The following is a 72,089-nucleotide window of genomic DNA, read 5'->3' as shown; positions in this document are numbered from 1 at the left end:
CTTTTAAATGTTGGTTGGCTATCTGTCAGACTTTTAATACTATTTGGCAAATGACCAAAGATTTTTGCGGCAGCATAATACACCCCTTTTTGTGCCAAAGTGAGATTTAATCCAGAATAGTGAATATCATCCTTTCGTCTAGTGTTGTAGCTATGCATTTCGCTGTTATTTTTGAACTGGGATGGGTTATTAATGACAAATTTCATAAGTGAATATATGTACTGCGAAGGTACTGTGAATATCCCGAGTTCCTTAAATAAATTTCTGCAAAGTGATCTTGTATGAGCTCCAGCTGTTATTCTGATTACACGCTTTTGTGCAATGAATACTTTCTCTCTTAATGACGACTTGCCCAAAAATATGATGCCATATGAAAGCTGTGAATGAAAATAGGCATGGTAGGCTAATTTACTGATTTGTTTACCCCCAGAATTTGAAATAACCCTAATACCACAAGTAACTGAACCTAACCGTTTCAGCAGATCATCAATGTGCTTCTTGCAATTCAATTTCTTGTCAATGCACACAGCGAGAAATTTTGAATATTCTACCTTAGCAACAGACTTCCGTTCATATTCTATATTCATCAGTGGTGTTATGCCATTTACTGTATAGAATTGTATAAACTGTGTTTTCTCAAAATTTAGTAAGAGTCCATTTGCAGAGAACCACTTAATAATTTTCTGAAAGACGTTATTTTCGATTTCCTCAGCTGATTCTTGCATCTTGTGTGTGATTACTATACTTGTATCATTAGCAAAAAGAACTAACTTTGCATCATCATGAATACAGAGTGGCAAGTCGTTAATATATATTAAGAACAATGAGGGACCCAAGACTGAACCCTGTGGCACACTATTGTTCATACCTGCCCAGTTAGAGGACTCTGCCAGTTTTTGTAGATTATCTGTACTGTTAATTTCAACCTTATGTATTCTTTCAGTTAAGTATGAATTAAACCATTTGTGCACGTCCCACTCATACCACAATACTTAAGCTTATCTAGAAGTATTTTATGATTAACACAACAAAAAGCCTTTGAGAGATCACAAAATATCCCAATGGGTGATGCTGAGTTATTCATTGCGTTTAATATTTGATCACAAAATATCCCAATGGGTGATATTCAGTTATTCATTGCATTAATATTTGATCAGTGAAAGCATATATAGCATTTTCTGTTGAAAAGCCTTTCTGAAAACTAAATGACATTTTGTTAGTACTTCATTTTTACAAATATGTGATGCTACTTTTGAATAAATTACTTTTTCAAGAATTTTGGATAAAGCTGTCAGAAGATCCTACTGCATCTTCATTATTCGATGAAGCATATTTGTCTTCATTGAATTGCTTTTCAGACATCATGCAGTTGGCTATCAACACAGCCCTCAGCTGCATGATTACATCTAATATGCCTGTTAAACTCCTCTTTCTCCAACATAGGCATCTTGTCCATTGAACACAGCCCAGCCCAGCAGCTAGACACGCACTGAGTCCCACCATTTTTCCGAGACCACCATCCTTAATTACATTATGGGAGGGAAGAAGGGAAGGGTCAACAGTGCCCTCTGGTGGTTTTGGTGCTGTGAACTAGGTCAGTTGGAATCCAGACCTCAAGTTGAGCACACTGGATGGAGCTACTGCCCATGACAACTCAAATTGTTTCAGTAAACAATGCACATAGAATGAAGAGTAGTTCCATCCTATCCAGCAGCCTAGCACAGCCTGAATCTTTTTGCCTCTGATTTCTAGATGGAGGAGGCGAAGGGATGTGGAGGATGGGGAGGGGTCTGGAGTTAGGTTAGTGGAGGTAGCCCAATTGAGCTATTTTCCCACCAAAATTTGAATTTTCCAACATGACATCACTGCAATGTTGCCACGTCTAGGGCCGCCATCTTGGATCCACAATCTTGAATAAATCTGGCAAAAATTCAGAATGAACTGACACTTTACCGTACTACTGACCCCATACTTATGCTATCCCAGAAAAGAAGCAAAGAGGCGAATGACATTGCTGCCTGGGACACATTGAGAGGCACAAGAGTCCCGAAAAGAGCTCATCTTCCCTGCAGAGTTTCCTATTTGAGTTCATCAAGCATCTCCTTAATACTTATGTGCTGATTGAACCTACCAATAACAAATCTAGCAGAACACCTCTGAATAACGTTGATGTCTTCCCTTAATTCGACTTGGTGACAATCCAAAACACTCGAACAGTGCTCAGGAATGGGTCGCAATATTCTATATGCCATCTCCTTTATGGATGAGTTACATTTCCCTAAAATTTTCTCAATAAAATCATACAGATCCGTCTCTTTTCTCGAAAGACCTTTCTAATTTTTGCTTCATGTGGCACATTTCTTTCCTTTAGTCATGCATGCTTCCACAGCCTTGAAGAAAATACATTCTTAAATGTGTACACCAGATCTGGTTAGTTCCGGGATTTGCCCATTTTCACAAGTCACATATTTTGTATTTGGGATACGTTTGCTGTGAACAATTCTGTTTATGTCAGCATACTTTTGATGTACCTCAGATGTTTTTTATCCAGCATGACCCGATACACGATATTTCATGTGTAATAGAAAATTTGTTCTCCTTGTCATACGCCGTGTGTCGTGTTGGCTTATTTTTCATAGGTGCTATCTACGATATACCATCTCATTAATTTCCTAACTTTCTAAATTTTTTTCGGATATAATCTCCTGCACATAACCTATAAATTATGATCAAAGATCATATTTACCCCCAGAAATATTTTGCAGTTTTAAAATCTGGTTTCGAAATTTCTGTCATATAATTTTGTAACCTATCTAAAAATTTGCAGTGTCTGCAGGTTTCATCCACGTATACAAGCTCCTAGCATGGTTATTAAATTAAGTATTGAGAATGATTAAATTATATTGTATGCAAAATAGTATCACGAGGTTTTCTTTTCAATTCCTGACCTCCAATCCATGTGTTCCACAATTTTTCATCCTCTGTTTTTTCTTATTATCGAATTCCATTCCTCCAACACAGTCACATTTTCGCCTTCCTTGGCTGTATCAATAATTTCTTTCATCTCATATACATTCTTTCAATGTCTTCATCATCTGCGGGGCTGCTCAGCATATAAATTTGTACCACTGTGGTGGATGTTGGCTTTGCTTCTATCTTCGCTGCTGCTCATAGTAGTTTACCCGAATTCCTGTGTTTTACTCTTTAAAAGATCTATACCTGGGTGTTTGTGTTGATAAAGCCATACTGACCTGGCGAAGTTCTGTTCTTCCTGCTACCGGACTTCTTTAATTCCCACTATATCTAACTTCAAGGTAACTGTGGTTAGGAGTGTCCCCTGCTGGACGGATTCTGCGGATTATGTGGCTAAAACAGACAGATACTCATGAGGGAGGAAAAAGGTCGATAGGATGTTACATTCCGCAATTAATTGTGTAGAATATATCAATGAGCACGGAAGAAACTTCGTAAATTTTGTCGGTCCAATAAACTAAGTTAGGCCTATACAATTTATGTTGGAAAAAAATGGGTTGATGACTAGAAAAAGTTACGTAGCAGTGCCAATTTCCTTATTATTTCTATTCGTTTCAGTTACCTTATAGATCAAAGTTAAGGTAACATCTAAATAATGACACTTAAAACGACGTGAAACAAGACAGACTGTCCTAAATTTAGCAGCAGCAGGAACTGTTTGTATTGGATGAGCAACAGAAATTTAACGCTTCCCAGTAAGCGGCCGCGCATGGTTTTTTCGATTTTAAGCACCTTCAGTTGACAGATTATTGTGGCAACAAGAATAAAACAAGTTAGGGGTTTTGTCAAAACTGTCGATACACAAACATATTCTGCTCCTGGAGTTTCATTGGGAAATGATATCAACACGAAGAAAGTTAGAAACTTCAGGTCTTCTTTTGTTATGATAAAAGTAAAGCAAAGAAGTGAATTAGAAAATTAAATTGTCTCAAAGTAGACAGAAACGGAAATCTATATCTGCCAAACGAAATGGCGAAGATCTGGGCTTTGGCCTTGCCTCTAGTACACTTTAGTGTTTTACGCAGGTCAGTTGTCTGACTTCCTCTTAAATGCAGATTCTCAGTTTTCTTTAATCTGAGAAGTCGACCTTACACAAATGTTTCAGGTACGTCAAATTGTACAGCCCGTTGAAAGAGCCGTTGGGCATTCAATAATTTTTCAAATTTAGGGGTCGGTCTGAGAATAATCAGTTTTTAATAGGCACTAATTGGAATGAATAAGGATGAATAAAAAGTGGTTACTTGCCCAGTGGCGTTGCTATAGCCCTGTAGACATCGTTCAACGACAAACCATACAAAAATATTGTTTGGCGGCATAAGAGGCTTTTCCTAATGTACTGCCGAAAACAACATATCCAGAAAGGTCACCAACACCACGGAAAACAAACTAGCGAAAAAAACAAATGTCTAAGTGTAAGAGAGTATGTACGTCATCATGTACGAAAGCGGGATATCTATAAGGATGTATAACGAGACTGGTTCGATAAAGCGCTTAGTGCAGACCACGGTGAATGAAAATCCGCGCTAGATCATCAGGGATAATGTTTAAAATTTAAGGCCAGAGATACTGTCATAAAAATAAACATTCCAAACCATCTCTTGCTGCATATGCAGGACGGGGAGATGGAACAATGGATCTAGTTCAAGGAGTACTATGAAGTACCTTCAGCCGATCATAGCAAATTTACAGTAAAAAAAAAAGAAAAATGAATTGATTTTGTAACTGGTTGCATATATCTTTTTCGAAGACAATTGACTGATTATGATCTCGTTTTCAGATTGCTTTACATATTTTATTTATTTGGTACTTAACGTATATGATGTAGAACTACAGTTTCAAGTTTTTTAGGTTGTGTTCCTATTAGTATAACATACATCTCCTGAACGAACCTGAAAGCTTGACTATCTTAAATTGAATATTTTATACCGTCATTATGATTTGTTATTTGGTTAACAGTGTTCCCTTGAGAATGAAAGACGCTGTAATATGTTATATTAACGTGACGCGCAACGTCATGTTAATTTTTTATTTTCTTTTGTATCAAAAATGAATGAAAGAGAGAATAACAATTGCTTACCTCCTCTGCGCAGGAAGGAATAGACAAAGAAAAAAAACTACAAATTCACGCTATTCCGCAGGGAAAAGTCTTCATTTAATAGTTTTTCTGGACAAACTATCCGTATTGTCTCTTTGTTACAATGTATAGCGATATTGGTTCTTGGTTGGCTCATCTGTCATTCAAATTAAATGAAACAACAATTTTACTGTTACCAGTCACCGTTCTATTTATTTCCATGACGCGTTTCAAAGGTATAAACCGCCATCATCGGGTGGATTTACATTAGTTAGTATGACTTTTGTGTGTGTGTTGTGTTGCGATTTTTTGGAGGAACTTGTGGCACTGTCTAGTGGAGAAACAAGACACTATTTAAGAACATGGTTTCGGGTTTCTTCTGACAAAAATTAAACTATGTTCTGAAATAGTGTCTTGTTTCTCCACTAGACAGTGCCACAAGTTCCTCCAAAAAATCACAACACAACACACATACAAATGTCATACTATCTAATGCAAATCCACCCGATGATGGAGGTTTAAACCTTTGAAACGCGTCGTGGAAATAAATAGGACGGTGACTGGTAACAGTAAACTTGTTGTTTCATTTAATGTCAATAACAGTCACGGTAAAGCCTAACCTAAAATGTTCGCATTTAGAGTATCATTCAAATGTTTGATATGCTTCCCCCACTGGTAAAACTAGAGCTCCTAAAAACACAGACTGGCGCATCCGCCATTTTGTTTCCAACGAATGCTAAACACAACATCTAGCTTACGCGAACTGTTTTCTTCAAGTTTTCTGAAATATTTTAGAAGTGTCTTGCATAGAGCCTTATATCTTGCTATTTTGAGCTTTCATTCTGCTCATGTTTACATCGATATGTGAATTAGACCCAAAAATCTCGCGTTTTATTTGCTTATTGCTGCTTTCCTTTGCTGTCCGAATGAAGAATAAAGGTGCTAGAAACAAGTATATTTCTGTGACACGTTTATGTTTTATTTTCTTCGCGGACTTCAAATTAAATATTCGATAACGACGTTAATTAAATCATGTTACCGGTAAGCCTTCTTGTGGGATTGAATCTCTCTAATTCGCGGCGTTTTCGCGATATCTACAGTAAACTACACCGTGATGCCGAATGCATCTCGTACAGTTTCTACCACTGGAGTTAGTTGATCATCTCTGTGACGCTTAAGTACTTACCAAATGAACCGGTAACGATACGAGCTGCTCGTCTTCGGCTTTTCTCTATTTCCTTTACAAATCCTGTCTGATACAGATCCCATACTGTCGAGCAATATTGAAGTATTGGTCGAACGAGGGTTCTGGAAGATATCTCCTTTGCTGATGGACTACATTTATTGAGGATTCTTTCAATAAATCTCAGTCTGCCATCTGCTTTTCTTGCAGTCAGTTTTATGAGGTCGTTCCACTTTAAATCATTCCGTATGCATACTCGTAATTATTTTAAGCAAAAACTGCTTCCAGTGATAACTAAGGAGTTGTGTAATCACACAATAATCGATCTTTCTGGCTACGTACACACGGTACGTTACAAATGTTAATGTTGAGGTTCTATTGCCACAACATGCGCTAGACGTCGATCCCCTGCATTTCGTTTCAATATTCTAGCGTCGCGACTTCTCGTTATATAACAGTATCATCTGTGAAAAGCCTCATGGAACTTCCGATGTTGTCCACCGCGTCATTTACATGTGCATGTTGTGTAAAGTATTGGACCTATAACACTCACTTGGGTTATTTCCGAAGTCACTTTTACGTGTCTCCATTGAGAATGATACGGTGTGCTCTGTTAGGTAGAAACTCTTCAGTCCAATCTCACAGTTGGTCTGACATTCCGTGCGGTCGCATTTTACTCTCTAGGCAGCAGTGTGGAACTGTATCGAATACCTTACGCAAGTCAAGGAACATATCTGGGCGCCGGTGTCTACCGCCTTCTTGGTGTCGTGGACGAGCAGAGCGAGCTGGGTTTCACACGATCGATGTTTAATCCCACACAAATAAATCCCACATGAGAATAACTCGACATCCTGTCTTAACTGATGTATGGTAGCAAACGAGGTGCATCGCCTCATCTGTTTTTTGGAAGTACTCCTGTCTCCTCATCGGAATTTACCAACGAGTATCGTAACTCATCATTCCAGACGACTATTTTACATTGCTTTCTCGGCAGTGGGGTGGGGATACTCCCTAGCAAATCCGATGGAAAACCTCTGGTTTCTTGTATTTTAGATACCAGATCGAATAACTTTTGAGTTCCTGCGCTTCGTCGTCTCCAGATGATTTACTGGCGCTCATGTATTATGTTCGAATGTCAAACTCTGACGACGTTATTAGTTCATGTACTTTCTTAAAACTAATTTTCTTCTCTGCTTCTATGTGGCTTCGTAGAGATCTAATCTAATCTAATCTTTAGTATACTTCTTTCAACTATCTGTCTTTTGCATTGAGCACGGATATCCCATTTAAGCCTCATAGATGGCTATGGATTTGGAATATGGTGTATGCTACAACACTGTAAGCTCTCGCTGACCGCTATACTTTTATCCATCTTCGCAAATGTTATTGATTTCGCAATGTTGTCATACACATGCCATGTTTTGGCACCATTATCAGCCTGTGATGTGTGTGTGCCATCCCCTGTAATGGTAACAGTCGCTGGGCTCGTTTGAATCATACCAGTAACAGACCGACGAAAAAAAACATGATGTCTGTTCAACTTTTGCCGTCGTGAGCGTTAGTTACTTTCGAGATTGAACGTAGTGAGTTGATGTTAGTGAAGACTGTCTTTAAGGGGACCAAGGTTTGTAAAAAGACTTATGAACAATCTAAGAGAAATTCAGTGTTCTTTCTACGATAGTGCAGAAAGACTTTGCTGGCATACGCCAGTGTACATGATTGCTGACAGCGTTGTTCAAGTCAATATGCGGTTGAAAGAAGACAACCACGTGGAACTACCTAGATGGAAGACCATCATGTTTGGCGTATGGGTCTGACTCATCGTAACAGCATCTATAGCAGCAATTTGAGCAGCACTCGGAACCACAGTGACACAACGAACTGTTACAAATCGGTAACTTTAAGCATAGTTCCATGCCAGAAGCCCTGTAGAGTGTGTTCCACTGGCCCCAAACCACCGCCGTATGCGACTTCAGCAGTGTCTCAGTGTCTAGCGAGAGCTCATTCAAGGTCAGGGTGGAGATCTGTTGTGTTTTGTGATGAAAGCTGGTTCTGCCTGGGTGCCAGTGATAGCCATGTGTTGGTTGGAAGGAGGCCAGTAGAAGGTCTGCAACCAACATGTGTGCATGCTAGACACACTGGATCTGAACCTGAAGTTATTGTCTGGGGTGCGATTTCGTATGACAGCAGGAGCACTCTCGTGGTTATCCCACACACTCTGACTACAAATGTGTACCTCAATTTGGTGATTCGGTCCGCTGCGCTGCCATTAATGAACAACATTCCAGGGAGTGTTCCCCAGAAGGATAACGCTCGTCCATATGCTGCTGTTGTAACCCAACATACTCTACAGGACGTCGACATGTTGCCTTGGCCTGCTCGATCACCAGATCTGTTTCCAATCGAGCACATATGGGACGTCGTCAGACGACAATTCCAGCGCCATCCACAAACAGCATTAACCATCTCTGTATTGACTGAACAAGTGCAACAGACTTGGAAATCCATCCCACAAACTGACTTCTGGCACCAGTACAACACAACACCAGCACGTTTGCCCACTTGCATTCAACATTCTGGCGGTTACATTGGTTATTAACATATCAGCATTTCACATTTTCAATATCTTATCTCACACTTACATTAACTTGTGATCTTAAAATATTAAATACTTAAGTATGTTACTGTTATGTCCGCACTATAACACAACCAATATTCCGTGATAACCAAATTTATTTGACCTTCTGTCACTCAAAACAAAACTTAAGTTCGACTACACAACACTTTGCTGGCTGTAGCGCCAAGGAGAAATCAGAGTCACTAGTAGAGAATACAGGTCCAAACCACTGCCAACCAGTCGATACCGACGCGTCGCAAGTTTCCAGCCAGGGAGGCCACAGTACGGTTCGGTCGTCGTGAATCCAGTAGCCGGGTAGTAACACAGTCATCGGCGAAGATTGAACTGTTTAAACGGGCTCAGGGAGCTCGCTTAAATCCGCAGGTCCGGCCAATCAGAGTGTTGGTAGATGGCGCCCTTATACGGTTGCTCACTCTGGTGGCAAGGGCAGCGCCGCCGGGGTAATCCGTATCGATAGTGGTGTGTAGCTGCCGCTAACCCCGCGACGACGCGTTCACTTGCGCCAGTTGTTGACATCGTGTGCGGCGCCAGCGGTACTCGCTGTGTGCCGCACGTGTTGTAGCACGCCGCGCCGAGTTGACGGCTGCTGTGCGGCGGCCGATACGGCAGTTACCCAGACAAATGTATTCCCAAAATTTCATTACTCTACAGTAATTATTTTTTAGTGTTGCGATTTTTCTTCTGTCGGTTTTTTGGTCTCTGCATTGTTACTATTCACTCTGTGACCGATGTTGCTGTTCATTAAAATGCCAATAGTTCTCGCTGACGACATTCTTGTTATTCTGTAACAGTTTGACTGTGTGCTCTTAATAACCTTTTCAAATTTCAGTCTTCGCAGTGTCTATGTATACCACTTTCCCTATAACAATCAGCCTCAGTTTTATAGAAAGTTGCCTTTATTTCTATCGATAGCCCACTCCTGGACATAAACCATCGGCAGATTTGGAATGTTTCCTAGTGGTAATCACGAAAACCTATTCAAAACATAATATCAAATGGTTCAAATGGCTCTGAGCACTACGGGACTTAACATCTGAGGTCATCAGTCTCCTAGACTTAGAACTACTTAAACCCAACTAACCTAAGCACATCACACACATCCATGGCTGTGGCAGGATTCGAACCTGCGACCGTAGCAGCAGCGCGGTTCCGGACTGAAGCGCCTAGAACCGCTCGACCACCGCGGCCGGCCAAAACATAATATCCAAGGAATACCCAGTCTATATATTCAATACACAAGGAGAGAACATAAAAATGCAGTAAATGAATCAGGCAAAAAGGGATACAAATGTCTAAAAACTGAGATTGGCAGAAAATGCAAAATGGCTAAGCAGGAATGGGTACAGGACAAATGAGTGGCGACATAGACCGCCAGTATCGACTCCAGCCAACTTACCGACTACAGCAGCTCCAGATGTGGTTCATTTGTAGCTTAAGTGCATGATGTTTGATCGCCAGTTCCCGCGTGTGTCTCACAAGGTACAAATCGTGCCGTTGTTTCTTATATATATAAACCCGATTTATGTTCGCGACAATTAAGAGTGGAATTCCGCACCAGTGTGTCTGTGTATCATTCTAATCAATCCCAACCGCCTGTAACGCCCAAAATGTGAGGATTTAGAAGCATATAACACTGGGGGAAAGACAGACGGCACATACAGGGTAACGAAAGAAACCTTTGGAGAAAAGAGAAGCAGCCGTATGAAAGCTGCGAGTTGGAAGGTGTATATAGAGGGTTTTGATGGCAATACTATAGAAATGGAAGAGGACATTGATGAAGTTGAGATGGAAGATGTGATACTGCAATTAGAATTTGACGGAGCACTGAAAGACCTAAATCGAAACAAAGCTCCAGGAGTTGACAGCTTTCCATCAGAATACTGACAGCTTTGGGAGAACCAGCCACGACAAAACTCTTCCTTCTGTTGTGCAAGATATGTGACACAGGCGAAGTACCCTTTGACTGCAAGAAGAATGTAACAATTCCAATTCAAAAGAAAACTCTTAATGACAGGTGGAAAATACCAAAATATCAGTTTAATAAGTCAAGACTGCAAAATACTAACATGAATACCTTACAGAAGAATGCAAAAACTGATAGAAGCTGACATAAAGGAGAATCCGTTTGGATTCCAGAGAAATGTAGGGCCACACAAGGCAACACTGATTTTACAACATCTCTTAGAAGATAGGTTAAGGAAGGCAAACCTGTAAACTTACGTTTATAGCATTTGTAGACTTTAAGAAAGCTTTTGACAATGTTGACTGGAATACTGTCTGAAATTCTGGAGGTATCAGGGGTAAAATACAGGGAGCAAAAGGCTATATACAACTTGTACAGAAACCAGATGGCATTTATAAGTGTCGAGGGGCATGAAAGGAAAGCACAGTGGTTGACAAGGGGATGAGACAGGATAGTAGCCTATTGCTGAGATTATTCAATCCATACACTAAGCAAGCACTAAAGGAAACCAAAGAAAAATTTGTAGTAGGTGCTCAAGTCCATCGGAAAGAAATAGAATCTTTGAGGTTTGCTTATGTTGTTGTAATTATCCCAAAGGCAGCAAAAGACTTGCAAAAGTGGATGAACGAAATGAAGTGTGTCTTGGACTAAGGATATAAGGTGAACATCAACAAAAGCTGAACAGGGATACTGGAATTTAATCTAATTAAATCAGTTGATGCTGAGAGAATTGGAAAAGGAAAGGAGACACTTAAAGTAGTTGATGAGCTTTGCTAATTGGGTAACAAAATAACTGGGGATGGCCAAAGCTGAGAGAATAAAAAACGTAGACTGTCAGTGGCCATAAAATCGTTTCTGGAGGAGAGAAGTTTGTTAACTTCGAATATAGATTTAAGTGTGAGGAAGTCTTTTCTGAAAGTATTTATTTGGAGTGCCACAGTGAATGGAGGTGAAATATGAATGCAAAACAATTCAGGTAAGAAGAAAATAGAAGCTTTGGAAATGCAGTGCTACAGAAGAATGCTAAGAATTAGATGGGTAGATCACATAACTAAGAAGTAGGTACAGAGTAGAATTGGGGAGAAAAGAAATTTGGGCATAGGCCCTAACCTGACTAGAAGAAGGAATCAGTTGATAGGATATATTCTGAAACATCAAGGGAATACCAATCTAGTACTGGTGGGAAGTGTCAGGGAGGGGAATGGGCTCGTAGAGGGAGACCAAGAGATGGAGACAGAAAGCAAATACAGAAGGACATAGGTTGCAGTATTTATTTGGAGATGAAGAGGCTTGTACAACAACAGGGAGGAATGGAGAGCTGCATCAAACCAGTCTTTGAACTGGAGACCAACTCAACAACAACTCTGATTTAAGTTGTGCTCGTATTCCATTTCCATTAATCACTGTGGATGGAGAGCTGCATCAAACCAGTCTTTGGACTGGAGACCAACTCAACAACAACTCTGATTTAAGTTGTGCTCGTATTCCATTTCCATTAATCACTGTGGATTCTTGAACATTTAGGGCCAGTTTTCCATTCCTGGAGTAAGAGAGTGCATTGATGCTATGACATACCCTGTATAACATGCCATAAACAGGTATATTGTTCACTTAGTGGTAACATCTAACATATTTCTGAAACAGCAGATTTAACATAATCTTACGCCAACTCCACATTCCACTGAGAAGGTGCTGACCATACAGGATTTTCTCTATGGCCAGCCGTCATGTCATGCTATGCCAATGGACTTATTAACATGTGGTTAGGAAGCTGTGACATCAGTACATCGATCTCCTGGCTGTTATCAGCCACCTAGACCTTGGAGCCGCTACCTCTCACTCAGGTATCTCCTCATTTTGCTTTACGAGGTTGAGTGCACCCATTTTCAATCCTTCCACTGAGGTTAAGTCCCTACAGTACCAGGAATGGCTGTCAGATATACTGACCACTTGGTTACGCAGGCGAACTGCAGCGTAAGCTAGTTTCCATAAAATGGAACTGCTGACAGCAAAGAAGTAAGCGTGGTGTGGGATGTGTATAGTGTGGATTGCTGATAAACAGAATATTTGTAGACTTATAAAGTTTGAAATTTTATGCTGAAAGTTATACCAATTAACATGACCACAATAACAATGTGAACTGCAAGAATTTAAATAAACGAGCCTCCACCAACTGAGTGCAACTACCTCAACAAATTTATTGAATTGAAAAAAAGAGGCACAGTTGTTCATTAATTTAGAAATAAAGTGTTGTTACCAAAAACGTTTGTGATATTTACATAACTTGTAGATCATCATTCTTGAGGTGTAGCTTCACTGCAAATACTCCTGTGCTCTTCCTGTAAATACTCCTGAGCTCTTCTGCTGTACGCTGTACATGCAAAACTGATCGTGTACTGTACAAAATAAATTCCAGGTAGAGATTTTCAACAAAATTGCTTCATTTGCACGCAAGATTTTCGGTGGCGAAAAATACGTAAACAATGCTCTATATGCTGTGCAGTTGATAATTAAAGAAAAACTGCCTGCCTGCTGTATGCCAACCGCTGGTATTTATATGATTTGCAACAATCACTGACAATCAGAATTCACACATTTTCAGAAATGGGAATTAATAGTGTGTACAAAATTAATTAATATGCATACAAAAATAAAAAAATAATGCCTTACAATTTTTTGTGGAGACCTACGTAATTTCGTTAGGAATTCTGATGTAATTTACAAGTTGCCAGAAAATGATGGTAAATATTACATTTTTATTGCTCACCGTCGAAAGAAAGAACGAGAAGTTTTCCTACCATGTGCATACATTCCAAATAATGTATTTATCAAAAATAGCTAGCCAATTTTGCGAAAAGAAATTTGTAAGCTGCAAAATACACTTTGTTTAACGGTTTTTAATAAATATTCATTAACAGGCTCATTGGCATAGCAAATTTAGATCAATTACTTAGCAATTATTGAAAACAAAGTATTCCTGTCATATTAAAAAACTTGCTTTTGAGCACATAATACAATAGCAAACTCAGATTTTACTTAACTTTCCTCAAACATACCAATTACTGGTACAGGAACATTTTATCACTATATTACACAATTAATTAAACATAAAAGGCTTGTAGTCTCTTCAGGTGCCTTTCGCTTTCCTATCATGTTTTTCCTTTCCTTTACTACGACACAATTCGATGTGGTCCTTAGCACTCTCTGCTCTTTCATCTGCTTATAATTCTGCACATTTTAGATAACTAATTAATTCGAAAAGTATATTCACTGGCTTCTTGTTGAAATGTTTCTCGTATGGTGTAAAATCTGTGTAGTGTGATGTAGGCTACATAATACCTTTTCACAGTGACTAATGTAAGAGTACCAATTAGTATGATCTTTCGCACAATATGGTCTACAAAGCCTTCCAGTCTCTCTCATATATCTTTCAGTTGGATTACCAGGTGTTAAATAAACTGATATAAGGATGTGTTTCATGTTTTTATCAATAACAAACTCTTTACATACATCTGATGTAAACTGGCTTTCATTATCGATAAGACAGCTCGTGCTTTACCTACGTTCTGAACATAATCATTTGTGAAACGGTGTGTTATCTTTTTGCTTGCAGCTTTTTTCATAGGATATAGTTTGACAAGTTTTGAAAATAAATCTGGAGAAACAAACAAATAGGTGTATCCTTCTTTGGTGCAAGGTAGTTGTCCAGATAAATTTATGCCTCCTAATGGTGACTTACCTTTTGAAATAATATTCTGCATAAAACCTTCGTGTTTTTGATCAGTAACCTTCACTCTCTGCCATCTGTCGCATACTGCTAAACATTTTCTAACTCTCCTAACCTTTTTGTTCAAATAACCATTCTCATGAATCTTTTGAATACATTTCATTGTACCACAATGTCCAAAACTTTGGTGTATGAATTTAATCAAAGTATCAATGTATTGCTCAGGTTAACGGACCTTCCTGCTATCTGAATCCAAACTGTGTCTTTGAAATAAAATTCCTTTATAAATATTGATTTGCTTTGTCACGATCTTTCTTTCCTAAATAACTTTTAGCAATTTCCACTCGTCATCTTCGTTCTGATTTCGTCAGAACTATTCACAAATTTTTACAATTTCTCTTTCTCCCTTAATTCCCTGTAAATACGTTATTCTAAAATTACTGATGTTCTGAATAAGCTCATTTTCAAGTTCACCCACCACTGGTAATCGAGCTAAAACATCCACTTTGACGTTTTGTTCCTTATTGGATGGTATAATCAAACTGTTGCAAGTAAACCACACACCTGGTTATTCTGCTGTGGCACAGTTTGCATTCTTGAATAGAACTTAAAGCTTTGTGGTCAGTATAAACTATTACTCTGTGTGCTACTGGGTAGTTCTTTAATTTCTTAAAACTCTAAATGATGACTAATATTTCCTTTTCAGTAGCAATGTAGTTCTTCTCATGTTTTTATAAACCTCTACTGTCAAAATTAATTGAATGGTATTCTATCTTCCCATTAATTTCTCTCCCTTGAAACAAGTGTAACCTAAGCCATAATCACTTACATCAGTCAGTAAACAAAATGTCAATGATAAATTGGGTTTGTGTAGTACTTCACTAATGAAGAGTTGTTTCTTAACTTCATCAAAACCTTTTTGACACTCTATAGCCCATTCTCAGATACTACTTGTCTTTAACAACTCATGGAGAGAAGGTCCATTAAGTGCTTGTGCTCTGATGTACTTCCTGTAAAAATTACAGAAACTGTTGGGTGATCTAAATTCTTTCTTTGTCTTTGGTTTTGGAAATTCTGCAATGGCCAAAGTTTGTTTTTGTCATGCAGAATTCCATCTTCACTAATCATATGACCCAGACAATGTAACCCTTTCACATCAAATGTACACTTTTCTAATTGTAAGGTCATTCCTCGAAGTTTTCTGCAACATCCCTCAAATGTTTTATGTTTTTCCCAGGTTTTGATGGTGACCAAAATGTCATGTACATAAATGATCAATTTCGAAACTATATTACAACCAAACACAAAGTCAAAAGCACATATGAATTCTGCAACAGATATATTTGCGCAAAAAGGTACAACACAATACTGCAAACTCTTCCTGTTGTACAGAAAGGCTGTGTATTGCCTGGAATTGGGTTCTAAAGCAATTTAGTGAAAACTTGAAGTCAACTCAAGGCTAGTAAAGTATATAGTGTGATTTGTTCAAAAGTTACTCAATGGACTCATAATTATTTTTATCTCTTTCCAAGAATTTAATTAATTATTGAGAATCAAGAATTAATCTTACACCTCCATCTTTCTTGAAAACAATAACCATTGGGTTGTTACACTGTCTGTTGCTCCTGTTTGCTATCCTCCATTTCTGCAGTTTTTGTAATTCTCTTCCTACTATTTTTCTTTTTCAAAGAGGAACGTCATAGTCCTTAGTGAAAAAGAATTATGTTGTCTAAATTTCGGTCTACACTTATAGTCTTTCACTCTACCAGGTTTCTCACTAAAGATTTTGTAGTAATTCCATAAAAAATTATCTAAACCATCTCCTTGTGTACTGCTTAAATTGTCTGTAGTGTTTATTTTATCTGAAACTAAGTGTGAAATGCTGTCACCAAGTAGTTGGTTGGCATTAATCTCATCATAGTCTTCAAGGTAATTCCTATCATCTAAAACATCAACAACTGTTAATTGATTGCTACAATCTTCATTGAATCACATATGTAAATTAGTTTCTCCACAAACCCCAGATTTCGGTTCTACGAACAGTATGCTCATACACTACTGGCCCATAAAATTGCTACACCACGAAGATGACGTGCTACAGAGGCGAAATTTAACCGACAGGAAGAAGATGCTGTGATATGCAAATGGTTAGCTTTTCAGAGCATTCACATAAGGTTGGTGCCTGTGGCGACACCTACAACGTGCTGACATGAGGAAAGTTTCCAACCGATTTCACATACACAAACAGCAGTTGACCCGCTTTGCCTGGTGAAACATTGTTGCGATGCCTCGTGTAAGGAGGAGAAATGCGTACCATCACGTTTTCGACTTTGATAAAGGTCGGATTGTAGCCTATCGCGATTGCAGTTTATCGAATTGCGACATTGCTGCTCACGTTGGTCGAGATCCAATGACTTTTAGCAGAATATGGAATCGGTGGGTTCAAGAGGGTAATACGGAACGCCGAGCTGGATCCGAACGGCCTCGTATCACTAGCAGTGGAGATGACAGGCATCTTATCCGCATGGCTGTAACGGATCGTGCAGACACGTCTCGATCCCTGAGTCAGCAGATGGGGATGTTTGCAAGACAACAACTATCTGCACGAAAAGTTCGACGACGTTTGTAGCATGGCTGCGGTTACCCTTGACGCTGCATCACAGACAGAAGCGCCTGCGATGGTGTACTCAACGACGAACCTGGGTGCACGAATGGCAAAACATCATTTTTTCGGATGAATCCAGGTTCTGTTTACAGCATCATGATGGTCGCATCCGTCTTTGGCGACATCGCGGTGAACGCACATTGGAAGCGTGTATTCATCATCGCCATACTAGCGTATAACCCGCCGTGATGTTATAGGGTGCCATTGGTTACACGTCTCGGCCACCTCTTGTTCGCATTGACGGCACTTTGAACAGTGGACGTTACATTTCAGATGTGTTACGACCCGTGACTCTACCCTCCATTCGATCCCTGCGAAACCCTACATTTCAGCAGGATAATGCACGACCGCATGTTGCTGGTCCTGCCCTGGCCAACACATTCTCCAGATCTCTCACCAATTGAAAGCGTCTGGTCAATGGTGGCCAAGCAACTGGCTTGTCACAATACGACAGTCACTACTCTTGATGAACTGTGGTATCATGTTGAATTTGCGTGGGCAGCTGTACCTGTACACGCCATCCAAGCTCTGTTAGACTCAATGCCCAGGCGTATCAAGGCCGTTATTACGGCCAGAGGTGGTTGTTCTGGGTACTGATTTCTCAGGATCTATGCACCCAAATTGCGTGAAAATGTAATCACATGTCAGTTCTAGTATAATACATTTGTCCACTGAATACCCGTTTATCATCTGCATTTCTTCTTCGTGTAGCAATTTTAATGGCCAGTAGTGTATTTTCCCAGTCAAAACTGACATTGGCCTTAAGTGTCCAGTCCCTCCCTAACAAAATGTGTTCGTTCAGACCAGCTATCACTTAACAACCTTGCTCAAATATGAAATTACCAACTATGAATGAAATCAGAGCTTGTATAGTAATCAGTTTACTAAATTTTCCTGTGTGTCTTAATTCTAACACCGTTGATAGGACATTCTGTATAATATTGTGTTTCCTTCAACCTCTCTCCTAACTTACCAGAAATGCCAAAAATAAGACTACCAGTGTGTACTAAACAATTCCTTTCCAAGTACAATAGAAATCCTAGTGTGTGGGCCACCAGAAATTTCATGCCTATCAATGTTTTCATTTTCTCCTCGTAAATCATCTTCTATCTCCATAAAATTTAAATCAGTGTTCAAATGTAAATCACTAGCTGCTGTAAGCTACAATGGACTCAATGGCAACTTGCAACTAGACTGTATATCTTCTGAATCTGACAAATCACTCTCACTTGTATGTGTTTGTTTTTTGACTAACTGAGAGACTCTGATTATCTGTATCCAAAGTATCACAAGGTGTTGGTGTTTGTTTACCATTAGCATCAGAATTAAAATCTGTGTCACAAACTGTATTACCATTAACGTCAACATCATTTAATCTGTTCAAATCTTCATGTATCTTGCTACTAATCTGCCTAGTTTGTTCACCTTTATTGCGACAGCCGGTCAAGATCTTATGGACATCAATGGGGATCAGTTGACTCTCATGTACCATCTCCAGTAACACCAAAGCACATAATCAAATCCTATAATCACCCTACATACTTCATCACCTAACACTACTAAAATATCATGCAATTCATCAGAGAGCAATTTATCAGCATCAACATCAACAATACCATCACATCTACTAAAATCATCATCAAAATAATCGGTAGTATCACTAGCATCAATATGAATATCCTCTTCTACATCAAAATTCTACAACTAAATGATCATCAGTATCGTTTGTGTTTGTGCAAGCAGGCATACAAACAGAATCAGTTTTCAAATCATCATTCTCCTTAGGTACAAGTTACCAACTTCTGGAGCGTCTATCTCATATAAGACTGACACTAAATCATTGTACTTCATTGACTAAACCACATGATGAAAATCATTGCATGTAGCATTATTACGAAACATACACTGATCATCAGAAAAGTAGTCAGCTCATCACCATATAGTTCAAACTAATTTTCTACGTTTCTATCATATTTGCTCATCTCTTGCTGTGTGAAATCCCTCAATTCACTCCCAAAATTAACTGTGTTTATCTGGTAATCACTTCTGTGTCTGGTTTGATACCTGTATTCTGAACCACATGTCTCTCGTGTAGTCTTAGCCTGGTTTATAGCAATTCTTCTCACCTGAAACTGACAGGCTCCCAGCGAGTTGCTTATCTATTTTCCTTACTATTATTCCTGTTCTCATCTGATCTATTGCTGTTTCTCCTCTCGCTATTATTACTTTGGTTATTTCTGTGACTATAATTAATATTGTCGTTGTTCCTGTTCTGTTTGTGATGTTTCTTATCACAACCGTTTTTTCCTCTATTATTATTATGCCTATTTCCAGTGTTGTTATGGTGTTGAGATGAGCCCTCACCTTGGAATTGATTCTCTCTATGACCATGGCTTTTATTTGACTTGTCATTATCTTCCCAAGAAAGATCCAGTTTGTCAACATATTTAAGAAATTCTTCTACAAACTAGTCCAGTCCATAGACTAGGCTCCATTGAACACAGTTAGGCAAGCCCTGTTTCGATGCATCGGTTTGTATGGGCTTGTTTAAAGGCTCATCTTGGTGCACTAATGTCTTAAGCTATCTCTCACAAAATTCGTGCATCCTCATATTGCCTTTGTGATATGTGCCACGATTTAGAAATTCTGCCTTAACTCTAGTCTGTTTACTTTCTGACCAAAATTTGTTCAGAAATAATATTCCAAAATCGGCATAAGTCATTTCTGGGTTAGCATGGTGGTTGTGCCAGGATAAAGCGGTTCTGGCATACCAGATGCAAAGCTGTCCTTACACTGGCATATAAAATTCACAGAATGTAATTTAGGCTATTCTTAGATTTCAAACTTTAAATCTATTCTCTTAAATTTTTGGTCCCTATTTTTACCAAAATTTTTAAAATTATCGTCCATTTTCTTCTTTTCTTCTGATAATTTACTGTCTAGCAGCCGAGAAAGCTGTTCAATTAAATTAACTTCCTGACCTGTCTCCTGAAAACCTTGAAACAGTCATAATGAACTGCTGGGTGGATTGCCGTGATTCTGATCTGGAAAATTTAAGTTTGAAGTCGACGTTTGTAGCCGACTTCCGGATCTGAGCATCACACTTATTTGATATAAATTATTTTCACTCATAGTGGCAAAACTCTTTGTTAAGCAAACCACACAAAAAATTTTCCTGACGAATTCTTCCAGAACTGTCACTTGCAGTATTCTCTAACTGACTATATGGAGTGAACAATGAAACCACTTTCTACTATCAAACTGTTTAAGCACTGAAACTAGAGAAAGAAAAGGAAATCAGTAAATGTACTCATCTGACAAAAATCCACTGTGTCATCAATGGACCACACTAACTTATGTACACTTTTTGCCAGATGGGTCCATTCGTGTCCAAAACAACCACAGCACTTTTTGCATTCAATTATTGTACCTGAAATTTAACAAGCATTAATACACTACACAGACTTACACACATCCCGTCTCCTCCACCACAGTAAAATGGAACTACTATTAGCGAAGAAGTCAATGTGGTATGGAATGTGTACAATATGGATTGCTGATAAACAAAATATTCGCAGAATTAAAAGTTGAAAGTTTATACCAAAAGTTATATTAAGTTTCATGGCAACAATAACAATGTGAACCGCAAGAATTTTTTTAAAAAAAATGGCCTACACCAACTGAGATGCAACAATCTCAACAAATTAAGTGAACTGAAAAAAGGCAGAACTGTTCATTAATTTAGAGATGAAAGGCTGTACCAAAAATGTTCTAGAAGTTTACATAACTTACAGAGCTTCACTCTTGAGGTGTAGCTTCGCTACAAATACTCCTGAGCTCTTGCTGCAAGTGTTGCGCAAGATGTTCGGTGCTGAAAAAATGTAAACAACGTTCCACATGCTGTGCTGTTTATGATTGGTAACAAACTGTTTGCCTGCTGTACGCAAATCACTGGTATTTATACGATTTACAACAATGATTGACGATCAAAATTTACAAATTTTAAGAAATGACGGTTAAAGTGTGTAACAATATTAATTCACACACCTACAAAAAAACGAAAATAATGCTTCATGCTTTTGTGTGGACACAGACATAATTTCTTTAGCAATTCCAAAATAATTTAAAACTTTTCAGAAAATAACGATTCATGTTACATTTTAGTCAGTTACAATTGAAAGAAAGAATATAAAGTATTGCCATCTTGTGTATGAATAGCTAGCCGATTTGCTGAAAATAAATTTGCAAGTTGCCAAAATACACTTTGTATATGTAGGTCATAACGGTTTTTGATAAACAAAAAATTAACAGATGCATCAGCATAGAAAGCTTAGATCAGTTACTTCATAATTATTGAAAACTAAATATTCCTAGCATGTTCACAAACTTGTTGCTGAGTGCATAATACAAAAGCAGACTCAGATTTTACGTAAGTTGCCTCAGACTATTTACTGGTATAGATGCATTCTAGCATTGTACACTAAACGATTAATTAAACTTAAAATAAATGTAGTCTTTTCAGGGGGTGGCAAAGGATGTCCAAGCCGCTTTTTTATTATATCTATAATGTCACCTCCTTGATTCCTTGAAGATGGAGAGAGATTTGGGTGGTACATGTTTGGCGTTCACCAATATTGATTTATACAGATGAGATAATCAGCACTGAGACATAGCTGGACACCTGCATGCCAGTGTTCCATTAAGATTAATGCATGGTTCCTGAGATATCTTATGTCATTCCACATAACAAGAAGCACTGCAATGCATTGAGCTGTTGTCCAAACTGCAGTATAGTTCCAAAGCAAGTTCCATGTATGTTGAATAGGATTATCTTCTGGGCAATATTTTGGCTTTACAACACGTCTTCAAACTACTGGTACCTAAAAGGAGAGGCACTTGAACCTCCTGATAGATAAAAATGTGTATTAAACCAGTATTCGAACACGGGCCCTTACCTTTCATAGGAATTGCTCTAAACTGTACTTTATTGTAATTCCAGGTCTTTTATATGCGAAATCCATATGGAGCACATATAACAGATTTCATAAATTCTTAAAACTGCTATACCAAGTACATTTTGCAAAAATAAGAACAATTCTGATGACTGTTTTTTCCATGAAGAAGAAAGGGTCGTACACTTTCAATTTGTTCAGGGCACAATACACATTAACTTTCGGACTATCACGAACGTATTCCAGGATTGCATGTGGATTTTCGCTGCCCCATATTCTACAGTTATGGGTGTTCACCATGCCATTGATACGAAATGTTGACTCATCACTGAAGATTATTGTGTTCAGTAAGTCTAGTCGTCTTCTATCCTATGCAGTATTTCCGCACCAACATTCCACATGAGCAACCTCATCTGCATCACCAAGGTGCTGTGCCACTGTGATCTATTTTGTTTCAAGTGTGAGCGCCTGCGCGGTCTCGCAAACAGTATTTTATGGAATGCCAGTCTCGCGAGTCGCTTGTTGCGTTGATTTTTGCGAACAGTGGGAAAAGCTCTCCCTAACCTGTTCGGCATAATCATCAACATGCAGGCGACCTGGTGATTTATCATGTCGCAGTGGACAACCCGTCTTGACAAAGTTCTTGAGTGAAGAGTAAATTGTGAGCTCACCTGGAGATTGTTTAGCGTATTCAGTACGAAATTTACGCTTAACAGTAGCTGCAGAGTTCGTTTCATGATACCAAAACACACAGCAGGCTCGCTCCACACCATGAAATAGCCATTTTAACTGTGCACTACACTGGCGCTCACGGTGGCGCAATGGAGTACTGGTGCGCTACGTGAATAAAACTTGTGGTTGTTTGCCATAAAATGACACACCTATTGATTCTGTATGTTATCATAATAAATTTATATAACATTCCAAAATTGTAAAGTCCTTTTGACTCACCCAGTATAGCGTTATATGAACACTAATAAACGTCAAAGCAGCCTTTCTCAGAAGAAACGATGCGAGAAACATAAATGGAATGAAACTACTTCTTCCAGAAGTGATTTATATCTCAGGACAAAATACTAAAGCTACTGTGTCACTTTATGGTAATTCTGTAAAGTATGTTACCTAAGTGTGATTGTGGTGATCCAGCACATAAAGTGCTGGACTCTGCTCTGGAGGTCCTGGGTTCAATTCCACGTAGGAGTGGGGATTTTTCGTCGTTTCCATCTCTCCTAGGCTGCCTCAGGCCCACTCAGCCTGTCGTCGAATGAGTACTGGGCGTCTTTCCTGGGGGTCAGTGGCATTTGGGACGATGGGTGTCGCCATCCTCCCCATCCTAGTACCGCGAGTGAGAGTAGAGTAAGACTCTACTGGCAGTCAGGTGAAGAGCCCAGTCACGTGCTTGCACCAGAGACTTTCTTTTACTTTCATGTTGTCTATAAAAAAGGACTGGCTGGCATCACTACAGAGTTTTTTGAAAGCTCTCTTGCATTACGTGCAGCGCTGTGTCTGAATAAGAAGCAACATGTTATCTCAGTTCTAAAGTTTCATATGAATACTCCTCTCATACATTAACTATTACAGATTTCTTTTAAAACGATTTCTTGATGCCTTCGCACACATAATCTTTATTTGATGTACGCTTAATTAATTTTCGGATTCAGGCCATTTGGAAGTATCTAAAACGGAAGCACATACACTGATGGATAGAAATCACAACATCAAAAAATAATTAATGTAGAGCAATGAATTTTCGGGTAACTTTTTAAGCAATTAACATTGCAAGACTACAGGTTAATGTAAAGCGCGAGATAAGCCGGTGCAAATGTAAAATGCTTGTACATTAATAGCTGGTGTCACCACCAGAATGTTGAATTCAAGCATGCAAACGTATTTGGATTGTGTCGTGCAAGTGCTGCATGTCAGTTTCTGGGATGAATTTCCATACCTGTTGCACTTGGTCGGTCAATACAGGGACGGTTAATGGTGGTTGTGGATGACGCTGGTGGTGTCTGATAATGTCCCAAACGTACTCGATTGGAGAAAGACCTGGTGATCATGCAGGCCAAGGCAACATGTCGACATTCTGTAGAGCATGTTGGGTTACAGCAGTGGTATGTGGGCGAGAGTTACCCAGTTGAATACATCCTCTGGACTGCTGTTTGTGAATGGTGGCACAAACGCTCGAATCGTCAGATTAACGTAAAAATTTGCAGTCAAGGTACATGGAATAACCACGAGAATGCTGCTACTATCATACGTAATCGCACCCCAGAGTATAACGGCAGGTGTCGGTCCAGTGTGTCATGCATGCAGACAGGTTGGTTGCAGGCCCTGAACTGTCCTCCTCCTAACGAACACACGGCTATCACTGTCACCTAGGCAGAATCAGCTTTCATCAGAAAATGCAACAGACCGCCACCCTGCCCTCCAGTGAGCTCTCGCTTGACACCCTTGAAAATGCTAATGGCGGTGGTTTAGGGCCACTGAAATGCAGAATACAGGGTGTGTAGCACGGAGCTGTCCTTGAAGTAACTATTTGTGACATTTAGTTGTGTCGCTGTGGTGCCACCTCCTGCTCATATCACTGCTGTAGGTGCAGTACTATGCGCCAGGTATACGCCGAACACGATGGGTTTCCCTCCCAGTGTCCGCAGGTCGCGGTCTAGTGGCTAGTGTTGCTGCCTCTGGATCCCAAGGCCACAGGTTCGATTCCCGGCCGGGTTGGGGATTTTCTCTGCCCGGGGTCTGGATGTTTGAGTCGTCTTCATCATTTCATCATCATCCTCATCATCATTTGTGACAGTGACTAGATTGGATTGTAAAAAAATAATGGACTGTGTAAAAATTGGGACTTTGTACGGGCGCTGATGACCGTGCAGTTGAGCGTACAACAAACCAAACGTCATCATCCCTCTCGGTAGTACCACGGGGCCGTACGGAGCCTGGCTTCTTCCAACTGTACATTCTCGTGACCACCGCTGCCATGAGTCGTGTACAATGGCTAGATTCCCCCTAAGTCAGTATCGCACAAGGAAGATCCCGTTTCTCGTAGCCCTGTTACATGACCTCGCTCAAACTCACTGAAGTGCTGACAACGGTTTCTTTGTCGCCTTAAAGGCATTTTGACTAACTTTAACTCACCACGTACTGTCTCAAATGTTACTAACGCTCACAACCGTCATAGTGTGTACTCGTATTTAAAGGAAACCTGATTTGCGTCCCCATAGTGGCACTACTAGCGTCACTCTTATGCGGCACCAACCACAAAATGGCTAATATTGTACACTCGCACATCAAATAATGAGAATGTGAGCTGAATGAATCACGAAGTCACACCCTATCGTAATGAAGATAATTACAGGTGTATGTTAAGTTTCTTTAACATGTTAATTCTCACAAATCATCAAAATGATTCCCAATATTAAGGTCTTCATATATTTCGTAGCAGTCTGTATTGTATTTTAAATTTCAGTATGTTAATTTACTAGGCCTGGTTATTTTTATTCTTAATTTTCTTCATTATTTTGCTCTACTGACACTACATTATTACATAATTTAATTGGATTACGTTTCTATTTACTTATGCACGGAAGCTAATAACCACGCTGTCGTGTGATATGAGGGCGTTGCTGCAGCGTGTATGCTATGAAGCGCTACTCCGATGCGGGTGTATAAGCACCGACATGTAGGCAAGGGATTAGTGCTGCATACGTGTCTTTCCGACGTGTGTGCCGCAGATACGAAAACGTGACCTATGGCGACGTTGTTAACAAATGCGTGCAAACAGGACCAATGTGCTTTTTATTCTTTTCTTTGCTGCTGAAAGACAAACACACTGGTAGACAGCCGCGCTGGTCGCGATTCGTCACAAGACAGCAGTCGATCTGAGAGGCGAGCTTCATTCAAGGCTGTCTGACTGAAGCACCCGAAGCGTTTCAGTGTTGAGGGCACCACGTTCCTTGAGCGCGTTGTTGCAGGCGACGAAAGCTGGGGCGACAGCTTGTGCTACTGCTTCATGATAATGTACGTCCCCGTATCGCGAATGTAGTAACGTGGAAGTTAACGCCGTCTCAAGTGGGAGGCAGTCGAGCACCCTCTCCGTAGTCCTGCGATTATCACGCCTTCGGTCCTTTAAAAAAGACCTTTAAGGATCGACGATTCCTACTGGATGAGGATGTACAGCAGGCAGTTTCGAAATTCTTCACGCAGCACGACACAATAGGTATATTTATCCTAATGCGTCGGTAGGATGATTGCCTCAATCTTACGGTGAATTTGCCTGATTGGAATACTGATTCTGCGTTGTACGGCCTTCCAACGCAAACTTTTTGATCGCCCCTAAACACAACTGAAAAATAACTACAATCGGAGGAGCCTCGTAACTGTATATTGAATGTTTGTCCTTTCACTACATACATGTGCTAAGCTGGTCCTCCAGTACTAAGCAAGATGATTTGTAATGGTTTAAATTACTGCCTTAGTTCTTCATTACCGCATTCCTTCTTTTCTTTCTTTCTTTCTTTGTAAGGTCTTCGACGGAAACTTAGGATCTGTCCTTGACAGGACTGTAGCAGAATAAGGAACTCGTGTTTAATATGGGTAAGTGTAAAGTTCTGCTCATCAACCAGTGTCAGTCACGATGTTTATCGTGTATCAGTTATCTGTCTCTTTAAATGTTTCAAGTTACTGTTTCTTTAATATGATAGTTCATTTATGTTGATCTTCCACATTTCAAAAAAAAAAAAAAAAAAAAAAAAAAAAAAAAGAAATGGAATGTAACAGTCTAACACAGAGTAGCTGTCTACTGGGTCAATTAAGAGCAATAAGAAAAGAATCTTGTGTTCCTTCTAAATGGATATTACCCAACATAGTAACTGAAGTAGGCGTAATTACAGGTTTTCTTAGGGGGAAAGAAAAACATTTTAGGTGAAACTGTCACTCGCTGCGATTCTGAGCCCCCTAGTGGCAGTGGGTTGCAAGTTGCGTCATCGAAGAGGTAAAGTGTCGATTAATACGCATCACACGTAATGCCTCAACCGATATTGAGAACACATGGAAAAATTCGGGGGCACTACTTTTCAGCATGCCCTGGCACATATAAAAACTTTGAGTGTTTATTCCACACAACAAAATAAGAAAATAAAGTTCAGGTGTAATTACCACGACCGAAATGAAAAGAGTTACACTATGAAAAAGCAGTCCTTCTTTGTAGAGACGCTCGTCACATCACATCACATTAAATGATTAGACTTTTATTCCAGTCCGCAGCTCGTGGTCGTGCGGTAGCGTTCTCGCTTCCCACGCCCGAGTTCCCGTGTTCGATTCCCGGCGGGGTCGGGGATTTTCTCTGCCTCGTGATGACAGGGTGTTTTGTGATGTCCTTAGGTTAGTTAGGTTTAAATAGTTCTAAGTTCTAGGGGACTGATGACCATAGATGTTAAGTCCCATAGTGCTCAGAGCCAGCCATTTTTATTCCATTCGGAACTGGTCCTCGTCATCAGCTTTAATATGACGTGTAGCTCCCATGAACACGAATACACTCTTGCATTCGTTGTGGCCTCCGAATGTCATTTTGAGGCATTTACTGGTATGCCTGAAACACATGCCGAGTCAGTTCACGAAGACTGCTGGCTGCAGATTGGTATAAATGGAAATGTCGTGTGGCTAGGGCCTCCCGTCGGGTAGACCGTTCGCCTGGTGCAGGTCTTTCGATTTGACGCCACTTCGGCGACCTGCGCGTCGATGGGGATGAAATGATGATGATTAGGACAACACAACACCCAGTCCCTGAGCGGAGAAAATTTCCGACCCAGCCGGGAATCGAACCCGGGCCCTTAGGATTGACAGTCTGTCACGCTGACCACTCAGCTACCAGGGCGGACCTGCAGATTGGTATGAAAGCATACGTCATCCCAGACATACTCTGCGTGCGTCATATCAACGCACGATGAAGGCCAGTGAAAGATCAGCACATTACTCAACGCGATTGTGGGGTGAACTGGAATATCACCATATACAGTAGTTCCCGACACCAACAGCTAGAGAGTTACGGGTTTCGAGAATCGGTGCTTGTTGTGGGAGCTTTCACCAGCTCGTCTACGAATACCTTCACGTCGATCTGACTGTTACAAACAGAAGCGAGACTCATCTTTGAACACCAGTGATTGCCACTCAATGTTCTAGTCGACTCTCGCTCTGCACCAAGCACGTCTACTATCTGTGGTAAGGTACTAGCGGTAAACGACATATAGCAACTCGAGGTCTCCACCTAGGTTCAAGATACCTGTTCGCGACGGCGCATGGTGGCACTCTGGCAGTAGCCTGTGCGCAGGTATCATCCGTGTAGCCAGCGGAACAATCCTACAATATTCTCGTGTTGTAGTCCTTCTGGAAGCATCCGCAGCTGCTATTCTCGTCGCACTGTTGTCTTGTGTCCATCTCCCCGCCAATCATTCTTCAGCGACTGGACTACAAGCAAATATCTATGCGATCTATGATGCTTCCGTGTTCCTCACACCAGCGATGCGACCTTTCTCAACGTTCGAAATAGGGCGATAAGGCGCACGTGCAAGTCATCTGTGATGCCATCTAAGCCATAAAATTTCCAGTAATGCTGGACACACCCAATAGCGAACATGTACTTATGCTATTCTTCATCTGTAGGGATGGCTTTTCTTTGTACTTAACCTCGCTTTAGGGTGACATTTTAATCAAAATATCCCATAGTCACGGAAATACTTAAGTATCAGTTTTGTTGCGCTCGGTAACCTTTCCCATTTTCGTCAGTATATCTCACACAAATTCAGTTAAATTGTGCGCAGTAACTACAAAAACCAGTTTCTTAGACTGGATTACAAATATTACGTTCACTGAAAATATAATAAAAGAACCAGCTTATATTGAAGATCATTTGGAATTTGTTGTTGTTATAGTCATTAGCCCGGAGACTGGTTGGATGCAGCTCTCCACATCACACTATTTTGTCTGTCTTACCATATCTCCGTAAGAACTGCACTCTTTACCTGTTTAAGTCGGCGTATAGCATTCAAAACCTTGGTCTCCCTGGCTTATTTTACACCCGCCCTCTCCTCCACACTTCTCTTGTCCCTTTTACACACTTCCGTCCATTACCGAATTCATGACTGTTTAATTCCTTGTAACGTGTCCTGCCAACCTACCTTGCCCTTTAGTCAGATTAGCTCTTCATTAGCTACTCAATCTATCCACCTAATCTGTAGCAATCTCCTGTTGCACCAGACGTGAGAAGATACTCTTCTGATGGTCTGTGCTGATTATCGTACACGTTTTGTTTCTATATGGGGTCAAGAAATATTTTCAGAAAATATTGTCTATTGTTGTTTTTGTTGTTGTTGTTGTGGTCTTCAGTCCTGAGGCTGGTCTGATGTAGCTCTCCATGCTACTCTATCCTGTGCAAGCTTCTTCATCTCCCATACTTACTGCAACCTACATCCTTCTGAATCTGCTTAGTGTATTCATCTCTTGGTGTCCCTCTACGATGCTAAATTTGTGATCCCTTGATGCCTTAGAACATGTCTTACCAACTGGTCCCTTCTTCTTGTCAAGTTGTGCCACAAACTCCTCTTCTCCCCTATTCTATTCAATACCTCTTCATTAGTTATGTGATCTACCCATCTAATCTTCAGCATTCTTCTGTAGCACCACATTTCGAAAGCTTCTATTCTCTTCTTGTCCAAACTATTTATCGTCCATGTTTCACTTCCGTGCATGGCTACACTCCATACAAATACTTTCAGAAACGACTTCCTGCACTTAAATCTATACTCGATGTTAACAAATTTCTCTTCTTCAGAAACTCTTTCCTTAGCATTGCCAGTCCACATTTTTTATCCTCTCTACTTCCACCATCATCGATTATTTTGCTCCCCAAATAGCAAAACTCCTTTACTACTTTAAGTGTCTCATTTCCTAATCTAATTCCCTCTGCACCACCCGACTTAATTTGATTACATTCCAATATCCTCGTTTTGCTTTTGTTGATGATTGTCTATTACTTAAACTTTAATTGCGGCGCCGAGTGACCGGGCGGGTAGAGGCGCTATGTCACGGATTGTGCGGCCCATCCCGCCGGAAGTTCAAGTCCTTCCTAGGGCATGGGTGTGTGTATTGTTCTTAGCATTAGTTGGTTTAAGTAGTTTGTAAATCTAGAGACCGATGACCTCAGTAGTTTGGTTCTAAGGAATTCGCACACACTTAAATTTATATTCACTCTTAAAGGATTTCTCTTTTTCAAGGAAGCTTTTCTTCCTATTGCCAGACTACATTTTATATCCTCTTCTGACGTCTTGAGGTATGGACTTTACAGGAAGTGGGAACCTACATCCTCAGCGCCGGTGTAAGACGTTCCTTCCTGGACACCCTGAAGACTGCATGCCTTAGGTGACGTTTAAGTAAACGCTAATAAAACGTCAACTGTTTTCTATAATGTTAAATGCCTAAAACAGCTTATCTCAGTGCAAGTGAGTTCCGCAAAGCGACACAGTTGACCGTTCATGAAATACGTTTACTGTCTTATCATTGAGTGTAGGGGAAGAAGTTTGGGCTTCGAGTAATTTTCTGATCTTCTCTATTGGATTCAGCGCGAAGGGCGTATTAATCAGACAGAGCAATAGGTTGCTTTTGGCAAGAATCGATAAGCCACAAGTTTCAGCCTTACCAAATAAGTACGCTTTTAAGATGGGTCTCCATATAATGGTTCACTTCGTTGTGTCAGCTTTACATCTGGCAAATGAACTTCCTTTTGAGAAAAGTTTTCTCAGTGAATCATTAATATGAACAGAATATTATTTTGTTATGTCGCTGCAAGTTGCACAATACTCGGTACCATAAGTGAATTGTCAGCTTAGTAAGAGGAATAGTTTTGTTAATACGGGTATGTGATGTAATCGTTATAAGTGTCTGTCACCCTGATGGAAAACTGGAACAACGCGTTATCATGAAATTTGCTGTTTTGAACAGGTTATCACTAATAGAAATTCATCTGAAGTTGGTGAATAGTTACAGCGAGTAAGTTGCTTTACTTTCAAGAATCAAGAAATCTGTAGCTGGACTCATCGATTCTCTAGAGCTAATGTAGGCTATTAAACTCACTTGTCTAATTCGCTGTTTGCCATCCATGGGTATGTCAAACAAGTGCGCAGACGTGCCAGCCAAGTTTGTCAACTTTGAAGCAGCTGTACCGCTCTGCATATCGTGCGGCGAAGTATTTTGACACTAGTGGCCAACATACTACGTGAAATGTAGGATACATACTTCGATATCTACTCCAGTTGCTTAACACCTCAAAGTTGTAGGTAATAGTCCGGGAAGCAACTAGCTATTGTTTGACAAAATAATTCGTAAACGGTCACGCTTTCAGTGTCAAATCGAAAACTTTTACCTTGCACTGCAGTATAACTACGTTCTATAGAAATTAAAACATTTTTCCTTCTTTCTCTGTCGATGGGACGTCTATTGCAATTGTTTAAATGACTACTGGCCACGACGTTTTTAAGCAGTCATCTAAAACATAGGCAGTTTATAGTCTACAAATGTCTTAAATGTATTTAAATGGCTATTGTCATAGAATGTAGGCTCACTACATGGTATGAGAGCAGTTATCTACAATCGGATTTAAAGTACAGTGGAACCTCCTTTATTCGAATTAGGTCATCCGAACTGACGAAAAGTTCCGATAACAGACGCATGAGTTAAATGCTACGAACAAACGCCATGTATTTATTTACAGATAAACATACGACTTATACATTATTTTTAAGTAAATTTTGAGCAGGTATTGAAAAAAAAACAGTGAGTTTTAGACACTCAAACAATCAGTACGTTTCTTCTGAATCAAATTATTACGTTGCTTATGTGCAGCAGATCATTCAGGCTTTCACCAGCATTACTTCGGCCGAAGTTTGTATGCCAGGCGGTCCTATAAACCATTATTTTATCCAACTCTATAAGCATCCAACTGTCGAGATTGAGCCAAACTTCGTCAGCTAATCTGGCGTCATTATCGTCATTGTGTGTAGACCATCAGACCGCGATAATTTAGTCATTAGAAATCATACTGCAGCCAGAGTCATTGTCATTCCACAACCAGTCATTTATGTCAATCACACCTATGTCAGACCATTCTGGGATTTCTGCAACGAACTACGATGTTTCGACATTTGCCACCAATTTCCTTATTCGGTGTGCAAACTGCGTCATAGATCATTCCGGACCAACAAATTCGGCAGCATTTTCCAACAGTTCTCCTTTATTCATCCTATGAGGTGTACCTTTTCGTTCTGGTGTCCATCTTCTTATTTGATGACGTTTTACACCACCCACAACAAATGGGTGCAATACAGGAGAACAGTACCGAAGACATCCTACGCCCCTGGAACAGCTGCCGAAGCTATCCACCCCCCCAAAATTAGTTTTTTTGAAAATTTAACAAATTTTGTAATCATTATAAAATTTGAAAGGTGGCTACACTGAGTCACAGCGCCAGAGATTGCGCCAAAGAGTTTTATTCCGCCGCCTCCACTGGCAGTGCTTGTTCGGAAGTTGCTGTGGGAAGTCGTAGTTGAGAAGTTGCCATGGTTAGTGCTTGTTGAGAGGATGTCAATAGCAGTACTAGTTGTGAGCATGTCGTGTGCAGTTGTTCTGATGGGCTAGACAGCCGATGCTGTTCGATTGGGGATGTTGTAATGATCAGAGTGTATATTTCGTCAATATATATGAAGGTAAAAAAACCTTTTTTTATTTTAAATTTTCTAACTAACAATGTCTCTTGGTCACAGGTTCAGTCAACAAAGCATCTGGCTTGTGTTCATGTATTGAAGTATAATTCTGGTTTCTATGTGCAATCACAGTATTTCTGGGTTTATTTAATTACTTCATTGTAAATGACGTTTAAAGCATCTTGTCGTATTGAGGAAGAACCGTGCCAGATGTGTACGTTGAATCACACTTTCACACACAGAACAGTTACACTTGTGCTTTGTTGTTTCGTAGTTTTTGTTTCGTAGCTTTTATAGTTGCTGTGGACTTAATTAATTGTGTTAACGGAAATTTCCTTTCATTCTTTGTTGTTATTCTATGCAGTCAGATTGCGGAGTAATACTAGTCAGGGCCAACCGGTTACGAGACTGCGTAATCAGACAGACAGCGACTATAATTAAAATTATTTGCATTATATTTAATTAAGCCCCCATGCACGTGGCGACAGCTGCTTCGGATCGTCCCTTGGAATTCTTTTGATAGTAAAAGTAGCAGACAGTAGTATTGTTGTAGTAATTTGTAGTTTAGTAATTGTAGTCTATATTGCATGTGTAGATTTGGTAATTGAACATTTGTAGTGGTCTTGTCATTCTTCTAATGGTATTTTTGCAGAATTTAATTTTTGATGTCTTGTATAGGGGTTTGACAATTTTGTGCAATTATGAAGATTTCAATTGTTCGTTTATCGTGTTTGTCGGGAAGCATTTCGTGTGAGTGGTATTGTTGGTGATAAAGTGTCATATTGTGTGTAATTTTCGTATAGTGACGAGTTTTGTATGTATTGTAAATGATTACGCGATCGATGAAAAAGGCAAAAATGATGGATAGTGAGAATGACGAAATTGTTAACATGGCGAACTCGCCAACACAGGAGAACAATATGATGAATAATGAAGTATAAAACAATTTAATAAGTCGGGAAAATAGTCTGGAACCAGTTCAAAATTATTCACAATCAAAAAATTTTCAGAATACGAGATTAACGACAGAAGATTCTGGAATAGTATCTAACACAGATAGCTTTACGGCTATGATGAAGGAAGTTAGTTTTACGGGAAATGTTAGGGGCGAAAAGAATTTTGAACCAGTTAATATGGAGCAGTTGATGGGTGCTATATTAAATTTGGGATCACAGATGGGAACTTTGGCAACACGGTTAGAAACTGATATGGGAACAATGGAAACACGGTTAGACTCACTGGGATCACAGTTAGGATCTGAATTTAAAACAGTGGCAACACGGCTAGACTCACAAATAGGAACAATTAAAACAGAGATGGAAACAATGGAAACACGGTTAGACTCACTGGGATCACAATTGGGATCTGAATTAAAAACAGTGGCAACATGGCTAGAAACTGATATGGGAACAATGGAAACACGGTTAGACTCACGAATAGGGACATGTTTCAAAAAGATGAAAGATGAATTAAAGAAAGAAATTAGAGAAGAAGCACAACCGATTTTGAATGCTCACAATAACAGATTAATTTCAATAGAAATAAGACAAAAGGAACAGGATAGAGAACAGGAAGAAAGAGATCGCGTGATAGTACAAAAATTTTCAGAGTTAAATTTACAACGTGCACACGATAAGGAAGAAATATTTGAAAGAATCGAGGAATCCGTACCAATTGACAGAATAAATAACCTAACACAACAGTATGAACAATTAACTACTAAATGTGTCAATACTGAAACTCGAGTCGCGACACTTACGGAAGACGTAAATAAACAGAAAGAACAAATAGGTGACTTATTGGAAAGAGTTGAGGAGATTTCAGATAAATTGACAAGTCTTAGTATAAATGGGGACAGAGATTCAGATGATACAGCTCCATTGCAATTTGCAGAAACCGAAGAGTACCAGAACATAAATAAGAATTATTTAGTTCGCAATGATATTCTTTTTAAACGAAAATCGTTCGACAACTCTGTTTGGTTAGTTTGTATTCCTGATGAGTGGATTAATAAATTGATTTGGTATACACATTTCAGTTATGCACACTTTGGTCCCAGAAAATGCTTTCATAAATTACGAGAAAATTGCTACTTCAGTAATATGGAAAAACGTATTCGATCTGTTCTTGCCAAATGCAAATTATGTCAAAAGGCTAAGCCGCCAACTATTTCTCACAGAGCACCGTTGGCTGCAGTCGATTTGTTCGGTCCAGTGGTTCGTTCTACTAATGGTTTTGTGTACATTTGGGTAGCAGTGGAATTGACATCAAAATATGTGTGTTTTACACCTTTACGCAAAGCAGCAGCTCGTTCAGTATCTAATGCTTTCATCAAACATTTTCTTAAAGAAGTGGGTCATGTTGATAAGGTTATATCAGATAATGGATCACAGTTTCGCTCTCAAATTTGGCTTCATACTCTACAGTGTCGTAAGATTAAACCAATTTTCATTTCACTTTTTCACCCTCAATCTAACGCTTCAGAGAGATGGATGAGGGAAATCAATAAATTGTGTCGACTTTATTGTCATCAGATTCACAGAACGTGGGATCAGTATCATCATATTTTTCAAAGCATTCTGAATGAACTCCCTAACGATTCAACTTCTTTACCGCCTATATTGATATTAAAAAATAAAGCACCGACAAATCGTATTTCTGAAATCGTTCCTTTTCCGCCTTCACGGAAACTGCGGCATTCTGAAGTTGTCAACCTGGCTCTACAAAATATTGCATCTGCGGCTGCTAGAAGAGAGAAATCAGGTAAACGTCCTGGTCGTTTAAAAACCTTGTCAGTTGGTCAAAAGGTGTTAATTAAGTCTCATCGTTTGTCTCACAAAGGAAAAGGCTTGTGTAGCAAATTTTTTTGCTTTATAACGGTCCATATAGAGTTCGCAAAATTATTCATGATAACACTGTCGAAGTAGAAACTCTTAAATCTCGACACTCTAAGGGAATACATCATGTATCGAACGCTAAAATTTTTGTGGAATGACATACTTTTGAGCAACTAACAGTTATACGTAAACACGCAGAGAATACAAGGATATCGCGCCGTGTTCTGGCGGCGGCACATACTCAAAGCAACAGTCAAGTCTGCGCGCCGCACAAGGCAGTCGTTGACCGCAAACAATTACTTCCTACGTCACGCGTACGTACAGCTGATCGAGCGCTCAGTGCAAATGCACTGACAGCCGTAAACAAATACACAGTCTAATTTCTCTGATTAAATTCAGTATAAAGCTATTGTGACTTGATAAATTATGTTATTAACGTTCAGTATTTTTCAGGATACAGTTGTATAAAATATTTAAGAACTTCAGGTAAATTCTGTGTGTGTCCGACGTTTAGAGGACTTGCTATCGAGAAAATTTCAGGAAGAATGTAATTTCGAAGAGGAAACTAATAAACTAAAAAGGTAACTGTTAATTGAGATTATTTTTCGGGTAACATATTTCCACTTAGGTACGTACTTTAGACGTAATTTGCTGCTTGCGATTACGTGATTCATACTTTGTGCTAAATTTCATGTTCTATGAATTTACTTGTGAAGCGACGTGTTTGCGTACATTAACTGATTTTGACAATGATTGATTAATGAACAGGGTTGTTACTTGTGTATATTATGCGTCGCTTGGCTGCACTGCTGTTTCACTGATGTCACTTTTTTTTATTATGTGCCTGCCTTGCTTATTTATTTAAATTATAATTGCCACCTGATTAATTGTGCTGACTGTGGTTATGTATGTAAGTTATACTTTGTGATTTATCTGCTTGCGCCTTCATGTTTACTTATTAAGATTACATATGAACATTTATTTGCTTATGCTGATATGATGCTAATGACCTGTTTATTATGTAAGATATATATTTGCTGCTTTGTGTATAGATTGCATATTTACACATTTCTGATTAGTTGTCATAACTACTTGTTCCATAAAAACACGGGAGAACTGCCGTAAGTCAGTAACATTTTGCCACGATATTTCGGCACAAAGTCTTTTGGCCATCTTCAGGTGAGTACAGCTGGAGAAGTACTGGCGAATACGCGCTGAGCTGTACTCACCTGAAGATGGCCAAAAGACTTTGTGCCGAAACATCGTGGCAAGATGTTACTGACTTACGGCAGTTCTCCCATGTTTTTATGGAACAAACAGTACGCCGTGAAAATTTCAAACATCACATCATAACTACTCTTTAATTTGGTATATAGAAATGCTGATATACTGTGTACGAACATAGAGTTTAGGTTACACTACGGTATTAATTATAGATTGTTTGCTTGACAGAGCCTCGTTAAAGGGATTGTACTACATCCACTTGTTAACATTCTGTTCTGTACTGGTACATTTACTCGCTATTGCATGTTTTGCTTACGCTCAGTGCCTTATATTTTTAAGATAAGAAAATGAACTGCTATAATTCTACGAACGACGTTGGTACAAGAAACTTCATTGAAGTCACATGAGCTGGAGGTTTTATGGAAGTTGTATAAATTTATGCTAATAGGAAGGAAGCTAACGACATGACATACCAACACTAGGTGTTGACCATTGACAGTTGTTACACTGCGTTTTTCGTGAGCAATTGAAGTAGCAAGTGACACTTGACACGAGAAATACTCCACATGTTTACTTCTGTTTTGCCATAATTCTTGAAGTGGTGTACACACTATGAAATATTATGATCATTCACTCTCCATACTCGTGCTTACTTACTGAAAGTTATTCAAACTAAATGCTGTTAGAGGTCATGTATGCATTTCTTTTATTTAATGATGGACAAGGTAACCAAAATGTATTTTATAATTCATAATGAGTAGAAGATTTGGGTCAGATGGATTACACAGAGGTTGTGTGTCGACATTGGGTCTTCAGATTGTATGGGATGATGAATTGAAGTTTGCACTAGGATTTTATCCGTACTTGTTCGAGGACACTGACTAGAGGAAAGAGTTGTTATGGAAGTGAAATGATATTGATGATAAGGTTTATACGTATCGACATAAGAGGTGTTATTGAAGTATTAAGATTATGTGATGCTGATGATTATTGGAGTTTTGGTGGATAAGAGGTGAAGTAAGTGAGGAGTGTTTATTATAATTTGTATGTTTAGTGTAGAGCATTGATAATAATTTTGTAAAAGCAATTGTGTGTGCATTCAAACTGTTGTTCATGCTTACACGTATTAACATTGGTGGGTGCCACTTGGAAATGTTTAATTTCTGCTAATGAACTCTGAAGAACTGTCTGATTAGTGATAGTGAATATTATGGACTGATACCTGCACTTGTTCAACATGACGGGTGCCACTAGGAGATGTTTAATTTCTGCTGATAAACTCTGATGAACTGTCTGATTAGTAATAGTGAATATTATGAACTGTTACCTGCACTTGTTCAACATGATGGGTGCCACTTGGAAATGTTTAATTTCTGCTGATAAACTCTGATGAACTGTCTGATTACTGATAGTGAATATTATGGACTGATACCTGCACTTGTTCAACATGATGGGTGCCACTTCGAAATGTTTAATTTCTGCTGATAAACTCTGATGAACTGTCTGATTAGTGATAGTGAATAGTATGGACTGTTACCTGCACTTGCTTAACATTGCTGGGTGCCACTGATGGAACTGCTACTACTGATGATGTCACTTGTTGCTGTCTGCACCTGCTCAACATTGCTGGGTGCCACTGATGGAACTGATTCTACTGAAATGAAGTCACTTGTTGATGTCTGCACCTGTTCAACATTGCTGGGTCCCACTGATGGAACTGCTTCTACTGAAATAATGTCACTTGTTGCTGTCTGTACCTGTTTAACATTGCTGGGTGCCACTGATGGAACTGTTTCTACCGAAATGATGTCACTTGTTGGTGTGCGCGCCTGCTCGCCATTGCTGGGTGCCACTGTTGGAGCTGTTTAATTACTGCTGATGAAATGTTATGAGACTGCTATTTGCACCTGCTGACCATTGCTGGATGCTACTGGTGGAACTGTCAACTACTCTGAGGAGTGTTACTTGTTTATTGGACTATTGAAAAGATTTTATGTGAATATTTGTATAAACAGATTTTTTGTGTATTTACTGTTTATGAAATGTTATGAGACTCTTACCTGCACCTATTCGTCATTGCTGACGCTGTTGATTGAATTATTTAACCACATTGTTTAACAAAGGATATTTGTGTAAACTGTTATGTAAAATCACATGTATGCAAGCATTTGTATTTCTTACTGTATTTTATATATTAGGTTATTGAAGGGTCAGTGCAAAGCCAATAAATTTATTTAGTTATGTGATATTTACTTATTAATATTATCTTTTATTTTTTCTGTATTTTTTTTGACGAATTTGGTGGTATTTTAACCACCAATGCTGGCAAAAATACCATCAAATTCTAGCCTGTGGAGGAGGGGCATATGAAAGGTGGCTACACTGAGTCACAGCGCCAGAGATTGCGCCAAAGAGTTTTATTCCGCCACCTCCACTGGCAGTGCTTGTTCAGAAGTTGCTGTGGGAAGTCGTAGTTGAGAAGTTGCCATGGTTAGTGCTTGTTGAGAGGATGTCAATAGCAGTACTAGTTGTGAGCATGTCGTTTGCAGCTGTTCTGATGGGCTAGACAGCCGATGCTGTTAGATTGGGGATGTTGTAATGATCAAAGTGTATATTTCGTCAATATATATGAAGGTAAAAAAACCTTTTTTTTATTTTAAATTTTCTAACTAACAATGTCTCTTGGTCACAGGTTCAGTCAACAAAGCATCTGGCTTGTGTTCATGTATTGAAGTATAATTCTGGTTTCTATGTGCAATCACAGTATTTCTGGGTTTTTTTTAATTACTTCATTGTAAATGACGTTTGAAGAATCTTGTCGTATTGAGGAAGAACCGTGCCAGATGTGTACGTTGAATCACACTTCCACACACAGAACAGTTACACTTGTGCTTTGTTGTTTCGTAGTTTTTGTTTCATAGCTTTTATAGATGCTGTGGACTTAATTAATTGTGTTAACGGAAATTTCCTTTCATTCTTTGTTGTTTTTCTATGCAGTCAGATTGCGGAGTAATACTAGTCAGGGCCAACCGGTTACGAGACTGCGTAACTGGACAGACAGTGATTAAAATTAAAATTATTTGCATTATATTTAATTAAGCCCCCATGCAACTTTTATAATCTTAATAATTATTTCTTAATTTTATAATCTTAATAAAAATTAAGCGAAACTGATAATAACATGCCTTTTTATTTTTTTATTGTGGGACCACACGTTATCAAGGTGGTTTCGACGACGCTGCAGAAGTTTCGCTGGGAAGTCCTTACACATCCCCCATACAGTCCCGATCTCTCCTTTGCTGTTTCCATACTTTTGGAGCCCTGTAGAAATGCATTCGTGGCCATCGATTTGCTTCGAAGGGATGAACGGTTGGGTACAATCATGGTTCCGCAGCTAACTGGAAACGTTTTCCCATGATCTCATTGACCTTCTTGTCTCACAGTAGTATAAATTTGATAGCAGTTACGGCGATTACTTTTGATACAATGAACATTTTACTTACGTTTTTTCTTCCCACCTGCCTCATTTTCATTTGACTGCTTTCCGTATAGTTATTCCTCGCAAGTTCTCCTCCTCCCACTTTTCAGCCAGAAAATTCCTCTCTGAAATAGCTCTTCCGACTGTTTCTCCCCTTTATGTTTACCATTGTCCTCTTCAATCATCTTCTTAGGCTATTTGTTCTCATCCAAACGACGTACACGTCCATACCGTCTCATACGTTTTGCTTCGATTGTATCCATTACAGTGGTGCGGAAGTTCATTCTCTTACATATGTTTTTAATTTCAATTCTATCCCGTAGAGTCAACCCACAGCAATTTCCAAAATTCAACGCCTCTGCCGCTAAGTTCCTCTTAATTCTTTCCATTATTTTCCATGTTTCTGGTCCAAGCGTTGCTATATTTTCTACTGTAGTACTGACTATCCCAATCTTCATTTCTGATTTAATATGTGTGCTCCGTAGCACTACATTTAGTTGTTTCGCTGCTTGGTTGCCTTGAACATTGCCATTCTTATTTTCGCTTTTCCTGGGTTATCTTTGTTAATAACAACCACCAGGTATTTATAAGAGTACACAGACTTTACTATCTCATGCCTTGATCCACTCCTCCACACCATTTTCTCTAAATTAATGGTTAAGTCCCATTTCTGATATTCTCTGTGGAACGTTCTAACTATGTAGTTCATGTCATCCTCATCCCTTGCGAAATTGACTTGGTCATCAGAAAATACAAAGTCAATAGCGTGTCATCATTTACAGACACACTCATACTACGACAGGAACGTTTCCATATGTCATAATTAAAATGTATTTTAAAATTGTAGCTGCTACCGCGTATTGTAGTCGCTGTCTTTGTCGTAACCTTTTGATCACTGGAATATCTCCAAATATTTTCGGACCTATTTGAACTCTGTAAGTTGTATCACTATATAAAGTTCTGACAGCTTGAAAATATAAACGACTCACACTGTTCTCATTGTAGTCCACAATTTACAGAGAGGAATGCTATCATAGGCTTTTTTAGTATCAAGCAAAACCATATGGGTCTCTAAATTCCTGACCAGTCCTTTTTCCACGAGCTGTTTCAGGCATAATATATTATCTGTGCATGATATTCCGGCACAGGACCCATTCTGTTCTTCTTCGCCCATAATATGTGCTTCGATTCATGGCTCTATGATTTGCCCATATAATCCAAAGACTGAATTTGTTACACTTACTCCTCTACAGTTTGACTATTTTTCCTGTCATCCTTTTTATGTGTGTTGGTTGTGTGTGAAGTTTTCCAATCATTTGGTAATCGTACCCACCTTAAGAAGTAAATGAAAACATAGGCAATTGATCCCTTGACTTATAATGTCAAAAAAAATATTGCACAAAATAAGTGACATGTCCCATTATAGTAAATATATTACTATTTGTATACACTTTCTTAGAGTGAAAGTAAAACGAAATCTGTATCTTAAAAAGTGTTTCTGTCAGCTACTGTACATTGGTTTTAGTTGATTTTGAATACCTATCATGTTTGACTTACTCCTCATAAATTACTAATTAGAAATAAAAGAGAAAGGGCTTTAATTGCTTTTTGCTGCAGCACCTTTTCATCTAACTTTGAGAAATTTCTGCAAGAGAGACCAAGATTCAAAACTTAACAATTTTTTGATGTAACTGATGAGGTGAGTTTGAAATGTATCACCTACAAACAACTAAAACTGACAATAACTTATCGAAGCTCAAAACATTAATAGTTATCTACTACGTATTTTTAAGGTTCATTACTTCGATACTTAATGGTAAACATATTTCAGAATTATAGGCAAGGTACACGATTTTATTTTATTAATTTGCATTTGGCTGTCACCTTCTTGATTAAGCGATCTGAAATTACAGATATCAGTAAATCTAGGACATACAAAGAATCTGTATCCATATATAACAGGCCTGTGTGTTTACGTACTGATTGACTTTTCTCCATAATCACCCACTGCCACCCACATGTGAAAAAGTGTATATTGTTTCATTCGTTCGAGATAATATGATACTTGCGTGGTTTCGTCATTCGCACTTTAATAACGACGTGTAATATCAAACAGATCAGTTTTTAATCTCTCAGCGCGTTTTCTTCAATCACACCATATTGACGATCAACAGAGACATAAAGAAAAAAATGCAGATAGACTCAAAGATATAAATGCTTGCAACTAACAAATGTATAATGGAACGATAATCTACAACGATTTCAGATAAATATTTCGATCATTCTTCGTGAGTATAATTCTTTTCATAATTTAGTGCGTTTTCGTCAATCACTTAGCTTATTCTTCTTTTGCATCGTTCTTCGTGAGTATAATCCTCATCATACTACTATCAGTTACTGTGGATGATTTAATATTACTCATTACATGATTTCGTTTCCAGACAAAGTGCCGAACGGTAAAACTGAGTTGACACTCTCTTATGTGAATTCACAACAAATGAAAATAGCGCGAAGGAATGAAACAGACGAGGGAAGAGAAGCGATACTTACGAAAATGCGTGCATCAGTGCCAACCACAATTACTCGCTTCCACCCACCGCAGTATGGATGAAACACGTTCAGGACTCTATCACCACTACATTATACCGTGAATGAAACAATAAAAACATTTTCACATATACGGTAAAGTTCGTAAGTCATATGTTACTTAGCTGTACCTTAGAGTATTTCTTGCTCCATATTTCGCAGATTTTTGCCCCCACACTCAACCACTGCCACGCATCGTTAAAAAAACTACCTTACTAACAGGATAATAGCATAAATAATATCCTTAATGAGAACTACGGCTGTATGCGTCTCATATCTAGAATGGAGCTTACGCCTTCCCCACGCCATATATTCTTACCCGAGTACCGCTGCGTTTCTCAATTAATGAAACAAAGTAAGGGGATATTCACAAAAAAGTTTATACTCCCTTAAGATTATGTTGAAACAAAAAATTGAAAATCTGGAAAATCAAAAGAAGTCTGAATGACTGAGAAAAACCTGCTGGATGCCAACAAACAGGTCACATTAATGCCCCTCGAAATGGAGGAACAGGGAGTAAACTTTCAAGAGGCCTATACAACACTGATGTCATCTATAACACTTACAACCTCCCCATTACATTGGTTTCTACACAACATTAGCTCAAATTTACCCCCCACTCCATAAAAATCTTCGTATTACCAAACTATGTCCCCACAAACTATTATCCAACTTAAAACTCGTATGCTAACCTTTGACTAAACAGAATCTAACTTGAACTGAACTATAACTGATCTGAATGCAACTTGTCTTTATATTAAATGCGCAACTGAAGTAAAACAATTATCTGGCCCAAATCAAAATTTCCACTTACCTCACGTCTTGACGACATTGTTGCAAACTTCTCGTAAGCACAACAGCAAACAGCAAGCCGGCGGTGGCTAAGCTAGATTTCTGTTTCTAAATACACATTCCAACTGTTGCATGTACGAGTGGTAAGCGTAATGACAGACAGTGGGATGGAGAGAGTAACCACTCCTGTGAATTTGCTTCGTCACGTCTCTGTAACGGTTCGTATTCATCTTGACCACAGGTAAGTCCCTAAACTGCACCCACACCAAGGAATCGGCATGATTTCCCATCCGTGAACAAAATGACAAGTAAGAAAATCCAGAATATGTAGTAAAGTTCCAATATTTCTCGTCGTGGTAGGCAATGTTAAATCTGCAGTTTGAGGGAGTCACAGACAATTATTATTAGAAATTGGAGAGAATTCTGTACAGAATTAAAATAATTAAAATGTTGTGCCAAGATCCCAGGAGGGGCAATTGCTCCCTCTTGCCGCCCCTCCTCTTCCTCCCTTACCGCCTTGCGGAAACGTAGCAAACCCAAAGCGACACACAGCTTTGTAAAGATTCGACGCCGAGACAGGTGTCTTGGTAGTCAACGAAAATGATTTCAGTAGTTTTCAAGATTTGACGTGATAAGTTTGAAGTTGTTGATCGGATGGATAAAATTGCATCTCTTTAAAAAAAATTAACATCATGCTGGCCATAATTAAAATGAAGAATACATTTTAATGTATTTAGAGACTCCATGGAGATCGATACCGTAAGTGACTTCCAAATGTTTACGTGCTTTTTGTAAGAGATAGTGACTTCAAGGTGTTCTGCCCAGAGTGGAGCGCTGGAGCAGCTGACTGCATACATTATTTTTCGTAAAAACGACTCAGCTTTGGACCTTAAACTAAATTTAAATCAGACTATATACAGGTGAAAGTTATGTCTGGGTTTTAAATATTGACTCGTCTAACAAAGTAGTGCATGTAGCAAGATGTACTTCATCTTGGCCAGCTCCGTGCCCCACACTGCGTAAAAAAAAAAAATGCAAATGAAAGTTGACATGACTGAAAGGCTACGATGATACTCATAGTAGTAAACGCACCCTAGTAAATAAGGGTCTGAAAACGAGCCAATTCATGTAGCACCAGATGCGGAAAGATTCTATTCTGGCAGTCGGTGCTGTTTAGCGTCTAAGTTTCATTTCGATAAAAGGGCACAAATAATTTCATAAAATATTATCTGACACTTCAATTTATACTGAGGTGACATATTTTTGGGAGAGCGATATGCACATATAAAGATGATGATAGTATCGAGTACACATGGTGTAAATGGGCAGTGCAGTGGAGTAGCTATCATTTGCACTTAGGTGATTCATGTGGAAAGGTTTCCGACATGACCAACGGCCGTGGAGCGAGATGATAGGTGGATCTAGACGCATGGGACAATCTATTCCAGAATAGTTAGGGAAATCAATACTGCGTGATGAACTATGTCAAGAGCGTGCCGAGAATGCCACATTTCATGCATCACCTCTCACCATGGACAAAATAGTGGCCCACGGCCTTCACTTAACGACCGAGAGCAGCTGCGTTTGCGTAGAGTTGTCATTACTGGCACACAACACCACTGCCTGAGATAACCGCAGAAATCAATGCGAGACGTACGAAGAACGTATCTGTTAGGACAGTGCGACGAAATCTGGTGTTAACGAGCTATGGCAGCAAATTACCGACGTGAATGCCTTTGCTTAACAGCATGATATCGCCTAGAGCGCACCTCCTGGGCTTCTGACCATATTTCTTGGACCCTGGACGATTGGAAAACCGTGACCTGGTCAGCTCAATCCCGATTTGAGTTGCTAAAACTTGATGGCAGCGTTCGGGTAGGGCGCAGATCCCACGAAATCCTGTACCCATGGTGTCAACAAGGCACTGTCGAAACCCGTGGTGGTTCCATAATTGTGTGGACAGTGTTGACTTGGAACGTGCTGTGTCCTCTAGTCAAGTGGTCAAGCTGAACTGTTCATTGACTTGGTGACCATTTTCAGCCATTCATGGACTTCAAGTTCCCAAACAATGATGGAATTTTTATAGATAGGAATGCGCCATGTCATCGAGTCACAATTGTTCTCCATTGGTTTGAAGAGCATTCCGAACAATTCGAGCGAATTGTTTGGCTACTTAGATCGCTCGACCTGAATCCTATCAAACATTTATGGGAGAGAAACGAGGAGGTCAGTTCGTGCACAGAATCCTGTGCCTGTATCACTTTCGTAGTTATTGCCGTCTACTGAGGCAACACGGGTCAATATTTATGCAGTGAACTTCCAATGGCTTGTTTAGTCCATGGCATGTGGAGCCACTGCACTACGCCGGCCAAAAGGTAGTCCGACACGGGGGTTAGGAGGTATCTCATGATTTTTGATACTTCAAGGTGTATTGAATGATAGAAAAATCCTCTTTTCCAAGAACACTTTTCTTGCTGTTACCGGCATACATTTTATATCCTCTTCTGACGTCCTGAGTTACAGTGTTTAATCTGAATAAAGGAAAGGAAGTGGAAACCCATATCCACAGAGGACAGTGTAGATCGTTGCTGGACACCTTGAAGGCTGCACGCCTTACGTGGCATTTAAGAATACGCTATAAAATATACGTTTTTCTTTGAGGTTACATGCCATACACTACATACATCAGTGCAAGTGAGTTCCTTGAAGCGACACGGTTCACTGTAATTGAAATACATCTACTGTGTGATTACGAGGACGTACTGAAAAGTAATGGCTCCAAAATTTTTTATCGTATTCTCAATATCGGTTGAAATATTGTGTGTGATGAGTGTCTGTCGGTCGACTTTTCCGCTTTGCTTACGCAGGCTGCAACTCTCTACCTCTAGAGGGTTCCGAATTGTAGCGTCTAACATGGCTGTATGTAAAGTAACTGTGTCGGTGCAGGAGAAACAGCGTACTGTTATCGAGTTTCTAAATGCAGAAAACGTGCCTACAACTGGAATTCATAGTAAGATGAAGCTGCGTACTGTGATCATTATATAGACATCAGTAATGCTGCGACATTGGGTTGTTCGTGCTCTTAATGAAGGAAACGGTATTGCTAACCTCAACGCATCTAACAGAGGATCACCGACGCCAACGAAGTTCAAGAGGATGCCAGTAGCAGGCAGTGTTCTGGATGTTGGTGGTGGATTTAGAATTCACACATAAAGGCAGTGCCATAGATTCTGCAAGGTACTATTAGTCACTAAGATAACAGAATGCACGAATTCGAGAATTAGTCTACACATGGAGCACCCTCTTTTTCAGCATGACAGTGCCACACCATACACAAAAGCTGAACTTCTGCAACAATCCGTTTAGCGAGCAGCTCAGTCGTGCTGTTAACAAATTCAGCTGCCTCTTCAGTTAGCCTTCTCTGCTCGCGATGAAGCTTAAACAGTGAACTATAAATTTCATAACTGTCCCCAAAATACGATTTTATAATCAAGAGCTTTTCTATGTGTTGGTCGTATGCAATCACAATCTGCTTTTCGCGACCGAGTCCAAAATACTGATGGTCTAGGTATTATGCCATGCTTACACATCAAAACTATTTTTCAATATACAAAACGATAATCAGTTTTCAGAAATTTAATGCTAGCGTCAACTACATACGACTAAAAGATTTTTTCCGATAAATGCTTCGCAGCATCACGCAAATCCGAGTACGAGTTGAACGTACAACATTCGCGACACGGAGAGGAGAAAAAAAAATGGTTCAAATGGTTCTGAGCACTATGGGACTTAACAGCTATGGTCATCAGTCCCCTAGAACTTAGAACTACTTACACCTAACTAACCTAAGGACAGCACACAACACCCAGTCATCACGAGGCAGAGAAAATCCCTGACCCCGCCGGGAATCGAACCCGGGAACCCGGGCGTGGGAAGCGAGAACGCTACCGCACTACGAAGAGGAGGTTTCCGTCAGATCCGTCTGCACAGTGTCAGGTTTACGGATTTACAGGGCATAGCGTCAGATAAAGATTTGTTGAAGAGCACCTACGACGGTAAACTAAAAAACTCAAAATCGTATTTGAATGGGACAACTGTAAAGCTAAGCGTAATAACTAAAATTAGAGCAAAGAAAAGAAATAGCTAAACATCATCCACTACTTTATACGAGTGGAAATAACAATGTACCGTTATTACCACTCGAGTGGAAATAACACTGTGGCGCTGTTCCCGATTACCAGTATCCATGTGACTCTATTGCCATTCGAGAATCACTACCCTGTGCCCGAGCTGTGCCACAACCGCTAGACATTCCATGGCCCACCGTTCGAAAAGTGCTGCAAACAGCTGCGAAGTGGTATCTGTAGTGCGGTTCCAGGCCGTAGTAGATGTAGATGGTTGTCACATCGAGCAATTTTTGTAACCTGGAACGTAAACATGGTATGCAGTTAACAAATCTAATCCTCTCATGTGGAAATTAAAATGTGTTTATGTCAATGGTTTATTCGTTATTTCTCTTCCTGATTTCCTTACAAATGTTATCAAAAAGTTTCATTGTTCTATGATCACTCGTTTTCAAGAGGCCCCTCTCAAATATCAAAACTTTAATTACAACCATTTTATTTGCTCCTGATAAATTATTAATTAAAGACAAAAAGGATCTAATTAGAAGCTTGCAAAAAAAAAAATTGCTTTTCGCTGCACCACTTGCTCGCCTAACTTTGAGATCCTACTACACTTTAGTGACGTAGCAACAAGAACTCCATAATTGAACATGAGCGAGCTATACACAGCGCACTTTTGCCACGTAAACCATGTCAGTGATGGACATCTGTTCAGTAGTACTAACTTATTTGTTATGTTTCTTTTACGAACTGACATTGTGACAACAGCGTGCCTATATAGTCGCGGGCCCAGGGAAAGGAACACGGCGGTAGGTGAACTCACGCACCTCTCCCGATTAATACTTAAACCGTCTTCCTCTTTTTTTTCCGGTCTGTTTTTGTGCGCCTCTGTCTGCTCCCTTGGGGCTTATGTCGGCATGCCCGCCGTGTGACTCTGTGTGAACTTCGCAATTTTTAAGGGACTTTTGTAAGAGATGCAGGTTTAATCTTTATACTTTATACAAGTTAAATATTGACGAAATTGTTAAAAAAAATCGCATTTTTCTTCGTTGCCCGCAGAAATTTTTCCAAGAATGGGGAAGATTCAAGCTGGCCGCGGTGGCCGAGGATTCTAAGCGCTTCAGTCCGGAACCACGCGGCTGCTACGGTCGCAGGTTCGAATCCTGCCTCGGGCATGGATAAGTGTCATGTCCTTAGGTTAGTTAGGTTTAAGTAGTTCTAAGTATAGGGGACTGATGACTTCAGCTGTTAAGTCCCATTGTGCTTAGAGCCATATGAACTATTTTGAAAGATTCAAAACTTACCACTTTTAATATAACTGCCTCGGTGAATCAGAAATGTGTTTAATTTATTTAATTTCAAAACACTGACAGTTATCTACTTAGTATTTTTAAAGCGATTACTTCGTTACTTAAATGGTAAGGGTATTTCAGTAGTACTCAAAGTATATGCTTTTACATTATGAATATGATTGTATCAACGTTTTGAAACAGCGATCTGAAATTACATCGTCTTATCATTAAAGTTAAAGCACCCAACGAATATGAGATGTAGCTGGAGAATATTCAGAAAAAAATATTCATACTTCTAGAAGATTAGGTTTAAACAGAAAATTAAAAATTGTTACAGTGTACTAAAGCAATCAGTTTCGAATTCTTACAGAATAAGAAACGTCCTACCAGCGAAATTATTTAATATCGATGACAGAATTCACCGTTTTGTGGCCCCACAGGTTGTGTAAAAGTAGCTGGATAAAGCCAAATAAAACAAAGTGGACGCAACAGTGACTGAATATGTAATCCATCAGTCATAAAAACATATAAAATGCAAGGCGAACCTTGTAACCAAGACTTTTTTATTCTGAAAAGTAAATTAAAAATCTGAAATAGGAAAAAAAGTCTGAATGACTGAGAAAACCCTCTTGGACATCAACAAACAGGACACATTAATGCCCCTCGAAATGGAGAAACAGGGAGTAAACTTCAAAAAGGCTAATACAACACTTATGTCATCTATAACACTTTGCTTATAAAATGTCATAGCTTTTCATCTTAATGGATTTATTGCATTACTTCCATGATTTTTTTAAATTTATTTATCGTTATTTAGCCTGACCAGATTAATGCCTTAAGGCTCTCTCTTACATCTGACCAGGAACAATACATACCAAAGATTTCACAAAAATGTTCACAATAATAAGTCATAATAATGTTAACAATGATGATAGTAATAGTAGTGCTGTAATAATAGTAATAGTTGACACTTTTCTTTCTTTCTTTCCTGTAGGCCTTTATCCTACAGGAACGACGGGTCGGCCTTGTTAGTACGGATGTGGCAATGTTGGTTGCAGAGGGTGGCCGGATGCCCTTCCTGCCACCACCCTGAACCCCCCAGAAGAGAATAAGTAAGTGTACCACAGCTGTCTGTGCCTTGTGTGAGTCATGAAATAGTGCGAACGTTTTCAAATGTCTGTGAGTCGTGTAACTGAGGCGGAACGTGGGGACCAGCCTGGTATTCACCTAGCAGGGTGTGGAAAACCGCCTGAAAACCACATCCAGGCTGGCCGTCATACCAGCTCTCGGTCGTTAATCTGCTGGGCGGATTCGATCTGGGGCCGGCGCGCCTACCCGAGTCCAGGAAGCAGCGCATTAGCGCTCTCGGCTACCCTGGCGGGTCTGTAGTAATAGTTGACACTAATAATGATAATAACCGTGACAATGATAATAATAATAACAATGAATGGCATAAGGAATTGTATAAATTATTTTAGTACACTTGAGTGTAAGATTAAAGTTATCAGGAGTGAAAAGAATGTAGATGCAGGAGAAGATTGAAATGACAGTGACTGTAGAAGACAGAAAGCAATAAAATACAAACAGAAAACTCTGAAGACAAGAGAGAATTTGCGCGACTAAGCTGCGGACCTGAGTGTGGGATATAATGCTATTACGATATACTGTAGGCCATTGGCCGTCTTTTGAAGCTTCGAAGGGATTTGGTTTTCCTGATATTTTGTAGCAGATTATTCCAGAGTCGGCTTCCTGATACGGAGAATGGTTTAGAGAATGTGGCTGCTACTGAGAGGATTTTACTATGTTGAGAGCAGGTGTTTCTGCTGTACTGTTCAGATAGGAGTGTGAAAGGTGACGATAAATAAGAGGGAGTGCATTGACTGAGAAGATTATAGGGCAAGCACAGGGTATGATCGTCTCTACGCTTATTGGCACATGATCGTCTCTACGCCTATTGGCAAATAGCCATGATAACTGTGTGTAGATATATGGCCTAAAAAACGAATGTCACAAATGTATCGTGCACAAGCATTCATCGCCATTTCCAACATGCATGAGCTTTTGTATGAAAGTCTTTGGAGAATAGCATCACCATAGTCGAGTATAGGGAGTATAAGTGGCTCTGCGAGCTTCTTTTTAAGCTCGAAAGGTGACACTTCTTTATATTTTTATAGTGAGTGAAGTGAAGCTGACACTTCTTAAAGACTGCAGTTGTGTGTCCAGTACAGTCTACGTGATGCTACAGAATTATTTCCAAGTTCTTAGCAGAAAAAGAAGAGGTTATTTCTGTGCCGTTTAGTATTCTCTATATTGAGGGTTAACGAGTATTTTTTGAGCGTCTAAGATTGCTTGCGTTTTAGATGGGTTAAGTTTCAAACCTAATTCTTGCGTCCAGTCTGACAACGCAAGCAAATCAGTATTTACATGCTGGATGTCTGTGCACAAATTTGTTGGGTTTGCACTTAGATATAGCTGGCGATCATCATATTGGTATTTATAGTGGGAGAGAACAGTTAAGATGTCATTAACATATAATGAGAGTAGTAGCTGGCCCAATACTATTCCTTGAGGGACTCCTGATACTATATTCCTCCATTGTCACCCCTTTATTCCAATTATTGCACGTTGCTTACATAAGTGCTTACGTAAGTGAGCGACCGTTTGTAGCTGCAGTTTATGGCGGGTCATGGCCCATCGAACATAGGCCGGTGTGAGGTGGAGCGTACACCATTAAGTTAAGTAGTGGTTTTGACTTTGTACATATGTACTGTTTGTGTTTTCCTTTCCTTTTTCGATTATAAACGTATAGCTATGGTGTTCTTTTAATCATTGACAAAGGTCTTCTTAGGCACTTGTGGGTTTTATTGTTGTTCTGGAGAAGGTGTAGTTATCTACGCCGAAACCTGGGTTAACACTTAACACGAGGTGCTTTTTTCACAATCGAGGCAGATTTTTACTTTTTTAATAAACTTGAAGGAAAGTTTAAGCTTTTGAGTTTAGCAAGTAAAATGTCAAAGTCCACAGTGTCAAATGCTTTACCGAAATCTAAAAAGCACATAATAGTCACCTGCTGTTTGTCCATGGCTTGTTTTAAATCGCCAACGGCCTTGTCGTAGTGGTAACACCGGTTCCCGTCAGATCACCGAAGTTAAGCACTGTCAGGCTGTGCTAGCACTTGGATGGCTGACCATCCGGTCTGCCGAGCGCTGTTGACAAGTGGGGTGCACTCAGCACTTGTGAGGCAAACTGAGGAGCTACGTAATTGAAAAGTAGCGGCACCAGTCTCGTAAACTGACATACGATCGACAGAGCGGTGTGCTGACCCCACGCCCCTCCATATCCGCATCTAATGCCGCCTGTGGGCTGAGGATGACACGGCGGCCGGTCGATACTGTTGGGCCCTCAGGGCCTGTTGGGACGGAGTTCAGTTTTAGTTTAGTTTTGTTTTAAATCATCAGTCACTTTTACAAGAGCAGTAATCGTGCTGCAAACTTGCCAGAAACCAGACTGGTATTCATGTAAAAGGTTAAATCTTGGATAGTGCTTGTAGATTGCAAATGGGTCTGTAGTCGGAAGGTTCTTTGACAGATTCCTTCTTTGGTAATGGTTTTATGAATCCCTGCTTCCAGTCTGATAGGAAGGCGCAAGAGGTAAAAGAATTGTTAAAAATGTCCATTATTATGGGCAGCAGTGGATCGATGAGAAAATCAATCATTTCCGCGGTAATATTATCGTGTCCTGCAGCTGCAAAACGAATTCGCGCAGTTGACTTCCTGACCGTGTTATGGCGTACAGTCTGCAGAGGAAATTTCTCGCGTCCACCAACCACCGATGCATTAAGGGAATCAATAGTTGGTGCCCTTTTGTATTGGTCAAGTATAGATGCCTGCTTTGCGAAATACTCATTTAGGACAGTACAGGATGTAGAAGTTCAGCAGCAGTTTTAGGTTTGACTATTCCTAGGCTTCGCAGATTTTACTACATTACGCCAGGTCTTGAAAGTCGTCAGTTAGCGAGTGGGTGTACCTGAGTTTTGCATTTACTTTGGATTGACCTACTCGGTTGCATAGCTGTTTGTATGTGGTGTAATTATCAGATGTCGGATGCCGCTTATATTTCCTGTATGCTGCGTCTCCGACACTCATGAGGTGTTTGAGATTATCTGTGAGCCATGGCGAAGGTTTTCTCCTTCCTTCTACTGTTTTAAGGAGCGCTCGTTCATGGTATAGGTTACACAGTCTCTCAACGAAATTAGAGACTTTGTTATTTATGTCGACGCTATTTCCAGCTGTTGTCGACTGGCATAACCGAAATTGAACAAAATTTGTTTTGAAAGCTTCTTGTTTGGGTCTGTTGGGTCAAGTGAAGCCCAGAGACAATGTACGACTAGACAACTGTGGGACTCCTCTCAAAACCAGCCTCGAACTGGACGGTAGAATTAACCTTTAGCAGTCTAGGACTGCAACAAAATAAGTCTCATCTCTCCAGTTTGCCATATTGTTCTGTAGTATACCAACTGGATATCAGAATTCATAGCTTTTTGATTGCCTGTGGCATTGTGTTGATCCCGTAGACTTTGAGAAGGTTCCAGTCCTAGAAAGTGAATTTTTTCCACCTTGAAATTTCAAAATTTGTCCTGTGTTCAAGCACAGATAATGGTAGCCTTCTAAACTTATGTTTCTACGATAAAACATAGGCGTGCACACGTACAATATAGCACGGCCGTGTTCTTCCAAGTGCAGTAGAATTGCTCCATCGTGCAACGCTGAATGCAGAATCAGCAAGTCATCGTGGTTTTGTCTTTTCCTATAGATTTGTGAGTGAGCTTTGCATCAGAGAGAGGGGGTGTCTTATGGGAATTGAAGACGGATGACTGGCACATACACTACAGTCATGTTTATGTTTTGAGAATTGACTACGAAATATGTGAGTCATGGTCGTAGACAGGCTTCTTTCTGTAGCTCGGTATGGTCTGATCAAGGAAGCAACAGAAAAGAGATTGTAAGCATTATTTTGCCACGGTTCTTATCTATCTTGACGGCCGATCAGTGACTAAACTGCACCCACACAAAGAAACCGGCTAAATTTTCCATCCATGAGCAGAATGATAACTAAGAAAATCCATTATACACTGACAGGAAAAAAAATCTCATCATCAAAAAATAATTAATGTAGAATAATGAAATTACAAGAATACATCTGGCTGGTTAACATCTTTGAGTGATTAGCACTGCAAGATCGTAGGTTAATGTAAGCGCAAGATAAGACACCGCAAATGCCAAATGATGGTACATTAGTAACCGGTGTAAACGCCGTAATCTTGAATGCAAACATGTAAACGTACATGCATTGTGTTGTACGGTGATGGATGTCAGTTTGCGGGATGGACTTCCATGCCTGTTCCACTTGGTCGGTCAATACATGGACTGTTGATGCTAGTTGTGTATGACGCTGAGTTGTCGTCCTATGATGTCACATACGTGTTTGGGTGGAGATAGATGTGGTAATCGAACAGGCGAAGGCAACATATCGACACTCTAAGAACATGTTGTGTCATAACAGAGGTAAGTGAGCGAGGATTATCCTGTTGGAAAACACCCCCTTACCTCATGGAAATTTATATTGTTGATGCGTTATTAATTCACATTTATTGATAATGATGAGGTGTTTCTGATGAATTTTCAGCGCTCCGTTTCTTTAGGACAGCATACTGTGGCATTTAATTATAACGTTGGTTATAATAAATCATTCCTAGAATGACGTGTTTTTATAAAAGTCTCCAATACACGTGCATGAAGTCTTGTGAGAGTCCCATATCGAACACTAACCGAAGTCGATAGCAGTTCATGCTGTCGTCAGTATTTCACGTGACATCAAATTACATTACTTTTGTGGGAAGTGTTGTGAAATGAGTGCTGCCAATGTGGAACAGCTGCCCCAGCGTGCAGAAATTGCCCAGGATTTTCTTACACAGAATCTACTGCAGGAGTACGTATAAGGTTTCATTTCTACTACAAAAGTGGCAAAATGAGTGCTTGGGCATTTGTCAGGTGTTAAGCGATCTAGGCAACTTTATTCACAGAATGAAAAATGATATGTTAAGCAATGATGGTTCTTCTGCCACAATCACTTACTTGCATGAATTGTCATTTTCAGTGATGGTGCCGAATAAATCAAAATATTGCTAAGTCTTCAGAACATCATGAGAGGCATGCTTCGAGCTTTTGCACCAGAACAAGCAGTCACAGAAATCCGAATAAAGGTTAATTATATTTTTCCAACTTCGAGTAAATTATCTCTTATTAAATTTAAAACATTAGCTTATAGAGTGTATTACCACTAAGGTTATACACACACAGATATTTTCTCTCTCTTTTTCGTTTTCTGTTTGCTATTCTGGTAATGAATACATGAGAGCTGACTAAGCTCTCTAGAGTTGACAAGTCTATTGCCTGTGGTGGCCATTCGCATAACCAAGACTCTGCAGCACCTGAGTAGTGGGACAAAACAGGCATGAGCACAGTTTGGTAGTGCAGGTTGCCTCCATTCAGAGGAAGTATGCATTCAGGGGAGAACCTGTGGTTCTCTTTTGATTGGCATGTCCTTAACCTATTGTTCTACTAAGAGGATTATGAACCCTGGTAATATTGCTTCATTTTCATTGACAGGTCCTTAACCTATTGTTCCCCCAACCGTCCACCTGCTCCTCCCGATCCCTGAGGAAACCACCAATCTTCCCCCTACCTTTGCTGATATGGGTACACCTTCAGGACTGAGTTATTTGAATAGCCCCCTCTCACTCTATTAATTTAATTGACTATGTAATTAAATTGATAAAATAATTAACCCCTCCATCTCTGATAAACCCCAAATCCTCCCCTCCCCTATCTGGAAATTGGCAGGAAAATACTCAGTCCGTGCTGTAGAGGAAGGATCTCATGACAGGAAATTCAGTTATGTAGCAGAACGTATATTGTTTATTTATTTAAAAAATCAGTTTGCATGGGTTGGCTCTCTCTTGCCCATCATTCTCTGTTGTTTGGGAAGATGCAGGCCTTGTAAATTATATCGAAAAGAAGTAATTGAATCGATCGTTTTTTATTACACTGACCGTGCAAGGAATACCGTCATGAAGCAATCATCACATAAAATTACACCTTTCGATCGCAAAGCATGGATCATCCATTATCCCACACCCAGTGCCAGCTCACACCACCCATGAAGACTGCCCATAGTCGGGGTGGACTGGGGGCCCCACAAAGTGACGTGCCCGCCAGTGGCCGCACCACGCGCAGGTGTCCAAGAGGTGTCCACTTGTGCCCCACAACTGATAGACCAGATGTCACACTAATCCCTGAACAAAAGCAATTCAGAAATTGCTGACGAAACCATGCTCTCTCTCTCTCTCTTTCTCATCCTGTTACGTTCCACTGCTGGGCCTACACGTGCCGTCAGTCACAGTCAGATTGGCCCACAAACAAAGCAGCACTTATCCACTAAAATCCTGTGGGATGCCGCCACACACAAGAACTTCTTCCAGGCCAAATGCCTGTCTGAGAATGGTTCCAGAAATACAGCTGAAGTCAATAAATATTTAATTTCTGGTCACATCATGGTGATGCAGGGGATACAAGGCGAATAAGATAGCTCACCACTCCCAGTTGCAGTCAGTCTGTGGAAGAAGTAGAACCATGAGGCATCACCAGAAGACAAGATCCTCATCTGCCTCTCCATCACAGAAGAAACATAAAATTAAGTAGTCATTACATGTTGTTGCCACTATTACTGCATGTAGTGGTTCCTCCTCCTCTTATGTGTCAAGTTCCCTTTCTTTGTTCAACTCTATGTCATTGTTTGTGGATTCTTATTGTTTCTCCTTCTTCTTTGTTCAGTGACCTCTGGGGTGTCTGGACCAGCAGGAGTCACAATCGTCTCACTGGAACTTGCAGCGAACTTTGGCCTGTCAGGATCAGCAGCGGTAATAGCACCTTGGTATCCTGTAGCGCACCTGATCAGCATGCTGGAGCAGGTCAACAAGCTGCTATTAAGCATCTTGCTCATTGATCTGGACACTCAGCAAGTCCCTGACTCTCAGAACAACTATGCTGGGGACCCACCACACAGTGTGGGTCAGTATTGGTGTCCAACATATGCACCGCCGGCCGCTGTGGCCGAGCAGTTCTAGGCGCTTCAGTCTATAACCGCACGACCGCTACAGTCGCAGGTTCGAATCCTACCTCAGTCATGGATGTGTGTGATGTCCTTAGGATAGTTAGGTTTAAGTAGTTCTAAGTTCTAGGCAACTGATGACCTCAGATGTTAAGTCCCATAGTGCTCACAGCCATTTGAACCATCTGAACATATGCACTACCCCAGAACATCTTATGTTACTGCAAGGACAGAGTGTTGATGTGGTGGATGTGAAGCTGCTGGTTTCTCCCAATGCTCTAATGTTTTTCACTTCAACTTACAATTTGACAGCTAGTGGTTCAAAGCGCTTAAGTATTGGCATAGAAGCATCAGTAGACAGTGACTGTTGTGTTGTGTTAGAGATTGAAAATGCATCGAGAAGTACTAATGTTCAGTTTACGGATCTGGAATGGGATGAACTGTATCATGCAGAACATTACATCAACCAACAGATGACCTCTGAGTATTCGATCTCTGGACATTTACTGTGCAGGTCCGACGCTTTCAGTAACATCATTGTATGATGGTATGACACTCATGGTGAGATCTGGAGACTGACCTATTTATCTACAATGCTCCACCATTACAAACTTGTTCGATCTACGGATGGTGCTATCCATTGTGCCAGAAAAACTGGACTGTGGGCTGCTGTGTGTTCAAACTGTGTACAAAGACATCGTCAGCTGTCACTGTACAAAGTGTATGCATGCAGATGATATAGAACACTGCATAACTGCAGCATCAAAAGAAGAAGCTAAATAACCACCCAGCAGTTTGTGAAAAAAACATGCTGAATTCACTGCATACAAAAAACAGTTATTCGGGAAATACAGTAAAAAATCAATAAGTAGTTTTTGTTGTTGATGATGTAAGGTCAGCCTATGTATCATTGCTGAAATGTAAATAAAATAGATGTAATCGCATATCTTTGTTGTTTTTCTTATTTAACTACCCCATCATTATATTACGCAAGATGTAGCCATTGTAGCTCATTCAGTAAGATGATTGCGCTATAGTGGCTACATATATTATTATTAATTATTATTATTATTACAAGCTTCATTTTTCTATAAAATCCCATTGCACACCAAAACCTGACATATCGATATCATGGCCAGGTGGGTGATGCATCAAGACTTTGTTGTTGGTGACTGGTCCTCTGAAGATGCAAAAGAAGACCTGAAGAAGAAGCAGAATGGAATACTCCTTCCTGATAATATACCAATAATAATTGTAAGTCAGTCCAATTGTGGCAAGACTAATGTCCTCATGACGCTGCTAACAAACGTAGACGGAGTCCGAACTGTTTATGTATTCTCAAAAACACTGTTTCATTCCATGTACCAGTTATTACAGGGGATACTGCATGTTGTAAAAGGCGTTACATACATGATATTCAGTGAAAGCAGTGATATCCCTCCACGTGAAAATATAAAGCCAACACTGTGCTCACATTTGTCGATGTTGTTTTGGAAAACCATGACCAAATTCGAAAATATATCTCTGTCGGTCGTCATATGGGTGCTGATGTATTTTATCTAAGTCAAACATATTCCAGAATCACGAAAGAGTTGGTTAGGGATAATGCGTAGGAACTGACATGTCGTTCAATGATTTTGTAAAGACATGTGCCGATAGCTGAAAACATTCACAGTATGGGTTTCTCATTGTTCAAAATTCAAATGGCTCTGAGCACTATGGGATTTAACATCTGAGGTCATCAGTCCCCTAGACTTAGAACTACTTAAACCTAACTAACCTAAGGACATCACACACATCTATGCCTGAGGCACGATTCGAACCTGCGACCGTAGCAGCAGCGCGGTTCCGGACTGAAGCGCCTAGAACCGGACAGCCACAGCAGCCGGCCTTTCTCACTGTCGATAAAACTAGAAAACTGAAAGATGGTAGGTACAGACGGAACTTCCAAGAGTTTCTGTGTATATAGCCTGGTAAGAGAGGTGGGTATATCAGTATACGCTGCATCATGGACCAATTCGCGCGCATGTCTAGCTTGCAACCCGAGAGAATGGGTGTACGTTGATAGAACAATCGTTTATACATGGATGCGAAAATTCAGCTATCGTGCATGGAGTTGAAAGTATGCTCATGGAGCTAGAGACGTATTACCAGACTCTTCTGAGAATGATCATCGCATTGAATGAGTTAGTTAATAAAATCGATGAGGAAGTAACCGACTTACCTGAAAACGTCGAAAGTATTGAGGGGAAAATAGATGTAGAGGCCCTTGTTGTTGAGAGGGTGCAGCAGGCACATAACAAGAGAAAGAAGAGCTGATATATAAAGCCTCGCGCTGCAGAGGTGTCTGATGCTACACCGAGATGTCAACGAAGCAGATAGTCATTGAGGCGCGGAAAGCCGTTCGAGAGAAATTACGGTTGCTAAGGTTAGAGCATATGGATCGACAGCAAACACTGAGATAGACCTTTAAGCTGGTTATTGAATCTCTCAGGCAGCACTCAGCAAAACAAAAGCACACGATAACGATGGTGTGCCATTAACGAATTCATTATCCGTCATGCCCCTGGCCAGATAGATAGGACATTCGGCGTCAGTAGAGGAAGACCGTACACGCTAGGTATGCAGCCTATAAATTTAACTAATGACACAATACAGATCGTTGATAGGCGGTTTGAGAGAATACCTGGCTTACTGAATCTTATTTTCCTAAGACCCACGAAAAAACCCATAAATTATTCAGTTAATGATGGGGAAATGTACCGCGAAATGCTACATTTGACTGACGTACATAGGATCGTAAAAAGTCAGAGTAACAAGAAATATAAAACCATTACAAAACCAATACTTGATGGTGGAAACAACACCAACAAGGTGCAGCAGCGGCGATGGTACTGACATGAGCAAAGAGCAGTGAACAATCGGATCCCGCAGTATGCATATTATGACGACCCGACGAGCTAATAGATCGACTACATCTGCTCATGGCATTAGCTGCTGCAGATAATACACCTCGTTCGAATGAGGTTGTTTCAGTAAGCTCTGAGGTTATAGAGAGCGGTATCATCAAAAATGTGTGGAGACCGTAGTTCGAGAGCTGCACAAACCAGCATGCAAAACATACCCTCATAGACATGTTATGATTAAAGGTTTGGATGACTTATGGCAGGCTGATCTTCTAGATATGAGGGAATATTCACATGAGAATAATAGATTCAAATATATTTTATTGGGCATTGATACATACTCTAAATTTGCCTGGATATTATCTGTAAAAATAAAAAGGGGGGGGGGGATGTCGCGGATGTGCCTGAGCGTTTGCTGCAGACAGGGACGAATCGATGCCCAGACAACCTCCAAACCGAGTTTTGCAATAGGTGTTCCAAGACCGTGATGCAGCGGTATGAAATACATCTCTACTCAACATTCACCCACCAGAAGGCGAGTATCTGTCTAAACAGAACAATAAAAAGTTATATGTGGATGCGTTTTAATCTTCGTAACTCATACAAATGGACAGATATTGTCCCAGACATAATTGCTCAGTATAATTGAGCCAAACATAGCACAATAAAAGTGAGACCAATCGACGCTCGTGATAATGGGTTCATGGATACGGTGTGCTGTCGAATTAAAATGCTGGATCTACATAAACAGAAATTCAGTGTAGGTGATTTGGTACACATCTCAGAAGACAAGATAGCAATTGACGAATCATGTCTACCAAACTGGTCAAAAGAGATAGTTACAGTTTCCAACGTGCAGAGAACAGACTCCAGAACATAGTAAAGGTGAAGAAACTGCTCGTTGGTTCTACACGCTCTCACAGAGCGTGTCATAAGCCCTGCAGCACAAACCAGCGGGATTGACGCTGATGATTTGATGTATAATGGGGTGCATAGAGCACATCCGCCACGGTCGTGTAACATGCATGATAGGAGACGCATTAGGGGAGGTGGTGGTATTATAGACAAATTGCCAGTGGAATTACACATTCCATGACGTAACTACTGTGGACCTGGAACAAAGCTTCAAAAACACTTGGCCCAAGGTGATAAGGGGATTAAACAGTTCGACGAAGCGTATATGGAACACGACATTGCATACGCTGCAAATAAAGATCTCCCAAGTTGTCACATTGCAGGTAGGGTTTTAGCTGATGAGACTAAGGTGATACGCAGAAGAAAGGGTATTGGTATAGGCCAACGCGTAGCAACATTTGTAGTTGATAAAACCATGTGTGATAAAATTAAGTTGAGCTCAGGGGTGATGAATTTCAAGCGAGCTATGAATGCTATACGTCGTGGGCTGAAGAAGAAGAAGAAGAAGACGAAGATGAAAAAGAACGGGTGTTTGATGAACTATATCCTGACAGCCATGTATGCAGCTAAAAGTGCCCTGAAGCAGATGTGTGTGGGAATAAGAAGAGGATCCGTTAAAGCACCTCGGATTGGATTGGATTGGATTGTTTAGGGGGAAGAGACCAAACAGCGAGGTCATCGGTCTCATCAGATTAGGGAAGGACGGGGAAGGAAGTCGGCCGTGCTCTTTCAAAGGAACCATCCCAGCATTTGCCTGGAGCGATTTAGGGAAATCACGGAAAACCTAAATCTGGATGGCCGGACGCGGGATTGAACCGTCGTCCTCCCGAATGCGAGTTCAGTGTGCTAACCACTGTGTTACCTCGCTCTAAAGCACCTCGAGTTCTACTAGTACCCAAGACATCAGGTGGTTTTCTGCCATTCCTCATCCCAGCCAGCTCAGCTCTCTGAGTGCCTGGTGGTACTGCGACTATTACTGGAACAGTCAAGAACGCGCAAAACTCCCAGGAACAACTAGAAGAAGCAAGAAGACATATTCGCATGATGGAAGCAGCAGCCATAGGAAAGGGACGATACCTGGAAACATAAAGGAAAAGACTTGGTCTATTCATAAATAAATAAAAAGCCCATTAGCAGTCCTACCAGACCGATCGCTCACAAATACTGATCTTCTTAAGTTTATTAGAAAAAAAATTCAACATTCCAAGATTCCGTGGTGTGTTTATGTGGAATACATTACCGAAGACTATGCGGAAAACTGGTGAATGTTGTATTGTGAATTTAGATGTTGCTGGAGGTCCCAGCACCCACTGGGTGTCATATGTTATGAAAAATGCAAATATCATCTACTATTTGGACTCATTTGATGACATACCATGGCCAGAAGAATTACAACGATACTTCATTCGCAGAAGACGCGAGTTTTACGATTTTCGGAGCTATCAGGACTTAAATACACACCTCTGCGGACAGCTATGCATGTTCAAATGGCTCTGAGCACTATGGGACTTAACTTCTGAAGTCATCAGTCCCTAGAACTTAGAACTACTTAAACCTAACTAACCTAAGGACATCACACACATCCATGCCCGAGGCAGGATTCGAACCTGCGACCGTAGCGGTCGCGCGGTTCCAGACTGTAGGGCCTAGAACCGCCCGGCCACCCCGGCCAGCATGCATCATGTTCCTCTTGACATTTACAAAGAAGAAGAATATATAAGGTAGAGCTTTACGCATTCCTTCATCAGTTGAGGTTCAGATGCAGTGTCGTTTAAAAGAACCATCATCTGTATTACGTGCAAATTACTTCCCAGCAATTGATTTGAGCATTGAGGAATATAGTATTGTATTGATTGGACTGGAGACGCACGACAGCATCCTAAATATCACCGAGGCTAACAACAAACTGCATCTGGATATTAATGGTGAAAAAGACATCATCTGGATATTAATGGTGAAAAAGACATTGTGGAAATAGAACCTGGTGCATACGACATTGATTTTTTGAACGAAGTCTTAAAACAGTCTACAGAAGGTATTGAGCTACGTTCAAACATCAATACATTTAAATCTGAAATAAGGACTGTGAATGCAACGATTGACTTTAACAAGAAAGGTTCAGTAGGACGGCTTCTGGTTTGCACAAAAGGACAGGTTTTGAAGAAGGATCCTAGTAAATTTTATAAGTCAGATCAGACTGTGGACATACTGCTGTCAGCACAACCCGAGTCGAATGTAACATTGCGACGAACTCCTATCTCAACGACAGTCTGATTAAAACTATTTACGGGTTCTTCTCCTCAGTTGCTACAGGATATAAGATTGTTGAGACTTCCACCAATGCAATATACCTTCCAGTGGCAGTTCAGACTTCGGACTATTTGGATTTGCGTATTGTGGACCAAAATAATCAACTTTTTGACTTTCGTGGTGAGGAAATCATTGTACGATTACATCTAAGGTGGGATGGGCGCACGGTATAAAACCAGTGTACATAGTCCACAGCAGGTCACTTCGCTACCGAACCGCAAAGTGATAACATGTGCGAACTACAAGTTTCTTAACTCAGTTAGCCTGAAATCCTGCAATGATTTCCTCACTCAATATAACCATCCAAAATACTATAATGAGCGAATTACATGTCAAGAATACTTATCGTATAAACCTTGCGCTTAAACCACATTTAACAAAAGTGATGAAATTAGGATAGCCATCCAGCACAAAGACGCTTCCATGCAAGAGTTTCATATATTTGGAGGAATCGTTGAAGAAAACCGATGACAGCGCTACAGTGGAATCCAGGCTTACGCGTAACGATTTAGCATTCCTGTTTCAAGACATACGCTATAAACTCAGTGGGTGTGAGATCGATCGTACACGAAATCTCGGCATAACATCAACCCTTAAAACATACTCCTCTGCATCGCCCACGTATTTGAATGTTTAGAAAATGCGGGATGGTTCATAGACGGTTCAGCGGATAGAACAGTTGCATACCTCTAAAAATGCTTATGGGCCACTTTCAGGATGTGAAGCAGATTTTTCCCGATTTATAAATCTACGCTAAAAACTAATGTGGAGACAGTTTTTTGCTACAACTAAATTCCACAGTCCAGGCAGCTTTTATAGTAATTCTGATGTACTGTGCACACTTAGAATCTAATTTCCACAGCCCAAATAGCAGCTGCTTTTACAATAATAAAAATTCTGGTGGATTGTGAGCTATATAGATAGCTTAAAAACCATTCTATTTACAAGGAAAACAACCAATTATTAAAACAATTATTTAATTGGATAGATAAGAAATCTATTCACCAAGTGGCGGCAGTACACACGCATAAAAGACTGTTGTGATTGGTAAGCTTTCAGAGCCAGTGGCTCCTTCTTCAGGCAGAAGAGTTGAAGGGAAGGAAGAAGCTTGAAGGAAAAGGACTGGAGAGGCCTAGGAAAAGGGATAGACTTTGGGAAAGTCTCCCAGAACTGCGGGTCGGGGAAGACTTACCGTACAGGATGAGAAGCATTCTATTTACAAGACGCACACGATGCATATACACTCCTGGAAATGGAAAAAAGAACACATTGACACCGGTGTGTCAGACCCACCATACTTGCTCCGGACACTGCGAGAGGGCTGTACAAGCAATGATCACACGCACGGCACAGCGGACACACCAGGAACCGCGGTGTTGGCCGTCGAATGGCGCTAGCTGCGCAGCATTTGTGCATCGCCGCCGTCAGTGTCAGCCAGTTTGCCGTGGCATACGGAGCTCCATCGCAGTCTTTAACACTGGCAGCATGCCGCGACAGCGTGGACGTGAACCGTATGTGCAGTTGACGGACTTTGAGCGAGGGCGTATAGTGGGCATGCGGGAGGCCGGGTGGACGTACCGCCGAATTGCTCAACACGTGGGGCGTGAGGTCTCCACAGTACATCGATGTTGTCGCCAGTGGTCGGCGGAAGGTGCACGTGCCCGTCGACCTGGGACCGGACCGCAGCGACGCACGGATGCACGCCAAGACCGTAGGATCCTACGCAGTGCCGTAGGGGACCACACCGCCACTTCCCAGCAAATTAGGGACACTGTTGCTCCTGGGGTATCGGCGAGGACCATTCGCAACCATCTCCATGAAGCTGGGCTACGGTCCCGCACACCGTTAGGCCGTCTTCCGCTCACGCCCCAACATCGTGCAGCCCGGCTCCAGTGGTGTCGCGACAGGCGTGAATGGAGGGACGAATGGAGACGTGTCGTCTTCAGCGATGAGAGTCGCTTCTGCCTTGGTGCCAATGATGGTCGTATGCGTGTTTGGCGCCGTGCAGGTGAGCGCCACAATCCGGACTGCATACGACCGAGGCACACAGGGCCAACACCCGGCATCATGGTGTGGGGAGCGATCTCCTACACTGGCCGTACACCACTGGTGATCGTCGAGGGGACACTGAATAGTGCACGGTACATCCAAACCGTCATCGAACCCATCGTTCTACCATTCCTAGAGCGGCAAGGGAACTTGCTGTTCCAACAGGACAATGCACGTCCGCATGTATCCCGTGCCACCCAACGTGCTCTAGAAGGTGTAAGTCAACTACCCTGGCCAGCAAGATCTCCGGATCTGTCCCCCATTGAGCATGTTTGGGACTGGATGAAGCGTCGTCTCACGCGGTCTGCACGTCCAGCACGAACGCTGGTCCAACTGAGGCGCCAGGTGGAAATGGCATGGCAAGCCGTTCCACAGGACTACATCCAGCATCTCTACGATCGTCTCCATGGGAGAATAGCAGCCTGCATTGCTGCGAAAGGTGGATATACACTGTACTAGTGCCGACATTGTGCATGCTCTGTTGCCTGTGTCTATGTGCCTGTGGTTCTGTCAGTGTGATCATGTGATGTATCTGACCCCAGGAATGTGTCAATAAAGTTTCCCCTTCCTGGGACAATGAATTCACGGTGTTCTTATTTCAATTTCCAGGAGTGTATATATATTTACAGGTTACACATACATTACGTATGAATAAATAAATATGCAAGTATGTTTTTTCTGTTTATGGTTTTTTTAATGAACAAAAATATATTTTTTAATGCTTTTTAACTTTTTTCACTCATGTGGTGTACATTTATATACGTTTTCCCTCGTTTTTCGTTTTTTTTCTTCTTATCTTCTTTTTATAAACATTGTATATGTGAGTATGTGTGTGTGTGTGTGTGTGTGTGTGTGTGTGTGTGTGTGTGTGTGTGTACAGGTACACATAAATATTTAAACCACACACACACACACACACACGCACACACACACACACACACACACACACACACAAAATTCACCTTCTCTCACTACAAGTGAGTAGTATGAGTATGGGAGGGTTTCAATACTATCTTTAAAAATGACCTCTTCAGTGCACAAACTATATGACAGACACTTTAGTTCAATATTAAGATGGACTCCTGCACTTTTCCTTCTGGAAGATTCTTTCAGTTTGCAGATATCATACATTTTGATTTTTTTCTATTGAAGTCTCTTCATTCTGATTTTAAAGATACCAACTAGGGGATACTGGTCTGCTTTAATGTCGGCACCTGGATAGGTTTTCATTGAGAGACAGCTGTTTCTATATCTTTGATTTATCAAGACATAATCAATCTGATTCCAGGTAATATTTCCGTCTGAATCTCTTTGGGACTTCCAGGTGTAGCGACATCTGGATGGTAGTGTGAAGAATGTGTTAGTTATTATGAATCTCCACTCTCCTGCAAATGCACTGAGTAGTTCACCTCTCTTATTCCTTTCATCAAGTCAATAGTGACCTATAATGTCGCCTTTGGATCCCCTTCCTATTTTGGCATTAAAATCTCCAAAAATTATTGTAAGATCTTTCTTTGGTAGTTGTTGTAAAACACCTGAGATTTTGGAATAAAATTCTGCAATTTCTTCATCACTGTGGTCTGTTGTTGGAGCGTAGACATGAATAATGTTTAGTTGTGCAGGTAGAGCACTTATTTGGAGTAACATCACTCTCTCTGAAACAGGTACACAATTAGTGACATATTCTGTGATCCCTTTTGATACTATAAATCCTACTGCAGACTTATACTGTCGATTAGATGTTCCTGAGTAGTAATTTCAGTGTTCATTGATGTTACAGAAACCTGAACCTGGCCATCACATTTCGCTAATGCCCATGATTTTAATGCTCATTCTTTCCATTTCTTGGTTTGCATTGTTGATTTTTCCAGCCAGAGACATCGTCTTCACATTCCATGAGCTTACACATTTAAAATATAACACATACATGAACAATGTCAGTACCATGTTTGAAACCCGTTTTCCTCTAAAAGTGACTCAAATTAAACAGAAGTCTATAAAAAACCATGGATTACACAAGGAATAAAGATTTCCTGTAAGACAAAAAGGAAAATATATCTGTTGACCAAGAATAGCTCCAGTGCTGATGATTTAGCTAAATACGAGTACAAGGAACATTGTAAAATATTAAAAAAAGTAATTCAGATATCTAAACAAATGCACTACAAGAAGAAGATAGCAATGCCATGAAACAAAATAAAAACAATATCAGATATAGTGAAAGAGAAGACTGATAGAACCAGAAAGGAACAGGAGCAAGTAGCATTAAGGGTAGATGACACATTACTAACCGATGAGCATAGTGTGGCAAATCTATTTGGCAAGTACTTTATATCCGTTACTGATAGAATGGGATCGTAGGGATAAGTAAATATTGCTCTTAAATATCTGAAACTAGCCTTTACAAATACCTTAAGGTACATGAATATGTCACCTACTTCACCAAAAGAAATAACTTCCATAATAAAATCTTTAAAAACAAAGTGATTACGATGAAATATCAACGAAGTTAATTAAGGCATGTTCTTATGAGTTTATTACAATTGTAAGATACTTGTGTCACAGTCAATTATAACTGGGACATTTCCTGACTAGCTAAAATATGCAGATGTTAAACCTCTATTCAAGAAAGGGGATAAAGAGATACCATCAAACTACAGACCAATTTCACTTTTGCCAGCATTCTCAAAAATTTTAGAAAAGTAATGTACAGGCAGCTTCTCAACCATCTGACCACAAATAACATGTTATCAAGAACACAGTTTGGATTTCTGAAGGGTTCTGATGTCGAGAAGGCTATTTACACCTACAGTGAAAATGTACTTAATTCATTAAATAACAAATTACAAGCAGCAGGTATTTTCTGTGATTTGTCAAAGGCATTTGATTGTGTGAACCACTACATCCTTTTAAATAAATTAGAATTCTGTGGTGTCACGGGCAGTGCTGCAAAATTGTTCAAGTCATACCTCGCTAACAGGAAACAAAGGGTGTTAGTGCAAGGGACTAGTGAATTAAGTCATCAGTCATCATCAGAATGGGAAGAAATTACATTGGTGTCCCACAAGGATCCATCTTAGGGCCATTGCTTTTTCTTGTGTACATTAATGATCTCTCATCAGTTATACTGCCAGAAGCAGAGTTCGTTTTGATTGAAGATGACACAAGTATTGCAATAAATAGTATGTCGAATGTAGTTCTAGAAATATCTGCTAATGATATTTTCATGGATATTAATAAATGGTTTAAAGCCAACTCACTGACATTAAACTTCGAAAAGACTCACTATATGCAATTCAGAACCTGTAAGAGGTTTCCACACAGCATATGTATAAAGTGTGAAGAAGAGCAGATAGAAGAGGTTGACCAGTCTTAAATTCCTGGGATTACAACTTGATAATACATTCAGTTGGGAGGAGCACACCACAGAACTGCAGAAACACCTTAACAAATCTGTATTTGCAATTCAAGTGGTAGCAGACACAGACGACATAAAAATGAAAAAGCTTTCATACTTTGCCTACTTTTATTCCATAATGTCATATGGTATAATATTTTGGGGTGACTCTTCAAATCAAACAAACGTTTTCAGAGTCCAAAAGCGTGTAATACGTATTATTTGTGGAGTAAATTCACAGACGTCCTGTAGAAACCTCTTCAAAGAACTGGGTATACTAACTACTGCCTCTCAGTATATTTACTCCTTAATGAAATTTGTCCTAAATAATATATCTCTTTTTCCAGCAAACAGCTCAGTTCATACATACAATACTAGGAACAAAAATGATCTGCACAAGGACTTAAAAGCACTTACTTTAGTTCAAAAAGGGGTCCACTACTCAGGAACATTCATCTTCAATAATTTGCCAGCAAACATAAAAAATTTTGTTACAAATAAAGATCAGTTTAAAAGGAACCTGGAAGACGTCCTAGTGGCCAACTCCTTCTACTCCACTGACGAATTTTTAATAGAAACAAATGATGTATTGTATATGCTCATAGTATTAGTATTGTTATTTCAGCAAAGGACCTTGAAGAGTAGTTGAACAGAATGGACAGTGTCTTGAAAGGAGAATATAAGATGAACATCAACAAAAGCAAAACGAGGTTAATGGAATGTAGTCGAATTAAGTCAGGTGATGCTGAGGAAATTAGATTAGGAAAGAAGACACTTAAAGTAGTAAAGGAGTTTTGCTATTTGGGGAGCAAAATAACTGATGATGGTCGAAGTAGAGAGGATATAAAAGGTAGACTGGCAATGGCAAGGAAAGCGTTTCTGAAGAAGAGAAATTTGTTAACATCGAGTATAGATTTAACAAGGGGAGGCCGCCAATTGTGAAATTCAGATTCGATTCATACTGCGCATAACAAAAGCTTATGGCCAGAGGTACAATGTGGCAAAGCACCAAGATGCACTTCTCAGCCGTTGTCGAGAAAATCGACAGTTAAAAGAAACCGTTGCGGTGAAATACTCTCGACGATTAATGATTTTCTACAGTGTCGTCGCGCAGCGGTAAGCGCTCGGGTTCGTAATCCCAAGGTCGCCGGATCGAATCTAGCGCCATGCAATTTTTTTATCATTAGTTTTTTTGTAATTCAAATATATATATATATATATATATATATATATATATATATATATATATATATATAGTATTAATGAAATGCTTATGCATGTTGGTGAAGGCGGATCGGTCTCCAATTGTACCGCCTCCATTTTTCTGTTTTTTTTTTTAACAGGGTGTACCAAAGCTCTCCCGTCCGCACTGATTTTCGACAATGTTATAAGTTGCGCTAGGGACTGCATCTACCTTCTTTCGAAGTTAGCAGGCAACTACGCTCTTATGCGGCGGCGGCTCGTTTCGGCCCATTCAACATCTGTCATTCAAGTGTAACGAGCGAGTAACGGAGTTTATATTTCATACCTGCCACAGCAAATTTGTGTTCGTGGGGTCTCTATTCTAATTCGAACGTTTGACTTACGCTATACGTATTCGTTTCGGAATATCGTTTCGACGTCTTCCGTTAAATATACGTGGTTAACATTATGAAGACAATTAATAACATTTGTGAAATACAACTTTGTTTGCGGAAAACATAATGATGTTCGAAGTCGCCAGTTTTTCCATGACAAACGACTTTCAACAACTTATTATTTGCATAATTGTTGCAACTGATTGTCGGGAATTATATATATATATATATAATTCCCGACAATCAGTATATATATATATATATATATATATATATATATATATATATATATATATATATATGTTTAAATTATGAAAAACAAATACTAAAAAAAAGGTTGCATAGGGCGAGATTCGATCCGGCGACCTTTGGATTACGAATCCGAGCGCTTACCGCTGCGCCACGACGCTGTAAAAATTTATTATGCGTAGAGAGTATTTCACCGCAACGGTTTCTTTGAACTGTCGATTTTCTCGACAACGGCTGAGAAGTGCATCTTGGTGCTTTGCCACATTACACCTCTGGCCATGAGCTTTTATTATGCGCAGTATGAATCGAATCTGAATTTCACAATTGGCGGCCTCCCCTTGTAAGTGTCAGGAAGTCGTTTCTGAAAGTATTTGTATGGAGTGTAGCTATGTATGGAAGTGAAACATGGACGATAAATAGTTTGGACAAGAAGAGAATAGAAGCTTTCGAAATGTGTGCTACAGAAGAATGCTGAAGAATAGATGGGTAGATCACATAACTAATGAGGAGGTATTGAATAGAATTGGGGAGAAGAGGAGTTTGTGGCACAACTTGACAAGAAGAAGGGACGGGTTCTTAGGACATGTTCTGAGGCATCAAGGGATCACCAATTTAGTATTGGAGGGCAGCGAGGAGGGTAAAAATCGTAGAGGGAGACCAAGAGATGAATACACTCAGCAAATTCATAAGGATGTAGGTTGCAGTAGGTACTGGGAGATGAAGCAGCTTGCACAGCATAGAGTAGCATGGAGAGCTGCATCAAACCAGTCTCAGGACTGAAGACTCCAACAACAACATTTCAGCTTAAAAAAATTATGTATTGTATATACTCATACTATTAATATTGTTATTTCCACTTAAAAAAAAAAAGGGAAAGGGCATGTTCCTGGATCTCCTCAACACAGATCTATGGAACAGAAAATTAATCTAATCTAATCTAAACATCATGGCTGTGTTCAAAACCAACTTAACCGGAGCTTTCTGTAAAAGTACAGTGTCTCCGACTCATCTCACAGCTTTCCTGTTAAGAAGCTGAACTTCAAGATAAAATATCTTCTTGAGTTCAGAATCTTTCATCCATCTCGTTATAAAGTCATTTTGCAGATTTTCTCTTTGCCTTGATTTCATTTGATCATTTAGAGCATGGTGTCCAGGACTGATAGGTAATGCTGTCAGCCTTTCACTAGTTAAGGAA

This window comes from Schistocerca piceifrons, chromosome 1 (assembly GCF_021461385.2).
Source record: "Schistocerca piceifrons isolate TAMUIC-IGC-003096 chromosome 1, iqSchPice1.1, whole genome shotgun sequence".
Taxonomy (NCBI): Eukaryota; Metazoa; Arthropoda; class Insecta; order Orthoptera; family Acrididae; genus Schistocerca; species Schistocerca piceifrons.
Note: the sequence above shows the minus strand (reverse complement) of the source record.